The sequence below is a fragment of the Ochotona curzoniae genome, unplaced genomic scaffold, assembly GCF_017591425.1.
Source record: "Ochotona curzoniae isolate NIBS_2020 unplaced genomic scaffold, NIBS_Ocur_1.0 scaffold_3208, whole genome shotgun sequence".
NCBI lineage: Eukaryota > Metazoa > Chordata > Mammalia > Lagomorpha > Ochotonidae > Ochotona > Ochotona curzoniae.
Window position 1 is genome coordinate 32657777 of NW_024467106.1, and position 62427 is coordinate 32720203.

Here is a 62427-nt window from a genome sequence, read left to right on the forward strand (position 1 = left end):
CTTCAGCAGCCTTCTTGCTGGTTAAGCACTTGCTTGGTTACCAGAAGCTGTTGACTACCAGCCTAGAGTTTTGGTAAAGTTCATTCCAACAAGTTTTGCCAGGTTTTTTCAGTGTTACAATGGAGGGATGAAACTACTACTCCTATCCTACTATGTCTTTTTGCTCTGCTGAATCTCTGGATAACTTCTTCAGAACCATCACCTGGGTGGGAGGAAAGTGGGGATGGGGCAGGTGGTCTGGCATTGTGGAGCAAGAGGTTAGGTTGCTACTTAGTACATCAGCGCATTATATGTAGGATTGCCTATTTGAGTTCCAATGCTCTGCTTTCAATTCAGCTCCCTGTTAATGTGCCTGGGAAAACAGAGGAATATGGCCCAGTACCTGGTACCCTGTTACCACATTAGAGCATAGGATGGAGTACTAGGTTCCTGTTATAGGCTCTGTGCAGACCTGGCAGTTGGGACCATTTGGGGAGTGAATCCAATGACAGATGCTTGCCCTCTGTCCCTGTCTCTGTCTCTGTTGAGCTCTGTTATTGTCTTTTAAATAAATAAAACAAGTACATTTTTTTAAAAATTTATTTTTATTATTTTCTTATTGGAAAGGCGGATGTACAGAGAGGAGAGACAGAGAGGAAGATCTTCCGTCCAATGATTCACTCCCCAAGTGAGCGCAACATCCTCGACTGCCTTCCCAGGCCACAGGCAGGGAGCTGGAAGGGAAGTGGGGCTGCTGGGATTAGAACCAGCGCCCATATGGGATCCCGGGTGTGCAAGGCGAGGACCTTAACCACTGCGCCACCGCACCGGGCCCATAAGTACATTTTTTTTAAAGGCGTGCATTTTGTTTATTGAGGGTGCCTTTTTCCCCCATCAAGTAACTATGCTGTTTTGGTTTACAAAAACTTTTCTCAGAATTTCTGATTGAGTCATTTACTCCTACTTTTTAAATTTCTTATTTTGAAGTAATTTTAGATTTACCAGAGTTACAGAGGTAGTATTGCAAGTCCTTGTTTATTCTTTACCCAGATTTTTCTAATGTTAACATCTTATTCAAAGCAAACTTACGTTTTTGGGGTTTTTTTTAAGGATTTATTTTATTTTTATTGCAAAGTCAGATATAGGGAGAGGAGGAGCACCAGCCATTGCAGTTACTTGGGGAGTGAATCATCAGAAGATCTTCCTCTCTCTCTCCTCCTCTCTGTATATTTGACTTTGCAATAATAATTTTTAAAAAATCTTAGAGAAAGATTTATTTACTTACTGGAAAGAGATCCTTTATCTGCTGATTCACTCCCCAGAAGACCACAATGGCTAGAACTGGATCAGGCCAAAGCCTGGAGCCAGGAACTTCATCTGGGTCTCCCACGTAAGTAGCAAGGGCCCAAACATTTGGACCATTTTCTTCTTTTCCTAAGCCATCAGTTGACAATGATAATATGTAGTAGCAGTATCAATAACTGTGTGAGGGGAGGTTCTTTAAAATTTATTTACTTTTATGGGAAAGGCAGATTTACAGAGAGAAAGAGATACAGAAAGGAATATCTCCCATCTGCTGGTACACTCCTCAAATGGATGCAATGGGCTGAGCTGAGCTGATCTAAGGCGAGTAGATTCTTCTGGGTTTCCCCAACAAGGTGCAGGGTCCCAAGGTTTTGGGTCATCTTCTGCTGCTTTCCCAGGTCATAAGCAGAGAGCTAGATGGGAAGTGGAGCAGTTGGGATATAAGCTGGCGTCCATATGTAGTGCCTTCACTAGTAGGCAGAGGATTATCCAGTTGGGCCAATCATGCTGGCCCCAATAACCATGTTTTAAAGTAAACAATGTTCTGGGTGTGGCGCGATGGTCTAAGAGCTAAAGTCATCACCTTGAACGTGCCAGGATCCCATATGAGCGCCGGTTCTAATCCCGGTGGCCTGCTTCCCATCCAGCTCCCTGTTTGTGGCCTGGGACCCCACACCCGCATGAAAGACCCAGAAGAGGATCTGGGCTTCTGGCTCAGGATTGGCGCAGCACTGGCCGTTGCACTCACCTGGGGAGTGAATCATCGGACGGAAGGTCTTCTTCTCTGTCTCTCCTCCTCTCTGTATGTCTGACTTTGCAATAAAAATAAACAAATCTTTTTTTTTTAAAGATTTTTAAAAATTTTTATTGGAAAGTCAGATATACAGAGAGGAGGAGAGACAGTGAGAAAGATCTTCTGTCCAATGATTCACTCCCCAAGTGACCGCAACGGCCGATGCTGTGTCAATCCGAAGTCAGGATCCAGGAACTTCTTCCAGGTCTCCTATACGGGTGCAGAGTCCCAAGGCTTTGGGCCATCCTCTGGTGCTTTCCCAGGCCACAATCAGATGGGAAGTGGAGCTGCTGGGATTAAAACCAGCGCCCATATGGGATCCCAGGGCGTTCAGGCGAGGACTTTAGCCGCTAGGCCATGCCGCCGGGCCCAACAAATCTTTTTTAAAAACTGCTGAAACCACCTTCCTGGAGGCAAGTGGATTATCAAGAGCCTTACAAATGCTTAGTCCATTGATGTAGTGCGCATACTTCTAGAAATTCATCTTCTGTAATCAGAGATGTGCAGATTTTTCCAGAACGGTACATATACTCCAAATCAGCCCTCAGTATATGAGGCTGTTTTCCCAATAGCCGGAATGAACAGGGCAGAGATCAAGAGGAGGAAATGAGACTGGCGCACATAATGAGCCATTGAAAATTGCCAGCTTCCTGTTCCTATGACTTTATGCTCTGTTTGTTTGGAACTCTTTTTTTTTTTTTTAAGATTTGTTTATTTTTAAGATTTATTTTATTTTTTTTTTATCAGTTCCAACCACATGACCAGTTACTGAGATTAGGAGTATGAAATATATTATAAATATTCCTTCTTCTTTTTTTTTTTAAAGGATTTATTTTCATTGGAAAGTCAGATTTACGGATTTTGGACAGTCGAGGACAGCCCAAAGCCTTGGGATCTTGCACCCGTTTGGGAGACCTGGAAGCAGCTCTTGGCTCCTGGCTTTGGATCAGCTCAGCTCTGGCAATTGTGGTCACTTGGGGAATGAACCAGCAGATGGAAGATCTTCTGTCTCTCCTTCTCCCTGTAAATCTGACTTTCCAATAAAAATGAATAAATCTTTAGAAAAATAAGTGAATAAATCTAGCTAAGATTTTGGATGCAAATTATTGCAGCTTTATTTTTATCACACAGTCTCTTCCCTGCAAACCCCTAGCATTAACACCCTAGAGAACCACACCAAACAGATGCTTGACTTACTCTTCAATTACTCAATATTCAAGGAGAGTGTAAAATATATTAAGTGCCTTTTTCCAAACACTAGGGAAATGCAGATGTGTAAAGGTTGGCCATTGCCTTCTAGTACCTCCTAACTAGTGGGAGAAACATGAGAAAAGAGATCCCTGAGAAGTTCTTGTGTGAAGACAGATGTGAAGTATCTTAGCCAAGCTGAAAGATGGGTGATGCAGTGGGCCTTGTGGCACAGCAAGCTAAGCAGGCACCTGGGACACCTGCATCCCATATGGTAGTGCTAGTTCAAGTACCAGTTACTCTAATTCTGATTCAGCTCTCTGCTGACATGCCTGGGAAACCACAGTTGATGGCTAAGTGTGAATGAATGATTACTATCAGATTTCTGGACAGACGTTTCATAGTCTTGAGAGAAGATTTTAAAGACCTTTGGTTCATTAATTCATTTATACACTTACTGAGCAAATTTTTGTTGGGTTTCCAAATGCACAGATACAGTGATTTAAAAATAGTTATTGTGCTGGGCCCAATGCAGAAGCCTAGCGGCTAAGCCCTCACCATTTACTTGCCAGGATCCCATTTGGCACCAGTTTTAATCCTGGCAGCCTGACTTCTCATCCAGCTCCCTGCTTGTGGCAAACAACAGTAGATGATGGTCCAAAAGCTTGGGACCATGCACCCACGTGGGAAACCTTTTAAAAGCTCCTGGCTTCAAATGGGCTCAGTTCCGGCCTTTGTGCTTGCCTGGGAAGTGAATCAGCAGACAGATCTTCTTCTCTGTCTCTCTTCTCTGTATATCTGACTTTGCAATAAAAATAAATCTTAAAAAAAAATAGCTATCATGCTGTGGTGCAACAGATTAAGCTATGGTCTGTAGTGCCAGCGTCCCAAATAGGTGCTCATTTGAATCCTGGCTGCTCTACTTCTGGTCCAATTCCCTACTAATGTGCCTGGGAAAGTGACTAAGAATGGCCCAAGTCCTTAAGACCCCACACCCATTTGGAAGACCTGGAAGAAGTTCCTGGCTCTTGGCTTTGGACTAGCCCAGTTCTGGCTCTTGTGGCCATCTGGGGGTGATCCAACAGACAGAAGATCTCTCTTTCTCCATGTCTTTTTTTTTTTTTAATTTATCTCTTTCAAGTAAAACAAATATATCTTTTAAAAAAAAGCTGGGGCCAGTGTTGTAATTCAACTGGCTAATCTTTCCCCTGCAAGTGCCAGCATCCCTTAGGGGCTCCTGTTTATGTCCCAGCTGCTCCACCTCCCATCCAGCTCTCTACTTACAGTCTGGGAAGGTAGTGGAGGATGGCCCACGTACTCCAGCTACAGCACACACATGAGAGACCCAGAAGAGTCTCCTGGCTTTGGATCAGCTCAGCTCTGGCCATTGTAACCATTTTGAGGAGTATACCAACATATGGAAGATCTTTCTCTGTGTCTCTTGCAATAACTCTTTCAAGTAAAATAAATATCTTTTTAAAAAATGCCATTCTTGTTATTCACTAAAACTTTATTATGACTTCTTTGTGTGTGTGTGACTGTGAACTTCTAAACTTCCAAATGTGTCTCATCTCTGTTCTCACAGAAATGCTGAGCTCTGCTTTTGGGGAGTGTTCCTGGAATGTCAAGGTAAAGTACACCACTTCTGAAAACGAGTCTGCAGCAATGTACAGCAGGCCATCTGACTTCAAACTCAGCCCAGCCGCAGCCTGGAGGTTCTCAAAGGATTCCAGACACTAGACCAATGGGATCTTCAAGAGCATTGTGAGGCAAGACAGAACCAGAACAGACTCACAAAAGGAAAGTGACCCGATCCTGACCTGCTCACTGTGTGCGTGCTGCTCAAAGGACAGGCCTGGCCAAGTAAGATGGGGATGCCTTTCCCAGGATGGCATTATGGGTTAGTGACAGTGGTGACTTGGGATGGTGGAGGATCCTGACTGAATCAAGCCTTTGGTTTGGAGAACAAATCCAAATCTCCTTGTAGGTAGAACTTGAGATGGACCAACAGTGCTTTCTGGAGTTGTGAGGCCTGAAGGCTGAAGGGACCATCAGCAAAGCAGACACCAAAACAGCTTCTGCTTCAAGGCCTCCTCCTCCAAGGGTTCCTTTGCCTCATCAAACTGGAAGGTTGTCAGATTCCCTCAGGATCTTCCGGAAATGGAGGCAAGGGTGATCTTAGAGGGGGGGAAAAAGCCCTTTTTTCAGTGCCCAACGCCAGCCCCAACTAGAACAAGAAGCCAAACAACGGCCACTCTTTCCTGTGATTTAGATTTTCGCCCAAACGCCCCTGCCCCCACTGGAGACTCAACCTGGGATCTCAAAGGCAGGCAGTGACCAAGGACAGCACAGCGCGAGGGCTATTTCACAAAGCACAAAAGACTGGCTTTGACGGCAGGTCATGGGACTATAAAGGGACCAGAGAGGCAGTCGCGACCCGCCCGGGAAAGAGGGTCAGGCGGCGGGGGGGAAGAGGACGGCAGTGGCGGGCGATGTAGGACACTGCGCTTTAACTGAGGGAAGAGGACAGCCTGGGCGGGTGGTGTCCAGCGGTGAGCAAGTCTGATCATGCGCCCTGACTTCCAAGCCAGACTCCTTCCCCTCGAGGGGCTGAGCAGGTGTCTGCCTCCTAGTCTGTCCAGCATTTGGCGCCAGGGCACGGTTTGTGATTGGCTCGGGGAAGCGTACGGGGTTACATGGGAGGTAACCACAGGCGTTGGTCGGGTCAAGCGTGGCGGTGGGAGGGATTTCTATTCTAGCACGAGCTGGTTAAGCTTCACTTCCCAGTGGCCCGCGAACAGCACGGGCTAGGCTCCTGAGTGGGGCGGCCCGAGGCCTGATTTCGCAAGCCGCTGCTCGACCCCCTCCAGCAGCGGTCAAAGAATGTTCGCTCGAGCCAGGAACTCTACTCCAAGCCCTAAGTCCCGCCCCCTCGTCCCGCACCCGCGTCTCCGTAGCGACGCGCCGCCGAGTGCGCCTGCGCAGAGGTGACGCCGCGCGGCCGAAGGGGAGGGGGTGTTTTGGTTCTAGCCGCTCGCCGTCCTTTCCAGATTATAGGTCGTCGGAAAGCTTTCTGGTTCCGGCTTCCCTTCCCCGTTCACTTCGCCCGGCCCCCTTGATCTTTTCCCCCTTCCTTCCTTCCCTTCAGTCCGCCCTTTTTTTTGTTTTGTTTTGACTACTGCTGCCCCGGGTTCTGGGCCATATTCCGGGCCGGACGCACTGAGCTGCGCGGCCCCGGGGGCCCGGTCTATGACCCGCCGTCCTGCTCCCCCTCGCTTCCGCCGCCCCATGTGGCTGCGGGGCCGCGGCGGCGCTGCCCACTATGGCCCGGAAAGCAGTTAGCAGGAAGCGGAAAGCGCCTGCCTCACCCGGAGCTGGGAGCGACGCGCAGGGTCCGCAGGTGAGGGCTGTGAGGCCGATGCTGAGGTCTGCAGGCCTGGGCGACAGCAGTGGAGGACCCAGGGCTGTAGGCAGGTGGGGCGGGGGTGGCGCCTGGGCCTTTGGAGCTAGCCAGGTCTTGGGGTGCCCCCCAGGAGTTGCTTGGGTGAATGGAGCGGGGTGGTGATGACCAGCTAGGCTGGATCAGGGAGGAGGAGGAGGAGGCCAGGGGGCACTCAGAAGTGGGGCCTGCTTCCGCGGGAGGCCTTGCAGCCAGGAGCAGGAGTGGTTTAGAATCTTCAGAGAAGAGCAAAACGGAATTCGAGGGGGCACAAAACGGAATTCGAGGGAGCACAAAACGACCTCGCAGGGTGTACCGAGAGGGGCCGTGAAGCGCGTCGTTTAGAGGTCCCCGGGGGCGTGGGCATGGTTGCCCCCTTGGCGAAGAAGAAATCCCCCCTCTGTGGTTAGTCGAGGAGTAAGCTGGGCCTGTTAGCTCTCGAACCACCTAGTGCAAACTGCAATTTCCAGGCGTAACCATACCCACCCTCTTTGGAGAGGAAGTCTTCCTGGGTTATGTGTTTGTGATTCCCACTCTACTGGTATTGCATCGAATTTTGCAACTAGCTGGAGCCCAATCAAGGTGACCAGAGGAAGAGGAGGCGCAGCCATTGATTGTGTGGCCCTTGTAGGACCGTGAAACCACCCCCCCAGTTGCAGGAGGGCATTAGACCTGGACACACACAAAGGGGCTGGGTGGAGGTGATGTACCAAGGATATGGACAGAGGAATCTTAAAAAAGAACTAGTCAGTGCGTCCTGTTCTTTTCTGTTTTTCTGTTCCCGTGTGCTCTCAGCCCTTGCTGTTCCCCATACATCGATTTGACTGTGAACAGCAGTGGCTTTGCAGGTGTTGGGAGAGTTGAACTGGGATCTCTGTTGGATGTGCATCCTGCAGGATTCGTTCTTGGTCACTGGACTTAGTACAGTGGGAGCGCTGGTTCTGAAGGTAGTCGTAGCACAGGCCTGATTTCTGATGTCGCTTTCTGCAGTTTGGCTGGGACCACTCGCTTCACAAAAGGAAGAGACTCCCCCCAGTGAAGAGATCCTTGGTCTGCTATCTGAAGAACCGAGAAGTCAGGCTACAGAACGAAACCAGCTACTCCCGGGTGTTGTATGGGTATGCGGCGCAGCAGCTGCCTGGTCTGCTGAAGGAGAAAGAGTTTCACCTTGGGACCCTGAATAAAGTGTTTGCATCACAATGGTTGAATCACAGGCAAGTGGTATGCGGCACAAAATGCAACACGGTGAGTGTCCAGGGTGCCTGAGCTCCCCCTAGGTCATGCCTGTTTGGCCCCCTGCTCCACTGTCTGCATGTTTCCCAGATGAGTTTCTTAGGGGAGGGAATTGCCTGGTTTCTTTCATTCCCTCTTTGTTGATGACCTCTGTCTTTCTCCATTCCTTTTCTCACTTATTTATTTCACTTTTTAAAAAATGAAATGCAAATCATCAAAAAGAAAACTTCCAGAGACATCTTCAATCTGTTGATTCACTCCCCAGATGGCTGCAGAAGCCTGGGCTGGGCCATGCAGAAGCCATCATCTGGGTCTCTCAAGTGGGTGGCCAAGGCCCAAGCACTTGCTAAGCCTTCCTCTGCTGCCTTCCAGGCCTGTTAGCAAGGAAGTGGATCGAAAGAAGGGGAGCCAGAACTGGAACTGGCCCCATGATAGGAAATGCTGGCATCGCAAGTGACAGTTTAACCCATTCTACCACAATGCCTGTTGCTAATGTATTTTCTGGTAGATATTCTTTGGAGTATTTTTATTTACTTACTCTCAAGATATATTTTTATTGGAAAGGCATATTTACAGAGAAAAGGGAAGACGGAAAGATCTTCCATGTGCCAATTCACTCCCCAAATGGCTGCAACAGCTGCAGCTGAGTCAATCCAAAGTCAGGAGATTCTTCTGGGTCTCCCCATCTGGGTGCAGGATCCCAAGGCTTTGGACCATCTTCCAGTGTTTTCCCAGGCCATAAGCAGGGAACTGAATGGGAAGTGGAGCAGCCAGGACATGAACCAGTGCCCATATGGGATCCTCACGCATACAAGGTGAGGAGTTAGCCACTGGGCCATTGCACTGGCCCTGGAATGAGTGTGTTTAGTTCCTTTGCCCTGGAAGAATCTTCTTGAGATTTTGGGGGTTTTGTGTGGGGAGGAGGAGAGGCTTCACCGTTTGCATGCTTTTATGTCAGTCCTCAAAAGACTTAAGGGAATAGTCATGCTGAGAACATCGTTCAGGATATGTGATAGTGAAAGCCTAAATGTTACCTGTCAGCACAAAGACATAGAAGTATGTGGAAGTGTTTAAAATAATACTTGACTGGAGATAGGAATAATACTTCTTTTAATGGAAGAGAATCTAATGTGTGTGTGTGTGTGTGTGTGTGTGTGTATATGTGTATGTTAAATACGTGTATATATGTATTAAAGATTTACTTATTTTTGGACCCAGTGAAGTAGCCTAGTGGCTGAAGTCCTTGCCTTGTATGTGTTGGGATGCCATATGGGTGCTGGTTCTAATCCCGGCAGCTCCACTTTCCATCTAGCTCCCTGCTTGTGGTCTGGGAAAGCAGTCAAGGATGGCCCAATGCTTTGGGAACCTGCACCTGTGAAAGTAAATAAATTTTTAAAAAGAAAGAGAAAGAACAGAAAAAGGCAGAAACCAGTTCCTGTACACAAAATAAGGAATGTACATCTAATGGTAAAATTCAGGGTATTAGCATTTGTTCTTTGGAGGGTAACCTGAAAAGGAATCAGAAGAGAAGGAAGTTAAGTGATCTAAAAGAGGAGAATGTTTATGACAGTAACATGAAAAGTTATAAATAAATGAGAGGGGCAAGTTTTAATCAGTATGTTCTGTACTCAGCATGGCCATGAGCAAGGGTAAAAGTGAGATAACGAACATGGTTGGTACAGTAGAGCAGAGACAGCATAAAATCATTTTACACTCTGAAGTCAACTGCAAAGAGGCAGGGCCTTGAGGTGGGAAATGATTAGACCCAGCCCAAGAAATGTCATGGTGGCTGAATAAATTGACACTGGACAGAAACACTTCTTGGACTGAGTGAACAGAAAGTTGCTCTACAGAGATGGGGAATCTTTGTTCTGCCTCGGGCTTTTAGGATATTAACATCATCTGAGCCATGCAAAATTATTGACTTAAAAATTAACCAGCTATTGATTTTGCAGACCGTTTGTGACCCATGGGCCAGACGTTCTCCACTCTTACTCTTGATCAAAAAAACCTCAGGTATTATGAGAATGGCTTGTTAAAGACAATACACAAAAATTCAAAACAGGTTTAAGGAAGGAAATAAAACCCTGGTGGTTGCGGTCAAGCTTTCATTTCCTCTTTTGTTGAATGTTGCTTGTCTTACACAGAAGCCTTTCAAAACCAAGTAATGATAGCCAGCCTCTACAACACTTCCTTGTCTCCATCTCTCAGGCTGCCCACTCAGGGTTTAAAAGAATTGTTATCGGTGTTACTTAGAAAATTTTAAGGTCTTTGTTTTGTAAGTATTCGTGCCACTCCCCACACATGGATCGTGGCAGCTTCTTGAATTTATTGATACTATTTTGAAGGTAGACATGTTAAATAATTTTTTTCAGGTTAATTTATTTGCAACACAGAGAGAGAGAGAGATTCATCTCCTGGTTTGTTCCCCAGATGGCCACAGTCTCCTCCAAGGGCCAGCCTTGGGTGAAACTGAAACCAGGAGCCAGGAACTTCATCCAGGTCTCCCATACTGATGTCAGGGGCTCAGATCTTTGAGCCATCTGCTTTTCCGGCCATTGGCAGGGAGTTCTATAAGAAATGGGGCAGCTGGACACGAGCTAGGGCCCTTAGGGGGTGCTGGCGTTTCAGGCTTTTCCTGCTATGCCATGATGCTAGTCCTGAAATCTGCTCTTAATACCTACCTCTTTCTGTCTTACTGCATCTTTACGACCTCATGTGTTTGGAGGTAGGGGAGCTACTCTCTTTTCTCTTTATAGTAAATGTTTGTTTTTCGTTGCTTAGCTTTCAGAACCTAGTTGGGAGCCAGGAACACCTCTCTTCTGAACTCTGACATTTGGCAGCTTATTCACTTCTTTATTCCCTTTGTTTTTGCATAATTAACATGGAGTGATGTCTAGTGAAAAATATCATTTATGAGCAATATTGAGAATCCAGTATGACAGAATCTTTTAGTTGGTCATTTTAATTTGAAAAGCAGATTGACGGATATAGATGTTGTTAACTCCTCACATTGCCATAGTAGCCATGTGTGGGTCAGGCTAAAGCCAGGATCCATGTGGATGCTGGGAATTGAGAGTGCTTGAACTAATTATTTATTGCTTCATCAGTGGAGAGCTTGATTGGAAACCAGGATTCAAACTGGCAATTTGATACAGGAAGCTGGCATTCTTTTTTTTTGGCTATGTGTGAAGATTTATTATTTTACTGCAAAGGCAGATTCATGAAAAGTTCTAATATCTACTAGTCACTCCGCAAATGGCTGCAGTGCCCAGAGCTGAGCCATTGCAAAGCCAGGAGCTTCCTCTGGGTCTCCTATATGCATGCAGGGTCACAAAGATTTATTTTTCATTTTTTTTATTAAGATTTATTTTTATTGGAAAGGCAGAGATACAGAGAGAAAGATTTTCCATCTGTTGGTTCACTCCCCAAGCAGCCACAATGGTCCAGAGCTGAGCCGATCAGAAGTCAGAACCAGGAGCTTCTTCCCGGTCTTCCACATGAATGCAGGGTCCAAGGCTTTAGGCATAGGCCTGCTTTCCTGGACTGCTTTCCCAGGCCGCAAGCAGGGAGCTGGGTGGGAAGTGGAGCAGCTGGGGTTAAAACTGGTGCCCATATTGGGATCCTGGCACGTGTAAAGCGAGGACGTTAGCCAGTAGGCTACCAGGCCAGAACCTGGTCCCAAAGTTTTAGGCCATCATCCTAGCACTTGCAAGAGGAGATTTAGGCAATGGTGCCATCACGCTAGGCCCAAGAAGCTAGCAGTTCTGTTTTTTTTTTTTTTAGATTTAATTATTTTTATTGGAAAGTCAGATTAACAGAGAGGAGAAGAGACAAAGATTTTCCATCCACTGGTTTACTCTGCAAGTGGCTGCAGCGGTGGTAAAAAGGCAGGAGCCGGGAGCTGCTTCCAAGTCTTTCACACAGGTCCAGGGTCCCAAGGCTTTGACCTGTCCTCAACTGCTCTCCCAGGACATAAGCAGGGAGCAGGAAGGGAAGTAAAACAGTCAGGATATGAACCGGCACCCATATGGGATCCCAGCAGTTGCAACACAAGGACTGGAGCCACTAGAATACCACGCCAGGCTAGGAAGCTGGCATTCTAAGAGGTGACTTAGCCTGTTTCCCCCTTTAACATGAGCTTTTGATCTCTAGAAGAGAAATGAAAGGATCGAATCTTGAAAACACTTGTGTGTCAAGCATAGATTTTATCTTTTAAGGAGACAGTGGCCAGGGGAAATAGTAAAGCATCTTGGGGATGGCATTGTGGTGCAGTATGTTAAGTCACTATATTAGCATCAGCATCCCAATTAGAGTACCAGTTCTAGTCCTGACTGCCTTGCTTTCAATCCCACTCCAAGCAGAAGAAGATGGCCATCCCAGTACTTGGGCTGCTACCACCTATGTTGGAAGACCATGATGATTTTTTGGTTCTTGACTTGGGCCTGGACATAACTGGCTCTTGGGGCCATTTTGGAAATGAACCAGCAAATGAACAATCTCTCTGTCTGACTCTTTCCTCTGTTGCTCTTCCTTTCAGATAATTCTAAAATTACATCTTAAAGGTAGAGCCTATGGTTGACAGTGGGCTCAGATTTAATGTGATGAAAGACTTAAGTAAAAATTTATACTGATGTCATTTATTTATTTAAGATATATTCACTTTGGAAAGATACACAAAGAGGAGGAGAGACAGAGAGAAAGATCCTCTGTCCAATGGTTCACTCCCCAAGTGGCTGCAACAATCAGAGCTGAGCCAACTAATCTTAAACCAAGAGCTTCCTCTAGGTCTCCCACACTGGTGCAGGGTCCCAAGGCTTTCCCAGGCCATCCCCGACTGCTTTCCCAGGCCATAAGCAGGGAGCTGGATGGAAGTGGAGCTGCAGGGATTAAAACCGGTGCCCATATGGGCTCCCAGCGTGTTCAAGGCAAGGACTTTAGCCGCTAGGCTACTGCTCCAGACCCGATACTGATGTCTTGAACCTGAGTAACTGGAAGAGATTTGAACAAAAAAAAAATTAATTTTTTATCTCCCATAAGTAGTTGAAATTTGGGAGAGAGTAAGGATTGAGTTTAGTAGTTTGGGTGTCATATGTAGAAGGGATTACTGTAATTGTTGCATGGGAGAGAGAGAGAGTGAAGAAAGCTGTCTTGACTTCTATAAATCTTCTGTAAAATTCTAAAACTGCTATAATATGTGTATTTTCTGGGCAGTTATAAGGATTATTTTTGGGGGCCAGGCGCCGTGGCCTAGCAACTAAAGTCCTCGCCTTGAACGTACCAGGATCCCAAGTGGGCGCTGGTTCTAATAGGCTCTACTTCCCATCCAGCTCCCTCCTTGTGGCCTGGGAAAGCAGTCGAGGACGGCTCAAAGCCTTAGGACCCTGCGCCTGCGTGGGAGACCGGGAGGAAGCTCCTGGGTTCGAATTGGTTGGCTCAGCTCTGATTGTTGCAGCCACTTGGGGAGTGAACCATTGGACGGAGGATCTTCCTCTCTCTCCCCCTCTCTGTATATCTGACTTTGCAATAAAAATAGACAAATCTTTTTATTATTAATATTATTTTATTGCAAAGTCAGATTTACAGGAAAAGGAATATTTATCCACTGGTTCACTCCCCAAGCAGCTGCAATTGTCAGAGCTGAGCTGATCTGAAACCAGGAGCTTCTTCCAGGTCTCCCACGCAGGTACAGGATCCCAAAGCTTTGGGCTGTCCTCGACTGCCTTCTCAAGCCCAAAGCAGGGAGCTGGATGGGAAGTGGAGCTGCTGGGATTAGAACTGGCGCCCATATGGGATCCCGGCACATTCAAGGCGAGGACTTTAGCTGCTAGGGCACGCCACTGGGCCCCAGGAAACAATTTTAAAAGAGGGGAATGTTGGTCCCGGCATAGTAGCCTAGCACAGCTAAAGTCCTCACCTTGCATGCGCTGGCATCCCATATGGATGCTGGTTCGTATCCCAATATCCCCGCTTCCCAAAAGCTCCCTGCTTGTGGCCTCGAATAGCAGTCGAGGACAGCCCACAACCTTGGGACCCTGCCCCCACATGGGAGACCAGAAGAAGCTCCCAGCTCCTGGTTTTGGATCAGCTTGTCTCCGGCCATTGCGGCATTTAAGGAGTGAATCAACAGATGAAAGATCTTCCTCTCTGTCTCTGTTCTCTGTATATTTGGCTTTCCAATAAAAATAAAACAAATCATTAAAAAAAAAAAAAAGGAAAGCAAGATGGGGGGTTGGAGACCTGCATTGTGGCACAGCAAGATAAACCACCCATTTGCAACATGTAAAAATGTCAGTTCACAGTCCAGTGCAGTGGCTAAGTTAGCTAAGCATCCTCCTTAAAGCACCGGCATCCCATATGTGTGCCAGTTCCTGTCTTGACTGCTCCACTTGCCGTCTAGTTCCCTGTTTATAGCCGAGGAAGGCAGTGGAGAATAGTCTAAATCCTTGGGCTTGTGCACCCAGAAGCTTCTGCCTCAGAACAGCCTAGTTCTTGCTGTTGCGGCCCTTTGGGGGGTGAACCAGTGGATGGGACATCTCTGTCAATCTGCCTTTCTGCGGGGGAAAAAAAACTATTCAAGAAGGATAGGTCACACCCTGGGCCTTCTGTCTGATCCAGCTTCCTGCTGCTTCTGGGAAGGCAGTGGAGGTTGGTTCCTGCCACCCACATGGAAGCTCATGTGCATGGCTTTTGGCTTTGGTCTGGCCCAGCCTTGCCTGTTGCAGCTTTGAGGAATGAACTGGCATATGGTACCTGTCTCTCTGCCTTTTTAACTCTTTGGCGATTTTTGTATACATTTGAGAGTCACTGACTTGAAACTTTATTCTGAAGAGCAAAACATTTAATTTTGCCACCTTGTTGAAATGAAAAGTTGTTTGCCTCATTGTAAACCACAAAGGGCCCAGGTGGACCTGAGTTAGTGGATCTGAAAGTTTCTTTGCAGGTACCTCAGCTGATGTTTGTTCAGCAGCCAGCAGAGTGTAGTGATGTCTTGAGCATTTTGGGGAAGCTCTTAACAGTTGCTTTCCTGATTTGCGTATTGATTTCCTTCATCAGTCATGAAACGTAAGGGCAGAGAGCTGCCAGTTTCCTTTATTTTTAGATCGGAACTAAGCTTAAGTCCCTACTTTCTGAACTTTCTGGTCTGTCACATTTATACTAAAAGATTTGAATAAGTCATTTTAATTTATGTATTGGTGTTCCTTGGTGGGTTGTGTGTCAGTTTTGTGTCATTTGTCAGGCCAGGTATTTTCTCTAGGCCTTTTATTGTTTGTTTGTTTAAGATTTATTTTTTATTGTAAAGGCAGATTTCCAAAGAAGAAGACACAGAAAGGAAGATCTTCCATCCACTGGTTCACTCCCCAAGGGGCTGGAATGACCAGAGGTGATTCAGTTCAAAGCCAGGAGCTTCTTCTGGGTCTCCCACACGGGTGCAGGGTCCCAAGGCCTTGGGTCGTCCTCGACTGCCTTCCTAGGCCACAAGCGGGAAGCTGGATGGGAAGTAGAGGAACTGGGACACAAACTGGTGCTTACGTAGAATGTCCAGCACTTGCAGGTAGAGAATTAACCACTGAGCCATAGCATAGGCCCTTTGGTGGTATTTTGGGGTATTTCTTCTTTTCTAATGTCTTTATCTACTTAAGAGTAGGGGCCTGGCATGGTAGCCTAGTAGCCAATTGCCTTGAACACACTTGGAGCCCATGTGGACTCTAGTTCTAATCCTGGCAACTCCTCTTCCCATCCAGCTCCCTGCCTATGGCCTGGAAAAGCAGTCAGGGATGGCACAAAGCTGTAGGACCCTGTACCCATATGGGAGACCTGGAGGAAGTTCCTGGCTCCTGGCATTGGATCAGTGTAGCATGTGGCTGAAGCAGTCACTTGGGGAGTGAACCATCAGATGGAAGATCTTCCTCTCTGTCTCTTCTCCTCTCTGTATAACTGACTTTGCAATAAAAATAAATAAATATTTAGAAAAAGAGAAAGAGAGATGAGTAAGATGGGCCCAGTGTGATAGCCTAGTGGCTAAATCCTCCCCTTGCATGAGCTGGGATCCCATATGGGTACCAGTTTGTGTCCCAGCTGCTATTTCACTTCTGATCCAGCTCCCTGCTTGTGGCCTGGGAAAGCAGTGGAGGACAGCCCAAAGCTTTGGAAGCTGCACCCATGTGGGAGACCCGGAAGAAGTTCCTGGCTTCGGATTGGCTCAGCTGTGCGTATTGTGGCCATTTGCAGGAGCCAGCAGACAGAAGATCTTTCTCTTTGTCTTTCCTTTGTTATGGCTGGAACTGACCCTCCAGTGTATAGTTTGCTCATTCAAAGTGGTGGCTTAACCTGCTATGTATGCCACAGTATTTGCCAGCGGGACCTGTTTGTCTAAATTATAACAGTGAATTATGATAAACCAATTGTACATGTTACTGTGTAGACATTAACATAATTATGAAGATTATGGCAGATGCATTTACCCTAATTGGACATCTTTAGATGTATGGAAACATCACATGGTACCTCTTGAGTGTGTCTTAATATGTCAGTGAAAAATGAAAAAGTTTAATTTTATTTCTACAAAAGGCCTATAAAGATATTTTCCGTCCACTGATCACTCCTCAAATGCTACAACAGCAGGGGCTAAGCTATTAGCAGGAATCATACATGGAGGCAGGGTGATTTGAGAAAGGGCAAAAACATCCCAAGTGGCAACCTAACTGGTTTTTGTTTTGTTTTGTTTTGTTTGAAAGATTTATTATTATTTTTTTTTTAGTTGGACAGTCAGACATAGAGAGAGGAAGATTTTCTATCCACTGAATCACTCCCTAAGCGGCCTCCATAGTTAGAACTGAGCCAATCAGAAGCCAGGAGCTTCTTCTAGATCTCCCACACTAGTGCAGGGTCCCAGAACTGAAGAAAGCTTGTGAGGTTTCTCCTGCCTTTTTTCCTAAAGCCACCTTTATGGGTATTCATTTACAGGTGTCTATGGGCACATGTGCACACGCACAGATGTGCTTACTCACCCTGTGTCTGAGCCACTGCTTCAGCGTTCTTTCCTCTGTCTTGGAGTGTAGCTGCAGGGAGCGTGCAGCTGCAGCTTACCTGGCCCGGTTGAGCTAGTTTCTAACAAGGATCGCAGGAAGTTAATGCAGAGCAGTCCTGCTCTGGAGGACACCAGCTGGTGCTGTGTGAAGCCTGATGACCGCTTGACAGAGCATGTGACTAATTTCTTTAGCCCCTCTTCCACATCCCTATCTCCCCATTCAGGAGCTGGGAGATTTTCCTGCACACAGCGCCTTGTCAGTCCTTTTCTAGGACCAGGAAGATTTGGGCCTAACCAATTGATTTCTAGAGCCCCTGGCTGTCTCAGCCATTTGAGGAATGAATCAGTTAATGGAAAATTTTTTCCCTCTTGATCTGTCAGTCTCTTTCTATAATTCTGCCTTTCAACAAAATCGATTATTTTTAAAAAAAGATTATTAGTTGAAAGTTGGAGGAGGGCCTAGCGCGATAGTGTAATGGCTTAAGTCCTCATCTTGAATGTGCTGGGATCCCATATGGGCGCCGGTTCTAATCTCAGCAGACCTGCTTCCAGTCCAACTCCCTGCTTGTGGCCTGAGAATGCAGTTGAGGACGGCCCAAGGCTTTGGGACCCTGTATCCACGTGGGAGACCAGGAAGAGGCTCCGGGCTCCTGGCTTCAGATTGGCTCAGCTCCAGCTGTTATAGTCATTTGGGGAGTGAATCATCAGATAGAAGATCTTCCTCTCTGTCTCTCCTCCACTATATATATATATATATATCTGACTTTGCAATAAAAATAAATATTTTTTTAAAAAAGCATTTATTTATTTGATAAGTAAGCACACAACTGGCTAATCCTCTGTAATCATCAGCATCCCATATGGGCGCTGGTTCATATCCCAGCTGCTCTACTTCCCATCCAATCCTTGCTTATAGTCTAAGAAAGCAGTGGAAGACTGCCCACAGCCTTGAGACCATGTGCTGTGTCTGTGTGGAGGACCCAGAAGAGGCTCCTGGCTCTTGGTTTAAAATCAACTCAGGTGTGGCCATTGTAGCCACTTGAGAAGTGAACCAGCAAATGAAAGATTTCTCTGTATCTCCTCTCTGTAAAATCTGCCTTTCCAATAAAAATAAGTAAATCTTTAGTTAAAAAAAAAATATTTTAAAGGCAAAGTTACAGAGAGGGGAAGAAAGATAAGCTGGAGATCCTCCATCTGCTGGTTCATTCTCCAGATGGCAGCAAAGTCAAGGTTGAACCAGGCCAAAGCCAGGAACCAGGAGCTTCATCCAGGTCTCCTGTGTGGGTGCAGGGTCCCAAGGCTTTGGGCCATCCTCTTTGGCTTCCCAGGCCACAAGCAGGGAGCTGGATGGGAAGTAGGACTGCCAGGACACGAACTGGCACCCATATGGGATCCTGGCGCATGCAAGAAGAGGATTTAGCCACTAGGCTATCACTCCATGCCTTAAATAATATAAAATGGTAATTCCCAGGGCTTAGCCTGTGCTAGCATGAATTATATGTTTGGTCACTGAACAGTTAGACGTTTGTGCCGAACGTCATCCACGTTGTATGGAAACTGTAATCAGGTTCTGCGTGCCTTTTCTCTTACAGTTATTTGTTGTGGATGTCCAGACAAGCCAGATCACCAAGATCCCCATTCTGAAAGACCGGGAGCCTGGAGTCATGACCCAACAGGGCTGTGGTATCCATGCCATCGAGCTGAATCCCTCTAGAACATTGTTAGCCACTGGAGGAGACAACCCCAACAGTCTTGCCATCTATCGACTGCCTACACTGGATCCTGTGTGTGTGGGGGATGTAAGTTTGTATATATTTGACAAAGCAGTCAACAGCCCACCCTGGGGCTAACAGCAGTGTGTTTCTGTTGGAATCAAGTGTGTACATACCTTCTACTGCCCAGAGTTAGCAAAGTTTGCAAAATCATTCATCCAATAACTCTTTATTGAGTCATCTGTGGCCAGGCATTACTTCAGACACCAGACACAGCAGTAAAGGAAACAGATAAAGCCCTCGCCTCTTGTAGCCTGTGTTCTCATGGACTGTGACATGTAAGCTAATATGCAAACTATATAAACCAATAAATACTTCCCTCTTCCCCAGTACTCTGTTGGTGTGAATGAAGGATGAAGGAATAGAGAGAGAGAAGTGGAGGATCTTCAGAGAAAACCGCATTGATGACATTTGAACAGGGAGTCAAGGAAAGTGACAGTACAAGTGACATAGATGTGTAAAGCAGGCAAAAACAGGGAGTTCCTAAAGACCTCCTAGCCAAGGTAAAGGCTAGAGCTGTGTCTCCTGGACATACTCATCACCCACAGCAGATCTGCTCATTCCAGCCTTGAGCTTCAGACAGAACATAAAGATTATAGGACCATGCCCTGTGGGATGAGATCAGCATTCTAGGTTGTAATTTTTACAAAGATATCTTCAGTCAGAATTAAATACTTTCTATATATAAAAAAAAGAATTGTATACTTTCTAGTATATAGCCCATATTTCATTAATTCCTTATTTTTTCTTCCTGTACTTGTCACTTCTCTCCTAGGATGGACACAAGGATTGGATCTTTTCCATCGCATGGATCAGTGATACTATGGCAGTGTCTGGTAAAGTTGTGTTTTTATAGGGAGCTTTTGGTGTGGCAGGTGGGATGGTTAGAATTTGAAAGCGATTTGATCTCTCAGTAAGCTGAAAGATCCATTGGTCATGCATGAGGAGACCTTCTTTCCAATACTGATTTTTTCTGTCTTGTACTATGTACCTTTCTTTTTTATTTATTTCAGCTGTTTTCCTAAACAAAAGGTAACTGACATACTTCCTTGCTTCCTTGTTTCTGCTGTGCCCTGTTCCAGAAAACATCTGGAGGAACATGTTGGCCACAGTGTTTTTGTAGAATTTCACTCAATTAACATTGTGAAAGTTTTTCAGAAAAGTTATCTTCAATGAAATATTAGGAGCAGTTATTTTCTATACAACTGTAAACCATGAAATGTCTTAATACAAATTCCAAAAGAAAAAATTGTGTGAGGATTTCTAATATAATGATTAGAACAAACATTAACATAAAAAAACACAGATTAATGTATGTAGAGAAACTCACCTAGACAAATGTAACCCACAGCAGTCTGGAAAGTTGGTTCACATTGCTTCGCAGATTTGTTGGGAACCCATTTATAAAAATTTATTCCAGAGGACCATAGAGGATACTTTCATTTGGATTGTTGGGAAACCAATAGAGAGCAGTCAAAAGGGAAGTTGAGTCTAATTAAGAAGCAGGGTCAAAATTGAGATTGCCTAGAGGTTATTCAGGAGCTTTTTGTCTCCCCAAGGAGTGAGAGCCCCTGGAAGGGTGAAGGCTGAGTCCTATTTCTCAGGACTGTGCCCCTGAGAAATGGCACTAAAAATTTCATTGTTGGGAATCGAGACGTGTGTTTGACTTTGTTGAGGAGCCTTCTTTCTCTTCTGGATACCCTGCTAGTGTCCTGTGTTGGGCTGAGAATTCCATGTCTGTATTATCTGAATAGTCGAGCTGGTGTTAAAATACTGACGGTGGCATAGGCTAGCCCTCTGTCCTCTGGCACCAACATCCTATATATGGCAACTGGTTTGTGTCCCAGCTGCTCCATTTCTGATCCAGTTCTATGCCTAAGGCCTGGGAAAGTAACGGAGGATGGCCCAAGTCCTTGGGATCCTGCACCCACATGGGAGACCCAGAGGAGGCTCCTGGCTCCCAGCTTTGTATCAGTTCAATTCTGGCCATTGCAGCCATTTTAGGAATGTACTAGCAGATGGAAGATCTTTTTTCTCTGTCTCTCCAATTCTGTAAAAGTCTGCCTGTCAATGTTTTTAAAATTTTTTAAAGACTTAATTTATTTTTATTGGAAAGGCAGATTTACAGAGAGAAGGAGAGGCAGAGAGAAAGAGCATCCATCCATCTCCCCAAGCAGCCGCAACAGCCAGAGCTGAGCCTGTCTGAAGCCAGGTGCCAAAGGCTGCTTCTGGGTCTCTGTGTGGGTGCAGGGTCCCAAGGCTTTGGGCTGTCCTCCACTGCTTTTCCAGGCCACAAGCAGGGAGCTGAATGGGAAGTGGAGCACCTGAGACACAGACCAGTGCCCATATGTAATCCCAGTACGTGCAAAGTGAGGATTTAGCCACTGAGCCATCGCACCAGACCCAAAATCAAATGAATCTTTAAGAAGGTAAAATATTGACTCTGATACTAGAGACATGAACATGAATCCTGATCTGACCATTAGTTATACAATGACTTTAGGAAAATTACTTAAGCTTTTTGAGACTTGGTTTCCTCATCTGCCACATGGAAGAAGATTGTATGTGCTATAAATTAATGAGATGACGGTGGCTGCCAGGGTAGAATTGCTTAGTTGTTGCAGCCTTTGCAAACTTGGTGTCTCCCTTGCAAGACTCATCCCTCTGTTGGTGAAGGTTTCCATTGCCAACCAGCTGCTCAGCCACAGATCAGAGACTCATCTAGGCTCTTATTACTGAACTGTGTTACTATCTCCTGAAGTATCTGTTCTGTTTTTAAAGACTTACTTTAGTTTTATTTGCAAGGCAGTTAGAGAGAGGGAGAGAGAGAAAGATCTTCACTCCCCAAATAGCCACAACAGCCTGAGCTAGTTCTATCTGAAGCAAGGAGCCAGGAGCTTCTTCCAGGTCTTCCACATGAGTGACAGGACCCAAATTCTTGGGCCATCTTTTGTTGCTTTCCCATGCTACTAACAGGGAGCTTCATTGGAAGTGGAGCAACCAGGATTCAACTGGCTCCCTTATAGAATGCCAGTGCCAAAAGCAGAGGCTTACCATGGTATGCCACAGCAGTGGTCCCAAAGTATCTCTTGAATCCAGCAGTTTGCTTTTTGTTTTTCTCAAGTGCTCATCATTTGTATCTTGAATTATCTGCATACCCTTTAAATAACAACTTTTTTCTTAGTTTAACACTTGGGGCCAGACTTGACAAAAGTTAAGCCAGTACCTGTCATGTCAGCATCCCATATGAGGGGCATTTTGGGTTCAGGCTCTTTTCCTTGTAATTCAGCTCCTGTTATTGCACCTGGGAAGGCAGCAGATGAGGGCCCAAACACTTGGACCCCTTTCACCCACTTGAGACCTGGACGGAGTTCCCGGCTCCTGACTTCATTCAGCCTGTCCCATGCCTGGCCTTTGGGACCATTTGGGGAATGAACTAATGAATGGGAGGGGAGGAGTGTGTGTATGTGTGTTGCCTCTTCACTGTGATGTTTATTTACTTGAAAGATAAAGCTAGATCTTTTGTCTGCTGGTTTATTCCCTAAATGGCCACAATAGCTGGAGCTGGGCCAGTCCAAAGCTAGGAACTTTTTCCAGGTCTCTCACATGAGTGCGGGATCCAAGGACATGGTCATCTTCCTCTGCCTTCCCAGGCACATTATTAAGGAGCTGGATCAGAAGCAGAGCATCTGGGACTTGAACTGGCACCTGTATGTTATGTAGCATTGCAGGCAAGCAGCCTTACTCAGTATGCCACATCCCAGCCCCAAGAAAGAAATATAGATTTTTTTAAAAAAAGAAAGAAGTGTTTGATGTAGTGCCTCAGATACATTGATCCTACATCCCAGTACTCTAGTTCAGTACCAGCTTCTGTTCCTGATTCCAGCTTGTGTTAATACTGATGCTGGAAGGTGGAAGTGAAAGCTCAAGGAACGGGGTTACTGTCTTCTGCTTTGGGGATCAGCCAAGCCCCAGGCATTTGGGACATGAGCCAGTGCATGAGGGTTCTCTCTCTCTCTCTCTCTCTCTCTCTCTCCCTCTCCTCTTTTATAAAAGGTGAGGTCACCTCCAGTATTCTAACTCATTCAGATCAAAGTTCAGGAAGCTTAAGCACTGATCTAGATTGAAAAAATCCTATTGGCTGTGTGTACATTCCAAGCATTTGGCCTGGATAGTTATTGAATTTTATCAAACTTGTACAAAATTCTACTTTTTAAGAATCCACCAACCGGGCCTTGTGCCGTGGGCTAGCAGCTAAAGTCCTCACCTTGAAAGCGCCAGGATCCCATATGTGTGCCAGTTCTAATCCTGGCGACTCCACTTCCCATCCAGCTCCCTGCTTGTGGCCTGGGAGGCAGTTGAGGATGGCCCAAAGCCTTGGGACCCTGCACCCACGTGGAGACCTGGGAACAGTTCCTGGCTTCGGATCTGAGCACACCGGCTGTGGCGGTCACTTGAGGAGTGAATCATCAGATAGAACATCTTCCTCTCTGTATATCTGACTTTGCAATAAAAATAAAGAAATCTTTTTTTTTAAAAAAAGAATGCACCAACCATGTTAAGCTTAAAAGTTATATTTTAACTCCTAGAGCTTAGTTGAGTTGTCCTCTTAGTGTGGCTATTAAAATGCCCACTGCTGGGCCTAATGCAGTAGCCTAGTGGCTAAAGTTCTCGCCTTGCATCCACAGTGATACCATATGGGCACTAGTTCATAGCCCAGCTGCTCCACTTCCCTTTCAGTTCCCTGCTTGTGGCCTGGGAAAGCAGTTCAGCATGGCCCAAGGTCTTGGGACCCTGCACCCACATGAGAGAGCCGGAGGAAGTTCTCTGCTCCTGGGTTCAGATTGGTGCGCTCTGGCTTATGTGGCTGCTTAGAGTATAAACAAACAGACAGATCTTCCTCTCGGTCTCTCCTTCTCTCTGTATATCTGACTTTCCAATAAAAATAAGTCTTTTTTTTTTTTTAAAAAAAAAAGGAAATAATGGACCCAGCACGGTAGCCAAGTGGCTAAGTCCTCCCCTTGCACACGCTGGGATGCCATATGGGCGCCAGTTCTAATCCTGGTACCCCAGCTTCCCATCCAGCTCCCTGCTTGTGGCCTGGGGAAACAATCAAGGACGGCCCAAAGCCTTGGGTCCCTGCACCTGCGTGGGAGACCCAGAAGAGGCTCCTGGCTTCAATCAGCACAGCTGCAGTCGTTGCGGCCGCTTGGGGAGTGAATCAACGGAAGAATATCTTCCTCTCTGTCTTTCTTCCTCTCTGTATATCTGACTTTGTGATATAAATAAAATAAATCTTTAAAAAATAAATAAATCTTACATAAAGATCATTAAAATAAATAAATAAATCTTTTGTTTTATAATTGCCCGCTGCTGTGTTTGGAGTGGGCCACCTGAGCTAGCTTTACTACATAGGAGGAAGAATCATAAGCAGCCAAAGCAAGGCCAGCCTGACTAACGAGGGATTGTCCTGTGGAGGGTCAAACGTCTAACATCTGTGCTCTCCTCTTCAGGCTCACGCGATGGTTCTATGGGACTCTGGGAGGTGACAGATGAAGTGTTGACCAAAAGTGATGCAAGGCACAATATGTCACAGGTCCCTGTGTATTCCCATATCACTCACAAGGCCTTAAAGGACATCCCCAAGGAAGACACAAACCCTGACAACTGCAAGGTCCGGGCTCTGGCCTTCAACGATAAGAACAAGGTATGAACTCAACAAGGGAGCCCGGAAACCTTCTCGTGGCTGATTTCTGCAGACACACACACCCCTACTCCCCAAAGCAGTGCTTCCGCCATAGCTTGTCATAAGCCCACAGACCAGGCTGAGGGGTGCAGCTAAGTAATTATAATTAAGACCAGACAAGCCCCACCTTGGGTTGGTGTCTGCAGTGTTTGTCAGGGTGGTCTGTACGTGTGGGTCAGCCTCACAGTTTCCCCAGGGCCCCTGGATTTGACTATCTGATTTGCATGTGTTTTAGCAGGTGTGATTTTTGGAGCACAATTTTCATACTTGCCTTTAAAAACAATCACTTTTTCTCCTCTTTGTGTGTGGGTTACCCACCCCACCCCCACCAAGGTTTATTTATTTTTATTTGAAGGGCAGAGAGAAAGACAGATTCTTCACTTGCTGGTTCACTGCCCAAATGTCCACAGCCACTGGAGCTGGGTCAGTCTGAAGCCAGGAGCCAAGAATTCCCTCTTGGTCTCCAACATGGGTACAGGATCCAAAGGACTTGGGCCATCCTCTACTTTCTCTCTGGGCACTTACAAGGGAATTGGATTGGAGGTGGAGCAGCCAGGATTTGAACTGGCCCTCCCTGACAACCCCCTATCCCTACTTTTTTTTTTTTTTTTTTTTTTAAGATTTCTTTATTTTTATTGCAAAGTCAGATATACAGAGAGGAGAGACAGGAAAAACTTCCGTCCGATGATTCACTCCCCAAGTGACTGCAACATCCAGTGCTGTGCCGATCTGAAGCCAGGAACTTCCTCCAGATCTTCTACGCGGGTGTAGGGTCCCAAAGCTTTGGCCATCCTTGACTGCTTTCCCAGGCCTCAAGCAGGGAGCTGGGTAGGAATCGATGTTGTCGGGATTAGAACTAGAGCCCGTATAGGATCCCAACACATTCAAGGCGAGGGCTTTAACTGCTAGGCCACTGCGCCAGGCCCCCCAACACCTGTTTTTAAAACTTATCTTTGGGCCTGGCGGCATGGCCTAGCAGCTAAAGTCCTCGCCTTGAATGCACAGGGATCCCATATGGGCGCCGGTTCTAATCCCAGCAACTCCACTTCCCATCCAGCTCCCTGCTTGTGGCCTGGGAAAGCAGTCGAGGACAGGCCAAAACCTTGGGACCTTACACCCATGTGGGAAACCCGGAAGAGGCTCCTGGATCCTGGCTCCGGATTGGCATAGCATCAGCCATTGCACTCACTTGGGGAGTGAATCATCGGACGGAAGATCTTCTCTCTGTCTCTCCTCCTCTCTGTATATCTGACTTTCCAATAAATAAATAAATCTTAAAAAAAAAAAAAAACTTATTATCTTGCTACTACCACCAGGTTTTGCCCAATCATGGAATCAGATCTTATCCATCATAGGTTTTCAGTAGCATATTGGGATACAAAAGCAGAAGAAAAGAAAAAGCCTCCAAAATCTGAAGCAGGAATTGCATAGTGGGTAATATTCCATCTGAAAGTGCCAGCATCCCATATGGGCACCCGTTCATGTCTCACCTGCCCCACTTGCCACCCAGCTCGCTCCCTGCCTATGTCCTGGGAAAGCGCAGAGGATGGTGTAAGTCTTTTGGCCCCTATACCCACAGTGGGAAACCTAAAACTCCTGGCTCTTAGCTTTGGATTGGCTCAACTCTGGCTGCTGCAGCTATGTGGGAAGTGAACTAGCAGATGGAAGATCTCTCTCTCTCTGTCTCTCCTCTCTATAAACTTGCCTTTCCAATCTTTTTTTTTTTAAGATTTTATTTTTATTGGAAAGTCAGATATGTAGGGAGGAAGATCTTCCATATGATGGTTCACTCCCTAAGTGGCCGCAACAGCTGGTGCTGGGCCGATCCAAAGCCAGGAGCCAGGATCTTCCTCCAAGTCTCTCACACAGGTGCAGGGTCCCAAGGCTTTGGGCTGTCCTCAACTGCTTTCCCAGGCCACAAGCAGGGAGCTGGATGGGAAGCGGGGCGGCTGGGATTAGAACCGGCGCCCACATTCAAAGGCAAGGAGTTTAACCACTATGCTATCGCACCGTGCCCTCCAATCTTTAAAAAAGGAAAAGAAAATTGAAGCTGACCCTAATTTGAAGGGTAGTTCTCTTAGCCCCTATCTTCCATCATCCTTTTGGCCAGCGGTGGATTTCTCTCTCCTAGGATAGACCCTTCATTCATTTGTGGAAGCTCCCGTACTGCAAGTTAGTGAAACTACTTCACAGGTGTGCTCCGTTAGACGTCTAACAGGGTGACATGAAAGTGATTGATTAGTGAGCGCGCTCTGCGCCACATGGGTGCATGTGTTGCACCAGCCACCTGGACTTGCTGCTAGGGTTTTATCAAGCAGCAGCCTTGCCAAGGTTATTGTACAGCTGCTCAAGCTGTTGCCTGGGGTGCCCTGTGTCCCCTGTCAAGTCCCAGCCAGCCACCCTCCCTCCCATCCAGTCCCCTGCATGATAGGAGATGGTGCTCCACATATTTGGGTTTGTGTTGCCCACATGGGAAAGAAAAGCAGCCTTTAGTTAATGCACTCTGCACCTAGAATCATTGAAATGGTGAGCTAATAATTAGCGCACTCCTGCCGTGATCTCGGTAGGATTCCCTGACCCTCTGCGTCTTCCCCTGCTCTCTCTGGGCTTTGGTTGCTGAAAATTGGAATTTAACCTGTGTTCATTGCTATTGTAGGAACTGGGAGCAGTGTCTCTGGATGGCTACTTTCATCTCTGGAAGGCTGAAAATACACTTTCTAAGGTGTGGTGAACTTGACTCGTGGGCTTCACTTATAACTTAGCTTTAGGGTTAAAATACTCTTAATTCTGCCTGAGGCTTTTTGTTCTTACCTAAAATGTGCCCGTTCTCCAGAGGTTTCATCATGTTATTGCACTAGGCATGAAAGTTTGAATCTCACGTGCCTGCTTCGAGGAAAGTCTCTGAGGAAATTAGAGGCTCTGGGTTTCAGATGGCAATGGCTTCTGCGAGATTCCTTCAGTCAGTAGTGCTCTGAGCTACAGTGCCCTGGCGACTTGGCAGGTTCTGAGGGGCAGTAAAACCTAATGTTAAGGATCAACCAAAATAAGAAAATCACCCATGCAAAAATCAAGTCACATAGTAAGAAAATCTTAATTTTTGATACTTAGCAAGCCACTCTTGCGTACTGAGCCGCCACCAGAATCATTTGCGCTCCTCTCGTTCTGGAGGCTTCTGCTGCTGCTCGTTTCCTTGATGGGTTCTCCAGGAGTCACTGTTGGCCTCGCGCCACAGCGTCCTTTGCGATGCCTTAGCTCTGGTCGGCATCCACTGAGGACCTGCTAACTGACGGGGACTCTGGTCTGGTGCAACCTCTGATGTGCCTTGGCCAGTACTGTGTGTGTGCTTTCCACGATGCACTGCTCTCGTGCAGGCTGGGAGCTGGCTCAGGGTGGCTGGTAGTCAGCCCCTATCGCTGCTCAGCCTTTTGTCTAGTATCAAGATTGGAAATCAGCCCCTACATTTGAAGAGCAGAGGGGAGGGGGACAAAATGCCTTTGTGGGGCTGTTCTTGGAAAAATTTGTAGATGTTGGCCTTTCTCAGTGCTTCCGATTTTACAATCCCATGTGTGCCTGGATCTTATTTTTGTCACCCTCTCCTGTGTGCCTACAGGTGGCTGGATGCTAACTTCCTTAATATCAGGACTCTGGCCTTCTCTGACTCTGGCTAATATACCAGGGAATCCCCCAGTGCCCTGCATTATGCTCATGATGCCGTGCATCTCTTCTTTCTGTTTTTAGCTCCTCTCCACCAAACTGCCGTATTGCCGAGAGAATGTATGTCTAGCCTATGGGAGTGAGTGGTCAGTGTATGCAGTGGGCTCCCAAGCCCATGTTTCCTTCTTGGATCCACGGCAGCCATCATACAATGTCAAGTCCGTGTGTTCCAGGGAGCGAGGCAGTGGTAAGCATCTCTCAGAGTGTTGATCAAGCTTGCAGCTACACCGACTTTCATTTCCTGTGTTGATTTCCAACAAGTAGAATCAAGCATCACTTAATGATGGGGATGTTTTCTGAGAAGTATGTGATTGTGCAAACATCGTAAGGTGTACTTACACAAACATGTACAGTATTGCCACACCCTCTGTACAGGTGGACTATATGTATAGAACTATAGAATATATAGAGTAGACAAGCTAGATAGTATATGCAAGAGTGAATGTGATATGTGTATAGCATAGCCCGTTGCTCCTTGGCTATGACAAACAGTACTGAGATTAAATCTTAACACAGGCGAAACAGTGCAAACAAGAAATAAAAGACCCAAGATACACAAGGCTGCTGCTGACATCATATTATTACTAATTCACAGTAGACTTTTTTCGAATAAGTAGTACATTTTTAACATCACAGTAGGGGAAGGTGCTTGGGAGGCATTGCTTCCACTGTAGGAGTACGAGGTTGAGATTCCGGACATTCCACGTCCAGTGCAGCTTGACCCTGAGCAGGTGATAGCACAGATATTTTGGTCGCTGATACCCACATGTTAGACCTGGATAAGTTAGGGCACCTGCCTTCACAGCCATGGCTGTGGAGTGGGACAATAGGTAAAAAGATATCTCCATCTTTCTGTCTCTGCCTTGCAGATAAAAAAATGAAAGTTAACACTAAATTAACAGTAAAACTATAGAAGAATAATGATGTAAAGCACAGTGCTGTGATTGGTTGTTATCAGCCATCATGTATTGTTCTTAAGAAGAGAGGCTGTACTATACACAGTTGGTGGCAGATGTGTAGTTACACCAGCTGCATTGTAAACACGTAAATCAGGGTTAAGGTGCCATCAGCAGCTAGCGCAGCACCAGGAGACATCGTAACCTTTGGGGCACTGCTGTGTGTGTGCAGCTGTCAGCCGGAGGCATCACGCTGCAGGCGGTGATGATCATCTGAATGCAGCATGTGGGGACCACAAGTGCATGCATATGGCAGCAGGGTTTCAAACATTACAGACAAATGTGTGGTCACCATGCAAGATGTTAGCCTTGCTTTCTATCCCGTGGTCATTGTGCACTGGTACCTTGCCTCAGCTACTGTTCTGCTAAGGTCAAAGGACATGGGGGAACACTTAGGGATGGTGGATACGTTTGTTACTTTGATTAGTGTTGTAGTCAAAACTTCAAATTTATATGTAATGTGCAGTGTATGCTATGACAGTGGTACTACACTCAAGCTGAAGCAATGAGTTCTGTTATCTGGACAAATTGGGCTTGAGCCTTGGTTTCTTATAATAGCATATTCCGCATAGAGCACCCTTGTTGTTTATTGCAGGGAGAAAGAAAAATGTAGGTTCTTTAAGATTTCAGTGCGCTTTTTCCTGACATTTCATCCTACCAGCAGCCCTGTGGGAAGCAGGTAGGAAGAGAGATTATTAACCCATTTTCAGGTGTGACTTAACCCCAGCGTGGTTACATAACCTGACATATGGTTTGAAAAGGAAGGATAGGGATCAGAATTAAGGTCTTCCAATTTAACAACTTATTTTTTATTTTTTAATGGAAGGGCACATTTACAGAAGGAAGAAGAGACAGAGAGAAAGATCTTCCATCTACTAGTTCATTCCCTAAATGTCTGCAACAGCTGCAGCTAAGCCATACCGAAGGCAGGAACCAGGAGCTTCTTCTGGGTCTCCCATGTGGTGCAGCATCCCTCACACAGGGATGGGTCCCAAAGCCTTGGGCTGTCCTCCACTGCTTTCCCAGGTCATAAGCAGGGAGCTGAATGGGAAGTGGAGCAGCCGGAACGTAATCTAGTGCCTTTATAGAAGGCCAACACTGGGCCCAGCGTGGTAGCCTAGCGGCTAAAATCCTCACCTTGCACACACCAGGATCCCATATGGGCACTGGTTCTAGTCCCGGCAGCCCCGCTTTCCATCCAGCTCCATGCTTGTGACCTGGGAAAGCAGTCAAGGACGGCAAAAAGCCTTCAGACTCTGCACCCATGTGGGAGACCTGGAAGAGGCTCCTGGCTTCGGATCGGCACAGCTTCAGCCATTGTTGCCACTTGGGGAGTAAACCATCGGACGGAAAATCTTGCTCTCTGTTTCTCCTTTTCTCTATGTATCTGCTTTTCAAATAAAAATAAAATCTTTTTAAAAAAAAAAATGCAGCATTGCAGGCTGCAGCTTTGCTAACTGTATCACAATGCTGACCCCTTGTTTTATTTATATTTAAATGTGTGCAGGTGTGTGCACACAGGACTGGGCCAACCCCCAGCCAGGAGCTTCATCTGGGTCTCGTACATGAATGTAGAGGTCCTAGTGTTTATTAAGCTACCCTCTGCTCTGTGCCGTAAGGGATCTTCAGGTCCCGTGCAGTTGTTTCATTCCTGGGTGCAGCAGTTGCTGTCTGTAATCTGCGGTGATTAGATACCTAAAGTTGATCCAGTGCTGAGGGAGAGCACTCTTGTGAGCTGAAGATTTGGACTCTTTGTCACCTTCCTAACACACCTAGTACCTTGTTAGTTATTTTAGGTCGAATGTAAGGCCATCCTTATTGATGTGGTGATTTTTTAACAGGCAGATTATTCTCAATTACAGTTGAGGCTGGAGACTTACAGTGGGGAGGAGCTTAGTTAGGAAAGAGGAGTCCAGAGTGGAAGCCCAGAAGATGCAGGCACGCCTGTGGTCTTTGGCCACAGGCTTCATCATCTGTGCAGCATCAACCTGGTACATGATGTGGCAGCGTGGCCCCAAGGCTTCTCTCCTTTTGCAGGAGCTATGCTTGCTCTTGGAGAAGCATCGTCTGCCAGGGGAAGCAGGGATGGATGGGTACCACGTGGTGTTGCAGTCAGCTTTAGACAGATTCACGGCCAAGAGCCAGGCTGCCGGGCTTACCCTTTGCCTTCCCTCCTTCTCTCCCAGGGATCCGGTCAGTGAGTTTCTATGAGCACATCATCACCGTGGGCACAGGGCAGGGCTCCCTGTTGTTCTATGACATCCGAGCCCAGAGATTCCTGGAAGAGAGGCTCTCGGCTTGCTATGGCTCCAAGCCCAGACTGGCAGGGGAGAATCTGAAACTAACTACTGGCAGAGGCTGGCTGGTGAGTAAGGCCTACCTGTCCCTCCCCCTTCCCCAGCACCCCAGCCCACCCTGTAAGCAGAAAAGGATTTTGCTCTGATTTTACTTGATGTTGTGTTACCTGTGGTTAAACTGAAGCCCAGGAGAGCAAGTTGCCTGGTCAGTGTTCCTCCAGCTGTTCTGAGAAGACTTGAACTGTGCGCAGTTCCTCTCTATGTTCAGTTGAAAACGCAGGCCCCGCTTTCCTTCTGGTTACAGATACAGGACCCCCTCCTCTTCAGGAGACCAGAGGCATTGTCCCTGTGCCCCACACCCCTTCTGGCCCCGTGGCCCAAGTGTGCTAACTCGTCTCTGTCCTCCCACAGAATCACGATGAGACCTGGAGGAATTACTTTTCGGACATTGACTTCTTCCCCAATGCCGTGTACACCCACTGCTACGACTCGTCCGGCACGAAACTTTTTGTGGCAGGGGGGCCCCTTCCCTCAGGGCTCCATGGAAACTATGCTGGGCTCTGGAGCTAATGATTAATGACAACTAACTCTCCCAAAATGCAGAGATTTACACTAACTTCCCTCCTCGGTTTCCTTGCTTCTTTTGATTTACTTCTCAGTAGTCTGAGACTCTCATATTTCAGTGAGAACACCAGGGTTTGTCCGTAGTTTAGGCGCTCGATAGGAAGACTGTACAAATCCGAAGGGCTTTTCTTTTTTTTTCTTCCTCTTTTGGTAATCAGAATTTTATTGTTTGTTTTCCTTTCTTTCTGGCTTCTCAACCAAACATTGCTGATCCCTGGTTGGTTGTTTTCTTTAAGTGACACACACTCTCCCCTCTCTAGCAGCTTCTTTAGGCTAAAATGACATGTCATTCTCACCCTTACTTCACTCTTGAGAGGTGGGGTTTCTTTATAATTATGTGATTGCTGTCAGACTTTCTGTGAAAGTTTGAGAGCTGTGTGTGTGAGTGTGAGAGAGTGAGTGTGTGTGCCTGTAGGTACAGTGTGTCACTGAAGTTACCTGGAGTGAGGATTCCTTGTAATTAAAAATATTTATAAAAGAAACAACTTTATTCACCAAGTCCAGTTTTGGAGCTAGTCTGTATCTTGTGTGTTGTCGAGTCTAACACTGAATATAGGAAGGAGAAAGAAACATGCATCACCACTGGGAAAAAAATCAAACTTTTTGACTGGGAGCGCAGCCTTCCTGGAGTCTCCCACGCCAGGAATCCAGAATGATCCAGCCCTACCTGTTTTCTGAGCTGTGTGTCTCCCAGGTGTGGACACTTGCATACAGGTGTCACTTCCGCTTCCCATCCACTGAGCTGGTGACTACTCCCCCAAAATGTCTGAGTCTGTATCCAGAGGCAGCTGTTGAGACTGCAGGTAGCGACTCGGGACTTAGAGAATCCCCCTAGCGGCCTCCCTCTCCCCGCTCTCCAGCAAGACCTGACCTGTATTTTACGGACCAGGGCTAGAGGTCAGCGGCCAGCCAATATTCATCTAGGCCCGTGAGCTTTAAGGGAATCCTTTGCCATTTTCCCCGATGGCTTCTGCTGCCATTTTCCAAATTGGGTCCAGTCCAGAAGGGTAGGGGTGAGCAGGGGGCTTGCCTGTGAGTGCTTCATGTGTAGCATATTCATTTTCTGAGTGCTAGGTTGGTGTTGGGATGGCCGTCAGCCGGGAGCTCTATGCTTGTGGTAAAGCCTCAGTGTGATGAGTACTACTAGTCTGTTCCTTCCTTGAACTCTTTCCGTCTGAGGTTTTAAACTGGGGGGCACCTGGCTCCCAGGGTGTCAGGTTGCTCCTTGTTTGTTATGCATCCTGAGGAAGAGGACAGCTGTCCCCACCCACACATACCCTGCTTCCCTCAACAGCTTGTCCCAGGGAAAGAAAACGCCACTTAGTGCTGCCCCCTAGACTGTGCTAACTCTCCCAGTTATTCCTGCCTCTGGGGGAGCGAAGAAGCAGGCACATGGCTAGAACAGAGACACGGCACACAGCAAACCCCACAGGTTCTGGAATGTTCATCTTCTAATCTAGAGAAATAGGTGCTATAAACAGGGAATTAAGCAAAATGCTGGATGCTACAAACCTTTTAATTGTCTTAATTTTTTTTCTATTATTAAACTACAGGCTGTAGATTTCTTAGTTCTCACAGAACTTCTATCGTTTTAAACTGACTTGTATATTTAAAAAAATCTCAAGTAGGATGTTTTGTACTGTTTGCCAAGACCCTCGTCTGCGATGGGTAATGAGTTTGATTGTTTTGAGATTTTTCTGTTTTTAAAAATGTAGCACTTGACTTTTTGCCAAGGAAAAAAAATAAATATTACTCCAGTGCACAGTGACTTTGAGTGGCTATGTGTAGTACAGAGGTTGCAGGGGAGAGGGAAAAGGTCTCAAACGTTTGGTGGGAGGGTTGGTTTAAGGTGGTGGGATTGCTTGGGGGGACATCAGGAAAGTACCAAAATAGTTAGAGGTAAGTCCAGCTCAGAGAGGAATACCAAAATCCCTGGCTCCTGGCTTCCCCACCCAGTGCAAGACACAGGATGAGAGCCAGTGCCAGTGCTTGCACTGACTAGAACTGTTTTGTTTTTTTTTTTTAAGATGTATTTATTTTTATTGGAAAGGCAGAATTACAGAGAGGAAGATCTTCCATCTGCTGATTTACTCCCCAAGTAGCTGCAACAACCAGAGCTGAGCTGATTGGAAGCCAAGAGCCAGGAACTTACTCCACACAGGTGGAGGGTCCCAAAGCTTTGGGGCTGTGCTCTTACTACTTTCCAGGCCAAAAGCAGAGACCTGGATGGGAATTGAGGCTGCTAGGACATGAACCAGCACACATATGGGATTCCAGGGCGTCCAAGGTGAGGATTTCAGCCGCTAGGCTACTGTGCCAGGCCTGACTAGAATTTTGAAAGGCAAAAGTCTCGCATCACTGATTCACTCCCCAAATGCCTTACAACTGGGTCGGATTGGTCAAGCCAGGAGCCCAAATCTCCAGTGGGGTTTTTCATGTGGGTATCAGGGAATTTAACTGTCTGAGTTGCCTGCCAGGGTTTGCATTAGCAGGAAGCTGGATCAGAAGCAGAGGTAGGGCATGGTACAATAGCAGAGTGCCTAAATCCTACACTTGCAAGTGCTAAGATCCCACATGGGAACCGATTTGTATCCCAACTGCTCCACTTCCCATTCAGCTCCCTGCTTATGGTCTGGGAAAGGAGGAGAGAATGACCCAAAGCCCTGGAACCCTGCATCCACAGAGGAAACCAGGAAGAAGCTTCTGACTCCTGGCTTTAGATCAACTGAGCTCTGGCCATTGTGGTCATTTGCCGAGTGAACCTATGGATGCAGGCTCTCTGTTTCCTCTCCATAAATCTGCCTTTCAAAAAAATATCTTGGGCCTAGTTGCTAAAGTCCTTGACGTAAACACCCCAGGATCTAATCCCATAGGTCCCACTTCCCATCCAGCTCCCTGTTTGTGGCCTGGGAAAGCAGTCTAGAACAGTCCAAAGCCTTGGGACCCTGCATCCGTGTGGGAGACCCAGAAGAAGCTCTGGGCTCCTGGCTTCAGATTGGCGCAGCTCCAGCCATTGCAGTCGCTTGGGGAGTGAATCAACAAACAAAAGATCTTCCTCTCTATCTCTCCTCCTCTCTGTATATCTGCCTTTCCAATAAAAATAAATATATATATATATATATAGAGAGAGAGAGAGAGATCTTTAAAAAAATCTTAAGGGTCCAACATAGTGGCCTAGTGGCTAAGGCCTCGTGTTGCACACGCCAGGATCCCATATAGGTGCCAGTTCTAATCCCGGCAGCCCCACATCCCATCCATCTCCCTGCTTGTCACCTGGGAAAGCAGTTGAGGATGGCCCAAAGCCTTGGGACCCTGCACCCACGTGGCAGAACAGGAAGAGGATCTGGGCTCCTGACATCAGATCGGCACAGCACTGGCCGTTGCAGTCACTTGAGGAGTGAATCATCAGTTGGAAGATATTTGTGTCTCTCCTCCTCTCTGTATGTATCTGACTTTTTATTATATTTTTGAGAATCTTTACATAGTTATTTGGGGTAAAAATGTTCAAGGGCTACAGGAAAGTGGGAGAGACTATTTCCATATTGTTTCCTTCATGTTTAAAGGGGAGGTATTAAGGGAGAAGGCCCACCCAATTTCCCACCCTCCCCAGATCCCGCATGTAGGGTATGCTCCGAGGTTCTTGATAGTTCACCAGTTATGAATTGCTGCCAATCTTGCCACTCCAAGCACAATGAGGTCGTTGAAGAATCCACTGATTGACAGTCCATCATAGAGTCTCTGCCCTGTATTTCACTGCCAACATATAGCTGAGATGGTTAATTGACCTGTTCTGTCTTCTCTCTTTTCTTGGTTAGGGTTCTGAGTCCAGCATGTCGATTGGGGAAATCTCCAAAGAAACTTTGTCTGAGGTGTTCTCAAACCAGATTCTTGTATGTGCTAGCAGGTACAGGGCCCGGCACAGTCCATGGCCCTGATCAGCTGGTGGTTGCAATCACTGGGTAAAAAAAAAAAGATTCCTGATGTGCTGGGATTGTCTCGTGGTTCATGCTCAGAGAAAGGTAGCTTAGGGAATGTGGGGTGGGCCCCACTTAAGCCTCTGACCTCATGGAATCTTGGCCCTGTTCCCATTTTCCAACCAGACTCCAGCAAAGTATCAACAGAAGGGCTTTGTGGACTTTATGAGGCCCCATTCCTGCCAGCAGTCCCTATTCCCAAGTCATAAAAGAACTTCCTTGTGCCGCTTATGCTACATACCTCATTACAGATGGTGTGCTGGCCCCTCCCACTATCCTTGGGGTCCTTTGACAGAGGCTTTGGAACTGAATTCCTACCCTTCAAGATTGACTTTACGCTCCAGGTCCCTAGCCCCCAACATCCCTAGTGAAATTTTCCTACTTAACTAATCCAGTCCTCTGCTGCAGATGTTACCAGCAGTTCCTTCTACAGGTACCAAAATAACAAGTCAGTATACTTAGCATTGGGGGCCAGTTGCATAGGCATTGGCCTATGATCCAAGGTACTTTCCTTCCCTTCCAGTTGACCTGTTATCTAAAAGATAACAGTGGGGGAAGAGGGCAACATTGTGGCCCAGCCGACTAAGGTACCAACTGTGATGCTGGCATCCCATACATACCAAAGTGCTCGTTGGGGTTCCACTGCTATGCCTCTGATCCAGCTCCCAGCTAATGTGACTGGGAACACAGCAGATGACTCCTGCTACCCAAACGGGGGAACCTGATGGAACTTCTGCCTTACCCTGACCCAGACTTGGCATTTTTAGCCATTTAGGGAATGAACTAGTGGATGGAAGATCTTTCTGTTTTCATTTCTATCTCTCTGCCTTTCATTAAATCTTCAAAAAAAAAAAAAGTGGGTGGGTCGAGGAGACTAAGGGGAGAATCACTATTAGTTGCTCCGTGCTAGTTCATATGGATTTCTTACTGCAGGAGTTTTTTGAACTGGAAGCTTTGGGAGGGTACAAGCCTGGACTTCTAATTCTAGAAACGCTGTTGCCACTGGAAGGCTCTAGTTTCTCTGTTTGGCCTCAGGAGAGTAAGGCGGGAGTGGGCTGAGAGCTGCCGCTTCCGCACTCCGTTCTCCAAGGCAGAAGTGTGAGCTGGCCTCTTGGGTTGCCCTGGGTTGGATCTCACCACTGAACACTGCTCTTGATTAGTGTGTAATTGCTGAAGCCAGCATTTTTAAAAGGATAATAACACTCATTAAGTGAGCTCAGAGTCACATGTTTACCGGACTTCTGATGAGGCTGTAATTAACATGCCTGGCACTATAGGCAGGAAGAAAACAGATGATCAAATTCTCTTAAGTAAACTTCCCTCTCTGTTGGTTATCCTCCCGCCCCCGCCTCCATCTGATGGCAACTTGGACAGAGGACTGGAAGTGGTAAGCTGGCTTTATTCTCTTTTTTCTTATGTTTGTTCAAAGTAGCTTTATTTTAATTGATGGATAGTATTTGTGTAAACATTATAGAGATATTTGATAAATCCAGAACCTCACTAAGTGGCTGAGCCTTTCTTCTGTTTTTTTTAACTCTTCAGTATTCCACAAAGAAATTCTCTTTATTGCATCACACTCACAACTTCTGCTAGCCGCAGGTCCAGGGTAACATAATTCAAGAACTGAATATCTGTACGGGGCTTTGTGGTTTATAAAATACTCTATGACAATTTCTCCTTTGCTGCTCAAAACAGTTTGGTAACTTCCTTTGGGGTTAGCGTTGAGATCAGTCCATTCAGCAACAGAATACACATTCTTTTCCCATGCCCTTGCATGATACAGGAACTCCGGCCCCCGAAACTTCTCTTAACTTCTCTTAGGTATTTCTAGGAGTGCATGGTGTATCTCACATGTGTTCGCCATGAGTGCTCACACAGTCTAGGTGTCACATTCCATAATTAGGGTCATTTTATCCTTGTCAACTCTTGGCTTGGGTCTTGCTGAGTTGATGTGCTGAAGCCGGGAAGTGGTCTACAGCTCTGCCAAGTTGCCAGTTCTAGGAATCTCCTCTGACCCCTGGCCCTTGCCGGTGCCGGTGTTGTGAGATATTTGACGCAAAAAAAAAAAAAAAAACCCAGCAGCAAACTCGTCTCTTGTCTCACATGAAAGCAGTTTCATACAGACAACTCCAGTTTGCAAAGCAGGATTTATTTAGGAAAAAAAGGGGAAAGGGCGGAAAAAAACCCAGTTTCTTTCTTCTTGAGGGTCAAGGGCATATGCCAGTAGTATAGAAGACCACTGAGCTGGGTACCTTGACATGACACGTGGAGGTTTGAGGCTTGCCTTGTGTCACCTGAGAAGCACTCCTCATTTGTACTCCAGCCCCTCTGTCTTTCTGTGCCCTGAATCTAAAAATAGAAAACTATTGTCCCCAACTGTTGTACTTAAGGTGCCACAGTGGGAGCCAGAGGTGTTTGTGTGTTTTAAAGATACAGTTGGTTCGGGCCCATTGCAGTAGCCTAGTGGCTAAATCATCACCTTGCATCTTCTGGGATCCCATATGGGCACTGGTTCATATCCCGGCTGTTCCATTTCCTGTCCAGCTCTATGCATGTGGCTTGGGAAAGCAGTGGAGGTTGGCCCAAAGCTTTGGGACCCTAAACCAGTATGGCAGACCCAGAAGAAACTCCTGGCTCCTGGCTTCAGATTGGCTCAGCTCCAGCCATTGCAGCCTCCTGGGGAGTGAAGCAGTGGATGAAAGATCCTTCTCTCTGTTTCTTCATCTCTCTATCTGCCTTTCCAATAAAATAGATAAATAAATAAACCTTAACAATTTTAACGAAAAGGGTAGTAGCTTAGTGGCTGAAGTCCTCATCTTTTTTTTTTTTAAGATTTTTTTTTTTTTACTTTTTAATTTTTTTTTAAAAGATTTATTTTATTTTTTTTATTGGAAAGGTGGATATACAGAGAGGAGAGACAGAGAGGAAGATCTTCCATCCGATGATTCACTCCCCAAGTGAGCAGCAACGGTCGATGCTATGCCGATCCGAAGCCAGGAGCCTCTTCCGGGTCTCCCACATGGGTTCAGGGTCCCAAAGCTTTGGGCCATCCTCAACTGCTTTCCCAGGCCACAAGCAGGGAGCTGGATGGGAAGAGTGGCCGCCGGGATTAGAACCGACGCCCATATGGGATCCCGGGGGTGCAAGGCGAGGACTTTAACCACTGCACCACCGCGCCGGGCCCGTATTTTTTTATTTTTTACTACAAAGTCAGATATACAGAGAGGAGGAGAGATAGAGAGGAAGTGGAGCTGCCGGGATTAGAATCGGCGACCATATGGGATCCCAGTGCATTCAAGGCGAGGCCCTTAGCCACTAGGCCACGCCACCAAGCCTGAAGTCCTCATCTTGCATGTACCAGATCCTGTATGGGTGCCAGTTTGTGTCCCAGCAGTTCCACTTTCCTTCCATCTCCCTGCATGGGGCCTGGGAAAGCAGTCGAGGATGGCCCAAAACCTTGGGAACCAGCACCCATTTGAGAGACCCAGAAGAAGCTCCTGGCTCCTGCCTCCTGGCTTTGGATCAGCTGAGTTCTAGCCATTGCAGCAACTTGGAAAGTGAACCAGCGAATGGAAGATGATACTGTCTTTCCCTCTCTGTATATCTGCCTTTTGAATTAAAAAAAAAAAAAAATCTTAAAGTAATTTTAAAAAGGTTGGTTCCAACAGGCCTGGCATAGTAACCTGGCAGCTAAAGTCCTCACCTTGCATCCACAGGGATCCCATATGGGTGCCAGTTCTAATCCCAGCAACCCCGCTTCCCATCCATCTCCCTGCTTGTGGCCTGGGAAAGCAATGGAGGACAGCCCAAGCCCTGGCACCCTGCATCCGCTTGGGAGACCTGGATGAAGCTCCAAGATCCTGGCTTTGTGTGGGCGCAGCTCCAGCCACTGCGGCCAACCACTGTACCGGCTGTTTAGACGTGGCTGACAAATGGCAGATCCGGGTCCTGTCTAGTTCTGCCACTGCTCATGGCCCATTATACTAAACAGTTCTTTGTATTTTTAAACAACGTAGGTATCTGAAAGGCAGATACAGAGCACTCTGATCTGCCAGTTCAGTCCCCTGGGCCAGGCCAGAGTCGAGAGCTTCATACAGGTCTCCCACAGGTAGTAGGAGTCCAAGTACCCAGGCCACCATTCTGTGCTTCCCAGGCACGTTAGCAGGCAGCCATGTCTGAAGTGGAGTAGCTAGAACTTGAACCGCTCTCAGGGATGGGTGAGGTCATCCCAGGTGGCACCTGCTTCACCACAGTGCCAGTCCTGAATGGGTCCTTTTCCCTCTTGGACATTAATAATTTCATTTTAGTGAATAGTTTAAATGGGTGCTTTCCTGGACTTTTTTTTTTTTTAAAGAAAACTTTGTTTTTAGGATTTTTTTTTAAATTTTTAATGGAAAATCAGATATACTGAGAGGAGGAGAGACAGAGAAGAAAATCTTCCATCCACTGGTTCACTCTCCAAGTGGCCGCAATGGCCAGAGCTGAGCCAATCCGAAACCAGGAGCCAGGAGCTTCCTCCAGGTCTTCCACATGGGTGCAGGGTCCCAAGGCTTTGAGCTGTCCTTGACTGCCTTCCCAGGCCACAAGCAGGGAGCTGGATGGAAAGTGGAGCTGCCGGGATTAGAACTGGTGCCCATATGGGATCCCAGGGCATTCAAGACGAGGAATTTTGCCTCTAGGCCACTGCGCCGGACCCCATGATATAACTTTTTAATGGTCCAGCTACAAATCATTGCAGCCAGTTTGGGAAGTAAACCAAGGAATGGATGATTGTCTCTTATCTCTGGCTATAAAGTAAATAAGTAAATCTTCAAAACAAAAGTTATCCACAAAGTACAGAAAAGACAGTGTGAAGACAAATGTAGAACTTCGGAGTAGCACTTATGAGCCAGGAACCAAGACAAGTTAGAAAAAGCAAGGGTCCAATGCCTTGCAGAACCCTGGGAAGGAGCCTGCCCTTGCTGGGCAGCACAACAGAGAGAGAGACCGAATGCGAGAGGTCTGCATCACTGGTTCATGCCTCACCCGACCACAATAGCCAGGCTGGGGCTTGGAGTCAGGAACTCAAGTGCCTGGGCTCTCCTGCCTTCCCAGACACCCTGGCAGGATGAAGGGTGGGAAGCAAGCAGCAGGACTGGAAGCAGCACTAGGACAAGGGAGACCAGCATTGTAACACACTGTACCACAATACCAGCTCCCCCTGGCTGGCACCATGATTCCAGATCTCTGCCTTCCAAGATGGCGATAATGCATTCCCCTCCCTCCCTCCCTCCCTTCCTTCCTTCCTTCCTTCCTTCCTTCCTTCTTTCCTTCTTTTCTCTCTCTCTCCCTCCCTCCCTCCCTCCCTTCCTTCCTTCCTTTCTTTCGTCACCAGATTCCCAGCAAACAAATATGGGAGTATGCTGAGGAATTTTTAGATGCAAAGTTGCACTTGAGACTTAAGGAAAAAAAAAATTTTTTTCTCTTATGAGGACTCAAGGCATGGGGCACTGCAGGCTAATATTCTGCCCTTGTAGCAATGGTATCCCATATGAACACTGAGATGAGGTGTTTGGTTCAACAGATAAGACACCATGTGGTACACCCACATCCTTTACAGTACCTGAGTTCAATTCCTGGCTCTACTTCTTATCCAGATACCTGCTAATATGCATCCTGGGAGACAGATAAAGACACATGTACTTGGGAGACCCAGCTGGAGCTGAGGGACTTCAGCCTGGCACAGCCCTGGCTGTTGTAGGCATTTGGGAAGTGAAACAGGTGGATAGAGGATCTCTTGCTCTCATTCTGCCCTTCAAGTAGATGAAAATAGGGGCCAGGGCCAGGGCGTAGTAGGATAAACCTCCACCCGCAGCACCAGCATCCCATATAAGCACTGCTTCCTGTCCCTGCTGCTCCATTTCTGATTCAGCTCCCTGTTGATGGACTGGGAAAGCAACACAGGATGGCTTAAGTCCTTGGTCCGCTTCTCCCACATGGGAGACCCAGAAGAAGCTCCTGGTTCTTGGCTTCGGATCAGCTCAGCTCCAGCTGTTGTGGCCATCTGGGGAGTGAACCAGGAGATGGAAGATCTTTTTCTCTTATTTCCTCTGTAAATTTACCTTCCCAATAAATAAGCATTCCTTTAAAATAAAGTTTTTCAATAAAAAAAATATTGCTTTCAAAAAAACCCCTGTCAAAATCTTTCAAGATGAAGCAGTTTCCAAATCTAAAATCTTCGTGGTCTCACCTGTCCTGGGAGTTTGCGGATCATAGGATTGTTGGAGGAACCAGCCTTAAGGGGAGTTCATCGTATGCCCAGCAGGGGGAGCCAGTTTCCAGTCTTGGCGGTACCATTGCTGTGTGACCTAGCTACCTGGAGATCTGATTTACTGTTACACGCACACAACTTTTCATTTGATCTTAGCCAAAAGGCCGAGAAGCAATTGCACACAACTTTTCAAATCATCTGCCTACATTGTCGGCATCCCATCTGAGCGATGGTTCAAGTCCTAGCTTCCAATCCAGCCCCCTGCAAGTGCCTCAGCAGTGCTTTGGCTGGCTGGCCAGACCATTTGGAAATTGAATCAGCAGATGCAAAATCTCTCTATCGCTACCTTTCAAATAAATAAATGAATCTTTAAAATATATATGTGGGGCCTGGTGCCATGGCCTAGTGGCTAAAGTCCTCGCCTTGAACGCGCTGGGATCTCATATGGGCGCCGGTTCTAATCCCAACAGTCCCGCTTTCCCTTCCAGCTCCCTGTTTGTGGCCCGGAAAAGCAGTTCAGCATGGCCCAAAGCCTTGGGACCCTGCACCTGCATGGGAGACCTGGAGGAAATTCCTGGCTCCTGGTTTTGGATTGGCTCAGCTCTGGCCGTTGCGGCCACTTGGGGAGTGAATCAGTGGATGGAAGATCTTTCCTCTCTGTCTCTCCTCCTCTCTGTATATTTGACTCTCCAATAAAAATTAAAAACAAAATAAAATAAATAAATGTAATAATAAAGCCAGGCATATCATAGCATACAAAGAATGGGATGGAATGGTGCTCTTAGATCTCCAGTAAAATAAGAATTGCTTGGAGTTAAGTAGGAGATGAGTCAGAATAAGAGCCCTGGATGGGAGGCTGATGGGCTTAGGTCATAATTATCTCTAGTCATTACCAGCTGCTGTGACTATGGGGCAGTCACTTAATCTCTCTGGGCTGATTGGGGATTTCTTTGATAAGAAATGTGAGGGTGTTTTGCAAGCAGAGCACACCTGTAGGGCATTCTTAGGGTTCCTCACAGCCTGAGTCATCTGCTGAGAAGATTTCAGTTCCAGGGCAATAATGGCACAGCAACTGCAAGCCCTCTAGCTTCCAGCTAGCCCCTTCCCCAGGCCCAACTCAGAAGCCCCTTTCTACCATCTGTGAGTAGTTGGCCATGTATTCCTCAGCCCAGCAAGCAACCGAGGCAGGTTACCTACACTGGTGAACCAGCCAGGTGCAGCCCAGAGACTTGGGGCTCCTGCATGACCTGCAGGGAGAAGGCAAAAACTGGGTATCCTGAGACACTGTGCTTCTCAGAGAACTAAAGGCTCGGACTCTGAGCTGGCGTCGTCGGAACAGGTCCCAAGAAAGAGGTATATGGGCTCACAGGCAGTTGTGGTTGCTGTGCCCACGGTCCTGGTCCTCAGTGGTGACTTGGCCTTGCAGGCAACACCCAGCCCTGAAGGTCAAGTTTATTGCTGGGGCGGTGGTAGGTGCTGATTTCTATTTTCTTGGCATTTTCTCCCCTCCCCAGGTCTCTGCCTGCTCTGGCTACAGCTGCTGTTACTATGGCTAAGGGTGGCAATTTTCTGCAGGGGCTATTCCTTCTCAGTAGGAAGGCAGGACCAGGAGAACAGGACGCTTCCAAACTTGCAGGTAACTGGTTTAACCTGCCTTGGAGAGTCCTGACTCCACCCCAGACTCCACGGCCTGGGGGTAGGGAGATGGAGAGGTTAGAGGAGAAGACAGGGATCTGCCTGGGAGAAGGAGGCAGTCCCACAGGTGCACCTCCCCTTCAGGAGCCGGAGCTAAGCTTTGCTTGTGAATCTCCACCAGGACTCTGTGTGGTCAGTTTTGAGGCCCTGGGAGGCGGGGGTCAGGACATTGAGCAGCCCCTGGAAGACCTCTAGCATTTCTGGCCTCACCAGCAAATGACAGCTTGGGGACCTGAGCCTAATTGCATCTTAATGTTGCTGGTGACTCACCATGTTGCATGCTTCAAGGCTGAATCGTGGAGGGGCACAAAAAGGGTAGGGCAGGGGGTGTTTCCTTGTACCTCTCCTCTCTGCCCTCCACCTTCTGGTTAGGTTCTCTCTGCGCAGATTAGGAGAGAGGCCTGCTATGGAGTCATTATTCCTTCTCATCCTACATCCTTTTATCTGCAAACAGGGTTCCCACCCTCTGTGGCCAGCAAGTCTTCCTGCTGTCACTGGCTATAGGGTCCTGGACCATCTCCTGTTGCTTTTCCTTAATCAAATTGTCAGACATCCATGTGTTTCTTGCTTGGGCCCTGGATGGAGCACATACCATGCCACAGGGTTCTACAGGTGGTATGTAACCAAGCTGTTGGCAAGGTATGCCATCTCTCTGAATTCTTGGTTTTCTCAAATGTGAAGGGCTGCAGGAGAAAGTGTAAATTCTCAGGTCACTTTTAGCTGTTACAGTGTTTGGTTCTAAGGTGATGGTACAGCTCTTCCAAAATCAGTGAGGTAAACATGGGCCTGAGAGAAAGAAAAGAAGTAAGATTATTCCACTTGACATTTGGGTTGGGATTTGTGCCTGTTCAAAATACTGCAACATTTAGAGTTAGGGGTTGGGCGACAATCTTTCCCAGCAGGCTGAGCTGCAGCTGGTGGTTCAGGCTTCCCGTATCTGAGCGGCACTTCAAGTTCTGGCTGTTCCACTTCCGGTATGGCTCCTTGCTAACGCTCCTCAAAAGGCAAGGAAAAAGGGACCAGGTACCCAGGCCACTGCCGCTTAGTGGGAGACCTGGACAGAGATCCAGACTCCTGGCTTCAACCTGGTCCAGCCATGGCCATTGCCACCATGAAGGGAGGTGATCAGTGCATACATCTCTTTGCCCCTTCCAATCACTCTGCTTTTCAAAAAGATAAAAATCAATATTAAAATATACATGTTTTATTTATGAGTTGGTAGGAAGAAGCAGCACAAAATACTCTATATTGCATGTATATTTTAAACATCGACTTTTCCAGGAAATTTTCCAAGGTAGTGATAGGAGTTAGTTTTATTTTATTTCCAACTTTGTTAATATGTCTTTTCTGGTTAGAAAATGCAAAAACAAACAAACAAACAAAAAACCTTCCTGGTGATTTTCCCCCTTCAATCTCTCCTTGTCTTAATGTTTGTTGTGTGTCTATTTCTCTATATTTCTGTTCCCTTCTTTTTGTTTCCTTCCATTCAAAAAAAAAGAAAAGAAACTGTTCTCCCCTCCCCCTCCCGCAGAGCACTGCCCGGGGGGGATCAGTGTGACCCTAGGCAGGAGAGTTTGGCAGGCTCCCAAGTGCAGCGGCCCAGCGGGAGCTGCCAATCAGAGGCAGGGTCACAGATGCTGACAAGTCTTGGCTCCAGCATTTTCCCAGACGGAGTGAGGCCAAGGCTGACAGCACTAACTTCACCCTTTGGATCCAGTCCACCTGGCTGTCTAGTGCACCAGCCAGGTGTCTTGTGCCTGTGATTGCAGGAAAAAAGTGTTTATACACTTGAGAAGGAGGGTAAGATTTCTCCTTAACTCCGAGTCACAGATGGCGTCACCAATGGTCCTAGGATCTTTGTATCTGGAAGGACTTCAAAAGGGTATTTATCATAAAGCCTCTTTGTTTTATGAAAGGAAGGAACTAAAATTCCAAGGGATGGTTCTTGTCCAAGGTCACAGGATAAGCTAGTAGCAGAACTAATAATAGCTAAAAGGCATATAAGGTTGGGCTGTGTATTAACTGCCAGCAGCCTTGGAACAGCCCATGGGAGGAAGCATTTGTGTTATCTTATTGGGCAGATGAAGAGCCTTGAGACCCAGGGAGATGACGTCACTGTCACTGGCAGGCACTGCCCTTCCCGGCCTGCACAGCTCCACTGCTCCGATTACACTGTAGCCTGGCCTAGCCGGAAATCAGCAAGGGTGGGAGTCTTAATGCCACAGCTATCAGCAAAGACTGCAAGTCAGGTCTGGTTTTGTTGATGGTCATGATTTATTCTTATGTATGTATGTCCTGTTATGTACTCTTGAAAAGTAGAGCTACAGAGAGAGAGAGAGAAATTGTCCAACCATCAGTCTTGAGCTAGGCCAGGCAAAAGCCAGGAGCCAGGAGCTTCATCTGGGTATCCCACACACATGGATGTAGGGGCCCGAACATTTGGGTCATGTTGTGCTGCTGTCCCAGGGAAGTGAAGCAGCTGCTGGAACTCAAACTGGTGCTACAGATGGTGACTTACTCTGTTATGTCCTAACTAGAAAGTCAAAGAGCACAGGAAGCAACAAAACTCTCCTACCAGCCTCACTGGGAGGGAGGAGCAGTTCGCCCTTCCGTTAGCTGTTTCACTCCCCAGATGGCTGCAATGGCCAGGACCGAGACAGGCAAAGGCAGGAGCTTCGTTTGGGCCGTCCCTCTGGGTGGCAGGGATCCACATACTTGGGCCATCTGCTGCTTTTCCAGGTTACAAACAGGGAATTGAATCGTCAGCAATGTAGCCACCAGGACAGGAACCAGCACTCATATGGAATACGGGCACAGTAGGTAGTAGTTTAACCCATTGTGCCACAATGTCAGCCCCAAGCCTTTTCTTCTTCAGCCAGAGAAATTTCAGTTTTTTCTAAATGTGTATGAGTAGTTTTTCCTCTCTGAGACCTACTTAGTGCCACATCCCTTTCTGGCAAAATTAGTTTTCTATTTTCATCCACTTAAAGAATTTGCAGAGTGTTTTACTGCTAGAGTAAGGACAGCCTTGAAAGCACGATCTGACATGCTGTGTTCCGACCGCTTCATACAGGTTGGGGGCATAGAGTTAGAAGGCAACATTTATTTCTGGGGCTGGTACCATGGCTTTACAGGCTAATTCTTCACCTTTAAGTGCTGGCATCCCATGTGGACACAGCTTCATGTCCTAGCTCCAATCCAGCTCTCTGCTTGTGGCCTGGGAAAGCAGTCTAGGATGGCCCAAGGCCTTGGGACCCTGTTCTCATGTGAAAGACCCAGAAGGGGTTTCTGGCTCCTGGCTTGAAATCAGCTTAGCTCCAGCAGTTTGGGGGTGGCCATACGAGGGGTGACCCAGTGGATGGAAGATCTTTCTGTCTCTCCTTCTCTTCATAAATCTGATCTGCTTTTCTAAAATAATAATAATAATAATAAAATAAATAGCTACAAAAAGTATCTCTGCTTGCCAGCAATCTGTAGGAGGTGAGCCGAGGGGCCCTTCCCCAGATTTCGGTCGCACTTTGGCATCGTGACATACCCAGTAAAGTTTCAGGCTGTGACACCGCATCCCATTTGGGTGCCAGTTCTTATCCCAACTCCTCCACTTCCAATCCAGCTGGGTGCTAATGGCTTGGGGAAAGCAGCCATCCATTTGGGAGACCAAGAAGAAGCTCCTGGCTCTTGGCTTCATCGTGGCCCTATCCTGGGTCACCGTGGCTAGCTGGGACATAAACCCGCAGGTGCTGTGTCTCTCTAACTATGCTTTTTGCAAATAAAGTAAATATTTAAAAACGAAGAAGCCATGTACGTCATCCTTCTGTCATGAGTCATTTGGTCTGACTTTTTTCTAAAGATTTATTTTTTATTTTTATTGTAAAATCACATGTTCAAAGAGGAGGAGAGACAGACAAGATCTGTTTGTTGATTCACTCCCCAAGCAGCTGCAACAGCTGGAGCTGTACCAATCCAAAGCCAGGAGCACCTTCCAGGTCTCCCATATGGGTGCAGGGTTCCAAGGCCTTGGGCCGTCCTTGACTGCTTTCCTAGGCCACAGGCAGGGAGCTGGAAGGGAAACAAGGCTGCTGGGATTAGAAGCGGCGCCCATATTTAGCCACTAGGCTACCACACTGGGCCCCATTTAGTCTGACTTTAAGAAGGCAACAGATGCAGTCATTCTGTTTCTGCACAAGGCAGTGCTGAACCATGTTGGCGCCTACTGAAGCCCAGGCTAGTAGGAGATTGGCACTTACCTGAGAGAATGCCAGGGGAAGGTCTGGGTGGAACAGGTTGTCACACCCCCACTCCTCTCCCTGAGGTGCAGTGGGAGGTGTTGGGCTAGAAGCTGTATCGTCATCATCTGAGTAGATTTCTCCTGGAGAACAGTATGTGGACATTTTGGGAAGTGCAACAGAAAGCTTCTGCTGGCATCTACAAAGTTGATATGCAAGAGAGTGCCCAATGAAATGATCTTTCTTTAGTGGCCTCAGCTGTCTTTGCCACCCCTTCCCTCAAGCTGGCAGATCTGGTGCCAATGTCGGCCACAGAGGATCTGTGGGGGTGGGACATGGGGGTTGGCCTCCTTGTCTAAAATGTCAAGCCCACCACCTGTCATTCCACCCTTACAGGCAAATCCCTCAGAGTCTCTAAGGAGGCCTTTTCTGCTCCTGGAGACACCTGCTCACATTCAGATACTTGTGAAAAGAGCATTCTTACAGGGATTAGTACCAAGAGGGAAAAATTCCTGAGCTTGGTATGCAGTGCTATGACAAGGGCTTTTCCCCACTTCAAGGAAAGTGTATTTTCAATTCCGTTTCCCATGAACCTTTTTTTTTATACATTTTTTATATTTACATTTTTACATTTTTATACATTTTTTTTATACATTCATTTATCGAAAGAGAGTTGGGCCTGATGTTGTAGCCTAGTGGCTAAACTCCTCGTCTTGCTCGTGCTCGGGATACCATATGGGTGCCGGTTCTAATCCCGGCGGCCCTGCTTCCCATCCAGCTCCCTGCTTGTGGCCTGGGAAAGCAGTTGAGGATATCCCAAAACCTTGGGACCCTGCACCTGTGTGGAGGTTTCTGGCTCCTGGCTTCAGATAGGCACAGCACTGGCCGTTGCAGTCACTTGAGGAGTAAATCATTCATTGGATGGAAGATTTTTCTCTCTGTCTCTCTTCCTCTCTGTATATCTGACTTTGCAAAATAAATAAATAAATCTTAAAAAAAAAAGTTACACACAGGGAGACACACACACACACACATAAAGACTCTCATCCACTGGTTCATTCCCCCAAAGGATGTTAACAGCCAGGCCTGGGCCAGGCCAAAGCCAGGAACTTCTCCATCCAGGTCTCCCATGTGGGTGCAGAGCCTCAAGCACTGGCCCATCTTCCTCTGCTTTCTCTGGTACATCAGCTGGGAGTTGATCTAGAAGTGCAGGAGTCAGGACTTGAGTTGATACTCATATTGCATGTTGGCATCACAGACATTGGCTGAATACATGGTATCTCAAGACCAGTTCTGTGAGGTTTTATTTCTGAAGATTTTATCTTATTTTTTTACTATTAGAAAAATATACAGAAAGGAGAGACAGAGAGGAAGATCTTCTGTCCAATGATTCACTTCCCAAGTGGCCACAACGGTCGGATCTGAGCTGATCGAAAGCCAGGAACCAGAAGCTTCCTCCTAGTCTCCCACACGGGTGCAGGGTCCCAAGGCTTTTGGCCATCCTCTACTACTTTCCAAGGCTGGAATCATTGTTCAGCCATGCATGGCCCATCCCCTGCTATGATATTCACTGGTGGGTACTGTGGCTTATTCCTGCCAGGTAGGCCCCCAACCCTAGCTTTCATGTGCACTGGCAGACCACAGATGATGCTAGCTAGCCCAACCCAGGTCCCCATGTTTGCAGCTGCATTGGTCTGATCCAAACATGGCCTCCAGTTTCCTTTTTCTTTCTTTCTTTCTTTTTTTTTTTAAGATTTATTTATTCTTATTGGAAAGTCAGATATACAGAGAGGAGAGACAGACAGGAAGATCTTCTGTCTGATGATTCACTCCCCAAGTAACTGCAAGGGCTGGAGCTGAGCCAATCCAAAACCAGGAGCCAGGAGCTTCTTCCAGGTCTCCCATGCAGGTACAGAGTCCCAAAGTTTTGGACTGTCCTCAACTGCTTTCCCAGGCCACAAGCAGGAAGCTGGATGGGAAGTGGGGCTGCCGGGATTAGAACTGGCACCCATTCGGGATCCCTGTGTGTTCAAGGCGAGGACTTTAAGTGTTGCGCTATCACGCCAGGCCCAGTTTCCTCTTTCTAAACTACCCGGTCTTAACTATCTTGTCTGTGGAAGCGCTCAGAAGTCATTGTACACCTAAAAAGTACTCCTTCAATGGCTGTCTTCCCCACACATCTCCAAGGACACTTCCTCAGGGCAATCCACAGTGCCACCTCCCCTCCTACTTATCCATCGTACCTATGGATAAAAAAGAAAAAAGAATAGGCAATTATGCTGGCACATTGGTCTAGCTAACACAAATTTCGCATTAGCAGATGCAGGATACCCATCAGCTGTTGGCTACTCTTCTCCCAACAGTGTAACACTTGCTAGGTACAGGACAACCTAGGTAGTTGTCTAAGCTGGGTCCAGCTTCCTGCTGATGTATCTGAAGGCATCAGATCCAAATCCCATAATAATAAGGCTGGCCCAAGCCTGAAACCAGGAGCCAGCAACTCTATCTGGATCTCCAATTGGGGTGCTGAGGAACCAAGTACTTGAGTCAGCTGCCCTCTCTCAGAATTCACGTTAGCAGAAAGTAGTATTAGAAGTAGGATTTGGGCCTGGCGCAATGGCATAGCGGCTAAAGTCCTTCCCTTGAAAATGCTGGTATCCCATACAGGCGCTGGTTCTAATCCTGGCAGCTCCACTTCCCATCCAGCACCCTGCTGTGGTCTGGGAAAACAGAGGAGGATGGCCCAAAGCCTTGGGACCCTGCACCCATGTGGGAGACCAGGAAGAGGTTCCTGGCTCCTGGCTTTAGATAGGCTCAGCTCCAGCCACTGAGGCTGCTTGGGGAGTGAATCACCGGACAGAAGATCTTCCTGTCTGTCTCTCCTCCTTTCTGTATATCTGACTTTGCAATAAAAATAAATAAATCTTTTTTTTGTTTGTTTTGTTTTTGTTTTTTTTTAAAGATTTATTTATTTATTTTTTAAGATTTATTTTTATTATTTTTTTATTGGAAAGGCAGATATACAGAGAGGAGAGACAGAGAGGAAGATCTTCCATCCGATGATTCACTCCCCAAGTGAGCGCAACGGGCCGATACTATGCCGATCCGAAGCCAGGAGACTCTTCTGGGTCTCCCACGCGGGTGCAGGTTCCCAAAGCTTTGGGCCGTCCTCGACTGCTTTCCCAGGCCACAGGCAGGGAGCTGGAAGGGAAGCGGGGCTGCCAGGATTAGAACCGGCGCCCATATGGGATCCCGGGCGTGCAAGGCGAGGACCTTTAACCACTTGCGCCACCGCGCCGGGCCCTAAAGATTTATTTTTATTATTTTTTCATTGGAAAGGCAGATATACAGAGAGGAGAGACAGAGAGGAAGATCTTCCGTCCGATGATTCACTCCCCAAGTGAGCGCAACGGGCCGATACTATGCCGACCCAAAGCCAGGAGCCTCTTCCGGGTCTCCCACGCAGGTGCAGGTTCCCAAAGCTTTGGGCCATCCTCAGCTGCTTTCCCAGGCCACAGCAGGGAGCTGGAAGGGAAGCGGGGCTGCCGGGATTAGAACCATCACCCATATAGGATCCCTGCGCATTCAAGGCGAGGACTTAAACCACTAGGCCACCATGTCGGTGCTTCTCTTTCTCTTTAAGTCTGATTTTCAAAAGTAAATGAGGGCCTGGCGTGGTGGCACAGTGGCTAAGGTCCTCGCCTTGCACGCCCGGGATCCCATATGGGCGCCGGTTCTAATCCCAGCAGCCCTGCTTCCCTTCCAGCTCCCTGCCTGTGGCCCGGGAAAGCAGTCGAGGACGGTCCAAAGCTTTGGGACCCTGCACCTGTGTGGGAGACCTGGAAGAGGTTCCTGGATCCTCGCTTCGGATCGGCATAGCATTGGCCATTGCGCTCACTTTGGGGAGTGAAACATCGGATGGAAGACCTTCCTCTCTGTTTTTCCTCTCTGTATATCTGGCTTTCCAATAAAAGTAAATAATAATAATAATAAAAAGTAAATGAATCCTTGGACCTGGTGCAATGGCCTCATGCCTAAATCCTCACTTTGCAAGCATCAGGATTCCATATGAGTACCAGTTTGTGTCTTGGCTACTCCACTTCACATCCAGCTCCCTGCTTGTTGCTTTGGAAAGCAGTGGAGAATGTTCCAGAGCCTTGGGACCTTGCACCCACATGGGAGATCCAGAAGCTCCTGAGTCCTGGCTTCAGTTCAGCTTAGCTCTGGTCACTGTGACCACTTGGGGAGTAAACCAGTGGATGGAAGACTTTTTTCTCTATCTCCTCTCTGTAAATCTGATATTCCAATTAAAATAAATAAATCTGAAAAATTTAAAAAGTAAATCTATGCACATAAATAAATAAATACTTGAAAACAAAACCAAACAAAACAATTAACCCACTCATCACCATTGCTTGCAGGGTATGCACCCATTAGCAGGAGATTGGAGGCAGACCTCGGCTATGAAACTAGGCACTTGGATGTACAACAAAAGCAACCAATCGTGGCAGTCTGAAAATTAAATATAGTGTCAGTTTTGTCAGGCCCTTTTAAGTCTACATAAGTCTCAGGGCAAACAGAAAAACAAGTGTTCCATTAGGAACACATATGCAGGGCCAGAATATTAGAAAGACATCTACCGCCTAGTTTAAAACTTGGCTAACTGCAAAACTGGCTTCTGTAAAGCAGGCTTGCTTGCTTGCTTGCTTGTAAGCTCCTAGCTACCAAGCAGGACATAGCTTTTAGTCTGTACAAACATGCTGGGGTCCGTGTGATGGATGTGGAAGACAGGAAGGTGTGAAGAGTATCCTTCCTTTGCAGGCAAGGCCGCAAGGAGTGTCCCGCTGTGTGGCACGGCCGGTGGATGTCTCTACAACACCTGAATGCAGCTCTGCCTCCCTTTGCATGGACACCGGACAACCCCGCTGAGAATTCTGTAATCTATTTAGGCATTGTCTGCCTCTGCGGAGTTACTGTTAAATATCAATGGGAGCTTAGAAGCTGATGCTGCTGTTGCCGGTTTTTTAGCCAAAAAGCTGTTATTGCTGTTATGGCTGCATCCTGTGGCAATATGCTAATCAAGGGTGCTAACTCCCCTTTTGATCCTATGCTAATCAAGGGTGTTCTGTCTTCAGGTGTAGTGGGAATCTATTCTTTCCCTCTTTCTTTGATCTTTTAGGCCCCTTCCTTCCTTGACTGTCTCAAGACCAAGCTGTAAAGTAATTGTGGTAGGAATGTGTTAGTGATTGATATGCACCATCTATTGAGTACCTTTTCCTAGCCAGGCGCCAGGTGAATAGCAACCTAGCCTTAGGTGAAACAAATGGCAGAGTTATCTTTAGAAACCCCCGCTTGAGCCTGACGTAAAAAGCCTGAGCCAGAGTTTGACTGATTTTGTATAAATAAAGCGGACAGCTTTTGTGCATCGTCCATTATGATGATCAAGAGTTCCTAGTGGTCCGTCTCTTTCTTTCTTTGCACCTCATCCACGCACCCTTCCCGAGTTCCGAACTCAGCTGGAGCTGGACTCCGGCACAAACACATGCCCACTGGGTAATTAACAGTGTTACTGTTTCTCCCAATGGTGCCTGGTAGTTGTTGTGCAGATGGTCAACCTTCCCCTTATCCTTAGATTAGCACTCAGCTACAAAGTTTCCCCTGACAGCCCAGCTCCAAACACAGGTCTTTCACAACTGTGGGAAGAAAGAATGCTCAACCTTGAGAAGATAAGAATTCCTGGCAGTTCCCCCTTTGTCAGATTGCCCCAATGCTAGCTTAGTTGTTTAGATAGTTTTTTCATGCCAGTGTGACTTTTTTTTTTAAAGGTTCAATAATACATCAATTTTATTCCCACTGAGTTTGTAACTGATAAAAAAGGTAAACCAAGGAAAATAATCAGATTTAAATGGGCCTCTTATGCTTGAAAAATAAAAAAAAGTACCCAACTAATATGCTCAGATATAGCAGGCTTAGTGGTCCTATATATTTTGAAGTATTTCAGAATGTTTTTTTTTTTTTAAAGATTTATTTTTTTATTATTTTTTCATTGGAAAGGCGGATATACAGAGAGGAGAGACAGAGAGGAAGATCTTCCATCCGATGGTTCACTCCCCAAGTGAGCGCAACGGGCTGATACTATGCCGATCCGAAGCCAGGAGCCTCTTCCGGGTCTCCCACGCGGGTGCAGGTTCCCAAAGCTTTGGGCCGTCCTCGACTGCTTTCCCAGGCCACAGGCAGGGAGCTGGAAGGGAAGCGGGGCTGCCGGGATTAGAACCGGCGCCCATATGGGATCCCGGGCGTGCAAGGCGAGGACCTTAACCACGTGCGCCACCGCGCCGGGCCCCCAGAATGTTTTTTTAAGAGTGGGAAAACACCCACTATCCCATCCCAAAATTGAAATAGAGGGCAGTAGACATTCTTTATACCCTCAACTATGGCAGCAGTTCAGATGTGACCAAAGTAAGATGTAGAATGGAAACGTTCTTAATACAACTAGGACTCGGCAAAATCTAACACACTAAAATCATATGATTGCATTTTGAAGGAAAATGCACAAAACCAAAGAGGAATTTTGAGATTTTTTTCATTTGAAGTAATCTTAATGGTATTAAATTCACAAATATGCTAATTTGAATACCCAATCCAATTTATCTAAAACACACATTGCAAACATACAAATATCTGTTCTCTCCACATGTCAGTGCCCATTCATATCACGGTTTGGAATGGGGAGAATAGAGTCCCCTTAACCCGCAAGTCAGTAGGTGTTTCTTTACAGTTAACATTAGCAAAAGTCATACAAAATAGTAATTAACAATGATCTTTACTTGTTAACTCACAAGGAAACACCTTCAAAACTGTATTGTGTTAAAGTTTCCGTGCTAAGATGTAGAAAAACTGAACTACACAAATATTGAAAACTTAAAAATTCCCTAATTTTTTATTCCTGGTACCACTACCACAATTTACAGGGCAATATACCTGATGTAATGAAAAGAAAAAGAAAAGACAAAGCTACAACAGATGAAAGATTTTAGGAATGTACATCTAATTGACACTACATTGCATTAATCAATAGTTGCACTTTTTGAAAACTGTGGCTATGACAGTCCTGAACAAGAAGGGTTTCCTGACTATGGATCATCGTTCCTCCTGTGGCAGATTTTTACAGTGCCTCTAATGCATTTGGGACAACTGCCTCAAAGTAACCTGCAGCTTTTCTGACAACTCCTCGCTCTCGAACTGTAGCCCTTTTCTGCTGTTTTTAGAACCTTCTGCTACCATATCTGCCATTTCCACCACCAGATCCATAACTACCACCATAGGGACTGCCCAAGCTTCTCCCACCAAAACTGCCCCCTTTCACAGGCCCATAATTTGATTGCTGTTGTCCACTACACTTTCCAAAATCATTGTAGTTTCCACCACCGCCATAGTTGCCTCCAAAATTTCCTCCTTCTTTGTAACTGTCATATCCTCCTCCTCCACCATATCCACCACCTTGGTTTCCATATCCTGGTCCACCCCCACCATAGCCTCCCCTGCTCCTATAACCAGGACCACCACCATAGCTGCCACCATCACTTCCAAAACCGTTATATCCACCATCACCTCCTCCATAACTTCCTCTGCTGTCATAAGCCATGGTTTAACTTGCTGGGTCATACCACAATGCCAGGCTTAGAAAGAAATATTTTGAGGAGATATTTTTTATTATTATTATTACAAAGTCAAATATACAGAGAGAAGGAGAGACAGAGAATAAGATCTTCTGTCCAATGTCTCACTCCTCAAGTGACTGCAACCGCCAGTGCTGAGTCAAACCGAAGCCAGGAGCCAGGAACCTCTTCCGGGTCTCCCACACGGGTGCAGGGTCCCAAAGCTTTGGGCTGTCCTTGACTGCTTTCCCAGGACCACAAGCAGGAGCTGAATGGGAAGTGTAGTTGCCGGGATTAGAACTGGCACCCATATGGGATCCCTGCGCGTTCAAGGCAAGGACTTTAGCCGCTAGGCCACGGCACCGTGCCAGCTTTTATGAATTTTTAATGAAATTTTATTTATTAGGGCTGTGGTCCCAGCATTGTGTATGGATGTTGGTTTGAGACCTAGCTGGTCCATCTCCCATCCAGCTCCCTAATACCCCTCGCAAAGCATTGTAAGACAACTCAAGTGCCTGGACCTGTGCACCCTTGAGGGAACCCTGGAAGAAGCTCCAGGCTTCTAACTTCAGAGTGGCCCAGTTCTGGCCATGGTGGCCATCTGGGAAGTGAAGTAGCAGATGGAAGATCTCTGTGTCTTCCTCTCTCTGTAGATCGTGTAGATTAAACTGTAATTGTGATTAGCTTTTAGTAGGTTGTGAAATTTGTGGAGCTTTCCTGCCTTGACTTTTGTCTTCTTCCATAGCAGCCATCAATTAGATTTTTTCTGGGTTGGGTTCATGTAGGAATGTTATTGCTTCCTGTGTATACAGGAATTTCCTTTGGGAATGTCTCGGGCATTGTATTACTCTCTTAGTAGCCGTGATTGAAAAGTGATGGGGCTATCCATTGCAGTTTTCTAAGATGTCAAATTATTATTTTTTCCAAACATGTTTTTACTTGAAAGGCAAAGTTACACAGAGAGAGAAAAAGAGATAGGATATCATCCATGGCTTGGTTAACTCCGTAAATGGCTGCCAGTGCCAGAGCTGAGTTGATCTGAAGCCAAGAGCCAGGAACTTCTTCCAGATTTCTCATGCAGGCACAGAGAGCCAAGCATTTGGACCATCCTCTGCTGCTTTCCTAATCCATTAGTAGGGATCTGGATCAGAAGGGAAGCAGTGCTAGGCACAATGACTCAATGGCTCAATCCTTACCTTGCAAGTGTTGGGATCCTCTGTGTGTCAGGCTCATATCTTGGCCATTCCACTTCCTATGCAGCTCCCTGCTTATGGCCTGGGAAAGCAGTAGAGAGGATGGCTCAAAACTTTGGGACCCTGCACTAAGTGGGAGATCTGGAAGAAGTCTGGGCTCTTAGGTTTAGATTGGCTCAGCTCCAGCCATTGCAGCTCTTTGGGAGGGAATAGTGATGGAAAATCTTCATCTCTCTTCATAAACCTGATCTGTTAGCTATCCTCTGCAGCTAATGGGTTGTAGCTCCCCCAGGTGGGTATTGAATCAGGTCTGGTTACAGGTCTAGCTGGACAGGCAGTAGCATCTGCCGGTGTAAGTGTGGGCCGGATAGTGGGGTTGGTTGTGCTGAGCTAGGCTGCAGCACCCATTGGTGTGTACAAGAACCAAATGGGATGAGGGACCAACTGGACCAATCTGTCGCACACAATGGCATGTGTAGGAACCAACACTGAGAGTGGGCTTGATGAGGGTTTTAGGGGTTGCTCCAGCTAGGCTGAAGTTCCTGCTGGTGTGTTTGAGAGCCAAGTGTATGATGGGTAGGGTTGGGCTGGGGCATAGCACCCACTGTTTTTGTATGAGATAAGGCTGGAGAGAGAACTGACTGTGCAACTGCAACCACCAGTGTGTGTAGGCTCAAGTGGGTGACGTATGGAGCTGAACCCCACAATGGCTGGCACATGCAAGAATCAGGTCTGGAGTTACTTCTTGTGAGGTTTCTTTGGAAATCCCCTGGGGGGTGGAAACTGGGCTAATAGTCTCAAATCTCCAACCACAGGGAAAATCACAGGATCTGTGTTCTGACTGTGGTGTGCATATGTCAGAACTGGACCTCCTTAGTTTCTGAAACCTATGCAGTGGATAGCGTGCCCAAATGCACATGGGGGACCTTACAGTTCACTGAGGCCTACAGAGAACATCTTGTACCATGGATGGCAGAATAAATTGGACAACTTTTCCAGCCAAGTGTTTACAACAAGTATCGGGTGACTCTAAGGTGGACTGTCAGGTAACAGATCTTGGAAGGATTTCATCAACCTTGGAACAACAAAATCAATAATACCTTACAACCATCGAAACCACTTGGACAGTGCCCTTGGAATATGTGCCACATTGGGGACCCTAGGATGACATTAAATGGCTGTACCACATCCCCAGGTACTGATGTGGTTAGGTTGCTGTGAGCAACCCTCTCCCATTCTCTCCTTACTTTCTGCAAATACAAGAAGAAAAAAAAAGTGGATTCAATTGTCTCATTCACTTTCTCCCATTCTTTCACTCTTCCCACCCTAATCTGTGGTCTACATGGGCATCTGTCCTTCTCAGCTATGTAAACATCATCGAAAATAAAGTTAAATAAAATAAAAAGAAAAACCTGATCTGTCTTTGCAATGAAAATAAAAAGATTTATTTATTTATTTATCAGAAAGGCAGATATACAGGGAGGAAAATCAGAGAGAAAAATCTTCCATTTGTTGATTCACTCCCAAGTGACTGCAACAGCCAGAACTGAGCTGATCTGAAGCCAGGAGCCAGGAACTTCTTCTGGGTCTCCCATGAGGGTGCAGGGTCCCAAAACCTTGGGCCATTCTCTTCTGCTTTCACAGGCCTCAAACAGGGAGCTGGATGGGAAATGGAACAGCCAGGATGCAAACCAGCGCTCATATGGAATCCTGAAGATTAAGCCACTAGGCTATCATACCCAGCCTGTAAATCTGATTTGTGTGTGTGTGTGTGTGTGTGTGTGTGTGTGTGTGTGTGTTTTGCTTTTAGTAAAAGAGCTGGGGGCCTGGCGCGGTGGCCAAGAGGCTAAACTCCTCGTCTTGAATGTGCTGGAATCTCATGTGGGTGCTGATTCTAATCCCAGCAACTCCACTTCCCATCCAGCTCCCTGCTTGTGGTCCTGGGAAAGCAGCTGAGGATGGCCCAAAGCTTTGGGATCCTGCACCCGTGTGGGAGATCTGGAGGAAGTTCCTGGCTCCTGGCTTCCGATCAGCGCAGCACTGGCTGTTGCAGTCAACTTGGGGAATGAATCATCGGATGGAAGATCTTCCTGTCTGTCTCTCCTCCTCTCTGTATATCTGATTTTACAATGAAAATAAATAAATGTTAAGAAAGAAAGAACGAATGAGCTGGGACTCTAATTAGAGCCCATATGCAATGACAATGTTGCAGGCAGAAGCTTAACATGATACAGCATGGCGTATGGCACTGTCCCGGAATGGACTGGGAGCTGTATGGGAAGCAGGGCTACCGGGATTAGAACCTGCAACCATATGGGATCCTGGGTATGCATGGCAAGGACTTTAACCACTATGCTATTGCGCCAGGCCTGGAATAGACTATTTTAAGAGCAGAATTCTACTGCATCCAGGCCATAATAATTTTAATTGACGAGTTTTTATGAGTTTGATATTCTTTATTTTTTAAAAAGATTTATTTATTTTTATAGGAAAGTCAGATATACAGAGAAGAAGATCCTCCATCCAATGATTCATTGCCCAAGCTAGCGCAATGGCCAGAGCAGAGCTGATCTGAAGCCAGCAGCCAGAAGCCAGAAGCCAGGAGCCAGGAGCCAGGAGCCGGGAACCTTCTCCTCATCTCCCAGGAGCAATGCAGGATCCCAAGGCTTTGGGCCATCCTTGACTGCCTTCCCATGTCATAATTAGGGAGCTGGATGGAAAGTGGGGCACCCTGATTAGAAGCAGTGCCCAAGGCATCCTGGTACTTTCCTGTTGCATGTAAGGGCAGAACCTCAGCTGCTAGGCTACTGCACTGGGCCCTGATATTCTTATTTTTCTGCATCCTAGGTTGTAGGTAGTATTTCTTCCTTGATAAATGATAAAGCACCTAGCACAGTGTGACTGACACAGGAAACGCAGGGTTCTTTTTTTTTTTTTGATTTTTGCATATGAATGAAGAAGGGGAAATTTAGCCCTGGAGAAATGCTAACAGCTTGTACAAGGTCACAGAGCTAATACGTGATCTCTGGTCTCCCTTAAAGTTAATCTTTAATTAGCAACACACCAGAACCTTCTCCCTGTTAAAAAAAAAATACAGAGCAGTCCCTGTTCCCCCTGCTTAAGCACAACCCCCTTTCCCACCCGTCCCAGACAGCCAGAGTTATCATATTTGTGTACATTCCTTCAGAATCCTTTTGTCTTCCTCAAGTCTTGGATAGTCCCACACATTTCTATAAAGCAGAACACAAGTAGGAAGATGATAGGACAGTCCCAGGCTGAGGTCTCCCCACTACAAGTGGAGAGATAAGATGTATCCGTAGGGTAAATTCTGAGTGTTAAAAGCACAAGCTGAGCATTCTTTGATTGCAGGAGGCATATTAAAGGCCTCTCTTGTACTGGGCAGGGTCGGTTAAGGCTTCAATTGTTTTACACTGAGCAATGTAACATACGAGTGCATTAGTAAGCCTTGCTAGTAATTAGTACAAGTTTATCTACTTCAACTTCTGGGACCCAAAGGGTACAAACAGAGGGGTGGGAAAACAATTCCTACTATTGGTTGTGAGTTTTCTATTTGGCAAAGTGGGTATTTTGTTTCGTATAGCTTACTCCACACACAGTTCCAGGATGGTACCCAGAGGAGCTTTCCAACAGGGCTGCTGCAGTTCTCAGTGGCAGATATCTCATCAGTTTGGGATACAACCAGCCAGGACCAAGTCAGTAAATAAACGAAACACATTTGAATCTCTTAGACACTATAAGGCCCTCAGAAGCCATTATTTGATTTAGTACTGCTTTCAGATGCTAATAACAGGTCAGGTCATTTGCATTTCCCTGATCTGGGTTTTCTGGGCCACTCCCTTAGCCTCTCCTTCCAAACAGGGCCCAGCCCAGTCTCAAGGACTGATCATTTACGATAAAAACGGCCGCAGCACCGGCGGGCAGCACGAGGGGGTCGGGAACTGCTAACTCGAGCCACATTGTAGCAAGGTTCAAGTCGAAAAAAGGCTCTTTCCGCGCCACGGACTCCGCGCCGAGCCGTTGGGGTTTTCCCGCGCATGGGGCGGGGCGCAGCGCTAGCGCCACAACGTGGGTAGTGCAACCCCACCCCCTACTCGGACTACAGTTCCCAGCAGCAACCGCGCCCCGCCAGCCGGCAGGAGCCATTCTGGCTAGTCAGACCCAGGAACTAGCCGGACCCAGCTTTGCTTCTCGGCCTTCCCGCCGCGCTGAAGCGCCTGGCGTTGCATCCACAGCGGGGGAAAGCCTTTCGTAGTGGCTGGCTCTGCTCCGCAGCATGCTGGGAGTTGTAGTCCTATGTGCAACTTCTAGGAGACCAGGCTTGACTTGAGTGGCTGGGTTACCATCACGTGACGACAGGAAGGCGGCCGCCTGGGAACAGCTTGTGGTGCCTGCTGAGGTCATCAGTGCACGACAACGAGCTGCAATTGTGGTTACTGTGGGTGTGGTGCTTCATACTTCCCCTATCACTCCTAGAAGGAGAAATGCCAAACAGTCGCCCTGACTTGCTGCTTCCCTTGTCTTTCCCTCCGCCTTGGCGCCGCCGGCCTCGCCTCTCTGGAATGTGGCGCGCTCCTCTTGCGCAAGCGGCGCCGAGTAGCTCCTCCTCCGCCGGTGACGCACAGGTCACGTGACGGGCCGGGCCGCCTCTGCCGCCGCCGCCGCTTTGTAAGAGGCACATTGGCAGGTAACGAGCGGCGGCGGCGGCGAGTCCCGAGTGCGGCGAGACTAGCAGCGGTAATTGCCACCTTCCCCCGTCCTTTCCTCTTCCAGAGCCTCGAGTGCCAGCGCCGTGTGCTTTCTAGTTGTGGGTTCAGCGTTTCGAACCCCCAACTCCCGCAGACTTGTCTCGCCCACCCGTGGCGGGGACGGGGCCAGGCTGTCCTGGCCGGCTCCACGCTTCCTGCGTGTGTCCAGGCCCGGGCTTGTCCCTTCCTCTCCGCCGCGGGCCGCCGGGCCCCACCCAGCCTCGGGGGGCTCGGTCCGGGAGGGTGTGGTTTTCTCTCCCCTCGCTCCCTGGGTGTCCACCGGGGCTCGCCCGCCACGCTGTCGCTCCCGGCGTGGCCACCCTGCCGTTTTCTCGTCCCGTCGCCCGTCCTGGGACTGGTCTTCTTGCACACCAACTTGTGCGCGTCCTCGCCTTCTTCCCCAGCGGGTCTGAAATCGTAGTTCAGCTCTTGTTTCTTGGGGAGGGTTTTGGTCTCAGCCGGGACTCGGTGTTGCTTCTTACTGTTGTGTAGTTGGTTTGTGTCGCCATTGAAGTCTTGAATGTGGGTGTGAGAGCGCTTGTAACACGGTAAAGCCCTGGGCTGTCCAGTCACAACATTATTCTCCCG

At 47.2% G+C, this 62427-nt stretch overlaps 1 protein-coding gene across 1 annotated transcript; it reads left to right on the top strand.

Moving 5' to 3' along the window:
- The first annotated feature begins 6235 nt into the window (after window positions 1-6235).
- Window positions 6236-33728, top strand: DCAF12 (DDB1 and CUL4 associated factor 12). The gene is made up of 9 exons (XM_040963731.1): window positions 6236-6665; window positions 7695-7949; window positions 18561-18767; window positions 19516-19576; window positions 24254-24447; window positions 27143-27208; window positions 28225-28387; window positions 31343-31521; window positions 31865-33728. Exons 1-9 carry the CDS (start codon window positions 6588-6590, stop codon window positions 32021-32023), a joined length of 1362 nt encoding a protein of 453 aa, XP_040819665.1. The 5' UTR covers window positions 6236-6587; the 3' UTR covers window positions 32024-33728.
- Window positions 33729-62427: the final 28699 nt, after the last annotated feature.

What these genes read in the sequence shown, in the direction of transcription:
- DCAF12 (XM_040963731.1), top strand. Translation starts at nt 6,588, where the DNA reads ATGGCCCGGAAAGCAGTTAGCAGGAAGCGGAAAGCGCCTGCCTCACCC. An exon ending in GCGACGCGCAGGGTCCGCAG is followed by an intron (nt 6,666 to 7,694) that starts GTGAGGGCTGTG and finishes CGCTTTCTGCAG; the next exon opens with TTTGGCTGGGACCACTCGCT. An exon ending in CTACTGGCAGAGGCTGGCTG is followed by an intron (nt 31,522 to 31,864) that starts GTGAGTAAGGCC and finishes GTCCTCCCACAG; the next exon opens with AATCACGATGAGACCTGGAG.